This window comes from Buteo buteo, chromosome 1 (assembly GCF_964188355.1).
Source record: "Buteo buteo chromosome 1, bButBut1.hap1.1, whole genome shotgun sequence".
Taxonomy (NCBI): Eukaryota; Metazoa; Chordata; class Aves; order Accipitriformes; family Accipitridae; genus Buteo; species Buteo buteo.
Window position 1 is genome coordinate 2,009,947 of NC_134171.1, and position 66,421 is coordinate 2,076,367.

Below are 66,421 nucleotides of genomic sequence, written 5' to 3' on the forward strand. Positions count from 1 at the left end.
GCAGGATTTACGGGATACGGAGAGCTAGCCTGCGCACGCAGAGATGTTTAATGCTGGGTTGTTAAGCCATGGGGGATTTTTGGTCCGTGTTTATTAACCTGGAGACTCCGGTCTGGGGATTTCTCCGTGGTTGCGTACACCGGACTGAATTTTCAGTGTTAATTCGGTGCTTGTGGAGATTTGAGCAGGAACGGCTGCGTTTGCGCAGGGCTGCGAATCCCCGGCGTTGTGTTTGCTGAGTACGCTCACATCTGGGCAAGGTGTCTGCACCATCCGCAGCTCTCCATCGCATCGGACCATGGGTCTGTGCGTGGCTCACGGGGATGGCACCCAAACCAGACAAACAGCTGAATTTCCAAAGCACAGTCACCTTTTAGCCTGTGCGAGCTCCTGATGTGTTTTTTCCCATACCCCAGATATACATCCAGGCTCTGATACAGCTGAGCAGGTACACCCGGACACGTTCCCCTTGGCAGGATGGGCTCGCACAGCCGGTCCCAGGGTACGTCGGTGCCCGTGGGCAGTGGGTAGGGGTGAGCTGGCCTGAGGAGCGTGGCCAGGGGGATGGTGTGGGTGCGCCTGTGAGGCCTGGGGGGAAACTGTGGGTGTCGTGGGGGGTCAGGGTGGGGAGCTGTAGGTGTCCATGTGGGTGTCCACAGGAGAAGGTGAGGGTGCCAGCGAGGCTGTGGTGGGGAAGTTGTAGTCGGCTGTGAGGAAGGGAGGAGGTGTCTGGCGGAAGGAGCAATTGTCCATGTGGGCGTCTGTCTGGAGTGGGTGTTGGTGTGGGTGTCCACGGAGTAGGAGAAGGTCTCCACGGGGAAGGAGCAGGTGTCGGTGTGGATATCTGCAAGGAAGGAGTTTGGGTGTCGGTTTGGGTGTCTGTGAGGAAGGAGCGGGTGTTGATGTGGGTGTCCACGGGAAAGGAGTGGGTGTTGGTGCGGGTGTCCATGGAGCAGGAGAAGGTGTCCACGGGGAAGGAGTGGGTGTTGGTGTGGGTTTCCACGGGAAAGGAGTGGGTGTTGGTGTGGGTGTCCACGGAGTAGGAGAAGGTGTCCACAGGAAAGGAGTGGGTGTCAGTGTGAGTGTCCACGGAAAGGAGTGGGTGTTGGTGCAAGTGTCCATGGGAAAGGAGTGGGTGTTGGTGTGGGTGTCCACAGAGTAGGAGAAGGTGTCCACGGGAAAGGAGTGGGTGTCAGTGTGGGTGTCTGCGGGGAAGGAGTTTGGGTGTCGGTTCGGGCGTCTGTGAGGAAGAAGCGGCTGTCTGTGTGGGGGTCCATACGGGTGTCCAGGTGGGTGTCAGTGGAGGTGCCAGCAGAGAAGGAGGGGTGTCCGCGGAGGTGTTGGCGTGGAAGGAGGGGTGTCCGCGGGGGTGTTGGCGTGGAAGGAGGGGTGTCCGCGGGGGTGCCGCTGCAGGCCAGCGGGGGCTGGGGGCAGCCCCCCGTCCCCGTCCCGTCCCCCCCCCCCCCGCCGCCGCTTTGCATAGGAGCGCGGCTCATCCCAGCCCACCGCGCTCTCCATATAAACCGGCGGGGCCGGGCGGGCCGGCACACCGGCCCGGCCATGCTGCGCAGCCCGCCGCGGTCCCGTCCCGGTCCGCCGCCGGCCCCCCCCAAGACCCCCTTCCACATCGAAGCTCTCCTCGCCCGGGAACCGCCGCGCCGCGGCCCCGCCGCCGCCTCCGTCCCGCCGCCCCCGCGTTGGCCCGCGGCGGGACCGGGACCGGGACCGGGACCGGGACCGGGGCCGGGGCCGCTACCGGGAGGCTGGGGCTGGGGCTGGGGCGGTGCAGGTGAGCGGGGGTGGGGGGGTGAGGGTGTGTGTGGGGGTGTCCCCGTCCGACACGAGTGGGGAACGGGGGGGTCTTGGGGACGGAGCGGGAGTGGGGGGGTGCGGGGACCCTGGCATCACCCGCACTGGAAAATAAGGGGGTCTGGGTCACCAAAAACTGCCCTCCTCCTCCTTTTGTTGGTTTTGTTTTTTCTTTCCTCCGACGGCTGCAGTTTCATTTCCCGCAGCCTCTCGACCAACCCCAAGGCGAAGAGCTGGGTTGGGGCTGTGGGAAATGAAGGAGGGAGAGGGAAGAGTTTCCTAATATTTCTTTTTTCCCCCCTCTGTAGTGATCGATAATTAATATTAGCCATCTACCCCCAACATTAAATGACTGGGTGAAGTGAGACCCAGATGACGCAATTTACATCCTTCAGGCTTGACTTCAGGAGAAGGTTTCAAGTCAAGGACAGCCCCCCCATGTGCCCCCACCTGCATTTTAAGGGTAGCTTTGCACACACCGGCATTTATTTCTCTTTTCATGTACTAGAAAGGCACCGCAATGCCTGTGTTTTCATCATGCCTCCCCAAACCTGCTGTAATTTCCCAAAGCCTCAGCCCTGCAAGTAATTTCTGCACCATGCCAGCACCCCTCTGCTGTTGTGTGGGGCCCCCTCTTCTCCCAAAGCTGCCCTCAGTCCGGCTGTAATTTTGCTCTCCTTGCAGTTTTTCACTCGCAGAAGTGAAACTGGAGTGTTTCGCAGCGTCCGGCCCCAAAAACTGTTTGTATTTTTAGTGCAAAAGCACCTAAGGAATAAGGATTTTGTCGTTGATCCGTGGGTAAAATTTACAGAGTGGCAACGGATGATGTCGGCTAATCCATCAGGCTCTCTGTATTTTCACTGAGGGGCACTGCAACTTTTTATAAGCAAAACGACTCATTTGTTTTAATGAAGTACCTCTATTCAGAATATTTTTCTTGAAATTAAGTATCTTTTTAGCATTCAGAGCCTGCTCTCCTCGTTGCCCAGACAAAACCAGCAGCCAAGCATGTATTTTATTTGTATAAGGTACTCTTGATTTGATCCTGATAGCTACTATATTCAGGTACCAAAAGTATTTGCTTTGTACTCTTGATCCTTTTTTTTAACTGCTTAGCATAATTATTGAATCTATTCTTTCTTTTACGAGACAGCATCTGCATAGTTGCATTAATCTATGTATTATATCAAATATACAAGTATGAAAATATAGTTAAACAATTTGCAAAGCTATTTCCACAAAGTATTTCATGTTTGAAGTTACACTTGCTATTATCCCAGTATTAAAATAGAAAAAATGTGACGGGTGAAATTATTTTAATGATGAAAATAGTTTTAAGTGCAATTACGGCTGTTAAGCTGTCAGGTCTCCATCCCACAAATCCTTAAACACCCGTAGAATTTACACCCAGTTAATGAAACAAAGTAGGTCAGGGTGCCCATTTGTGCCTGGAGAACATGACAACATCAGTCATTAAAGGAGAGATAAGTAGCGGGTGTGAATTGGCATAATTATGTACCATATTTCCATAAAAGTTAAAAGAAACTTGCCAAGCTATAGATATATCATACCAGTCCAATGTCCCTCATGGCTGCGGTTGCTGTACCCTGATGCCTGTGCAATGACTCTGGCTGAGGGGGAGCTCCGCTCAAAGCTGGATCGCATTGCCCGGGGGCTGAGATTTCAGGAGGGCAATGGTGGGGGAGCGTTATATGGCCTGATCCTGCAGATACATACTGCATACTTTGCTTTCCACCCAGAAAAGTCCTGTTGGCTGTACTAGTGGGTTCTCTTTCTTAAAGTTAAGTGGGTGCTTGGGTGCTGGCAGGACAGAAGCTGTGGTACCATCAGACATATCTTAGTGCTGGCCTTATCTGGTTCCTAATACCTTCACGACTGTACTTTGATACTTGGAGGTGTTCTCATGGCACCCAGCGGTCCGGCCTGTGCAGGCAGGTCCCACTGCTTGGAGTCTTTCTGGGGCTCAGAACAGGAGCTGAGTCCCCAGTCCAGCAGTTTTTGGCATTGAGCAAGATGGGCTCGACTCTCCCTCCAGCGCTCCACACTCAGATGTGCAAAGTCTACGCTAATGTTTCCGTGCATGTCGTAACTCCAGAACCAGCATCAACGGATGCAGAGTTTTTTTGTTTTGATGGCTGCAGCCCCCTTTCCTCAGCCCTTGACTGAGGTCTCTCCACCCTGCAGTCCTCCCGGCAGTGAGATCTGGCTCCTGTGAAGGTCCTTCAGGAGGACAGAACTGGTTCTGATGAGACCTGTGGCTCCTGGGAGATGGTCAAGGGTAGCAGTCACACACTCACTCCTTTTAAACATTAAGATGTGTGTGAATCAAAGTCTGTGCTGGCAGGAAGACAGCTTTAGAAACTAGAGACAGCACTGCTCTTAGGCTGGTGCCGGCTGGTCCTGTGACAGTGCTGATGTTGTATTGTATGTTAATTAGGTAATTATGGTTATCATCAGGCCAGAACTAGATAGGAGACTGAGACCAGATCCACTTGTTAGTCCTGCTAATGCTTCTGCACACAGAGGAACTTTATGGATGAGTTGAACCTGACTAAGGTTCAGGATGAGGACCTGCACCAGGGCTAGTGACTCTTGTCTTCAAGCCAGTCTGCCACCTTCAGTATCTTCTCCTGGACGCTGCCTGACTACGGGTGCCAAGGGAAGGGTAAAAGCAGGGGCCAGCATGGGGTAAACTCCCCCAACCTTCAGACATTTTTGATTAGGGACTTTTTGAGACGGAGGTGGGATTTTTGCATTCAGCAGCTCTTGATGGACTTTATTATTCTGTTACAAAGATCCTATATTGATGGAGGTCAAACCCTGCTCACCTCATTAAGTGCTGACTTCTTTGGGTCTGGTTGCACATCCAGGACTGTCCCAGGTTGTACCTATGAGTCAAATCACAGAATAGGTTGGAAGGGACCTTGAAAGATCATCTGGTCCAACCTTTTGTGGGAAAGGGAGCCTACATGAGATGATCTAGGAAGGGACAGGATAGGGACATCCCTGCTTTTCTTTTTGGTGCTACTTTCTCCCAGCCCCCTTTAGTGCATAGAGCAGCTGCATTGCTGCTTGCTACAGCTGAAGCAAGCCGGGTTTGGCACATCAACAGGGCTGGAGGAATGGCCTCAAACATGCAGACCCCTTCAGTCGCTGCTTCTTGCTTGCAGGTCTGGCGTTGTCTCACTATGTAGGCGGCAACTCGCTGTGCCCCGCTGGGCCTTGGAGGTCTGGGGGGCCCTGCAAGATGAAGAGGGTCCGCACGGTCTTCAAACCAGAGCAGCTGGAGCGGCTGGAGCAAGAGTTCCTCAAGCAGCAGTACATGGTGGGCACAGAGCGAGTAGACCTGGCTGCAACTTTGCATCTCACAGAGACTCAGGTAAGAAATGGAGCTGGGGATGGTGGCGTAGATCCTGGGTCTGCATTTGGTCTGTGGTGATTCCCCTGCCATGAAGCACAGTGGGAGGAGGACACGACGCAAAGTGACCCGTGGGACTCCCTGATGCGAGATGACATTGAAGCCATGTGCCTGGAGGGATGCGAGATAGGTTTAGATGGTTTATGAATAAGACCATCCTTTTCTTAATCCGTAAAGTGGAACAAAAAGCATTTAGGAGCACAAACCTGCTTGCTTTAGAGTTCAAGCTGAGTTGGACTAACTACGATCCTCTGCATTAAGTGTCCTTTTGTGATGCTAGATCATTAAGTTTCTGCCCATCCCACTGCAAGCTGCTTAATTATTGTGGAAAGGAGGAGCCAGGTGATCTTCCGTGATGGGATCCAAATTCAGCTGAGAAAAAGGGAAAGCAAAGCAAGGGCGGTTCTGAGGGGTACAGGGAGGATGTGAATGGTACAGGGAGCTGCGGCAGGGGGTAGGTGGGTGTCTCATCATGCCCTCTGGCAGTCGTGGCCCAGGGGATGGGTTCAGTGGCTTGTGAGAAGTAGGGGAGGCATTTCCTTCACTCCCCTGGCCAAAGCCTCCTCTGTGCAGCTGCATCGCCCTCTCCCCTGGTCCCTTCTCCCAGCATCACTCTTCCCTCCACAGCATCACCTCCTCCTGCTCACACTCACTGTGCTCTGAGCAGAGAAGGAGCATGTCCCCCTCTTTAAGGAACTCTGCTTTTTGGGGACATCTGCCTTGGAAGCATGTGGCAATGGCCGCCATTGGAAAGGGGCTCCTGGAGACCTTGGATTGAGCTGTTGTGCCATTTTCTGGCTAGGTGAAAGTCTGGTTCCAGAACCGGAGGATCAAATGGAGGAAGCAGAGCATGGAGCAGAAGGCGGCAAAGCTGTCGCAGTTCGGGGTGATACAGCCTGCCACCGCAGACTCAACGGATATCAAGGACCATGAGGAGGACACCGTGGATGTTGAGCTTTGAACAGCTGATGAGATTCAGCTGCCACTGTTGTTTTTTGAGCTGTGTCTGCCTGATGGAGATATGGGGGATACAGGCATGTCTGTGCTTCTTTGGTCCAAGTGAGACATTACGCTCTTGATCTAAGAGTTGGAGCTACAGGACTAAACTGCAGCTGGCTGGGAGGAACCCCGGCAAATATTGGTTGGCTGCTGTTTGGTAGCCGTGTGCCGTAATTCCTGGGGCTTCATCACCAGGCTGGTTGTGCTTCATGGTGCCATAGCTGTGGCAAGGCATGTGATCTCCTGTTTGCTTTTGAAGTACCAGGACACACAATTAGTTCCCAGCAGAGAGGCTGGGGTGACAATCAGACGGTGTCTCTGACGGCTGTGAGCATAAGAGCATTTGAACACAGGGTCACTTGCGTTGCGTGTGGCTGTGTGCTCCTAGGAGACCTGTGCTGGGAAGACAATCAACCCTGATTGTTTTTCCTGGTTAACTTGACTCCCAGGTTTGATGCTTAGACCACAACAACAACAACAAAACAACAACAACAACAAAGTGAAAATTGAAAAGCCCTTTGCTCCCACCTCTAAACTGTATCATTACTCTTGCAATAAGATGAACAGGGTCTGATGCTGCCCCTGGAACAGAAGTGTCTCCTCTTGTCCTGTGCCTTGGTGTATTTGTGCCTTTGTTTTGGCTTCCCAAAGCCAGAGGGCAGAACCCGGCGGGGCTCTCTGTCTTCTGGCATTGCCTTATTTCGCCAAGGTGTGCGTATGCTGCTGCAGCAGGGAATGAGGCACTCGGGCTGGCTGAGGTGCGGGGATCGGAGCTGTTATAACAAGGCAGCTTTCCAACACCTCTGGTGCTTCAGACGACCCCCTGCCCCTCGTCCAGATGTGCAGATTCTGGCCCAGACGGCAGTTGCTCTGTTCTCTCCTCATTATACATCCAGGTGCCATGGGAAACGGCACCTGGAGTGTTCGGCGAGCACATCTGTAACCACCTGATGCAGTTAGCAGTTGTGTTTCTGGTGGGTGGGAGGGCTTTGAGGGGTCAGGACAAAGCGCTCGACCCTCCCTGCCTGTGTGTTAGCAGCTAAGTGCTCTTAGCCCAGGCTGTCAGCGCTCGGTCTGTCACCTCGCCTTCCTACGTCTGCCCAGGGTACCAGGCACCACATCCCGTCAGCTCAGGATAATTTATTGCATCTCTTTCTATCACTTTACTCTTATATTGTTATTTATAGAAATAACTTTTTTTTCTTAATAAGTGTCACTTATTTATTTGCTTTGCTTCTTAATAAAAATCTAGTGTATTTTAAAAAGAGATGGGTCTGGCTGGGGGGAGGCAGGGTTGGGCAGCTCCTTGGGTTCTGAGCAGGCAGCGATGCCTCAATGCCTTCTTGCCCCACAGCTGCCAGGGATGGGTTATCCATCCTTTTTGCTGTGTACAGTTTTATCTGTGTTTCTGAGGAAATGGAGTGAAAAAAAGAGAAAACAAAAGAAATGCACCTTTTCCTCCTCCTAATAAGACCCCTGTTGTCAAAAAGTAACATCTGCTTGCTAACAGAAGTCACAAGAAGTCACACCCTTTCTTCTTGAAAGGGTGATTTATCACACTTTTTCATTCCTGACATACCAATACAAATATGAAAGCAGGTTGTTTTCTCCCTATACTTGTGTGTTTGCTGGTAAACCTCTGCACTCGTCTCAAGCTTGAACATTTGGAATGGAGCAAGAACAGCTTTTAAACAGATCAGCTGAAAACCTGTAAGTGTCAAAAGAACAGAGGGAAAACACATTTCCAACTACTCTTTTTTTAATTTTCAATTGAAATTATGAACAAAACTCCCCCAACGTGTTTTCATCCTTCCCAAAAGTTTGAGTTTTAGGGTTTTTTCTTAATAAACTGTTTTGGACAAAATAAATACTAAAAAATTGTTTGGAAATTGACAGATTGGCCCCATATCACGGGTGAAAGTAGATAACACGAGTTACTATCTCTGGGCCAGTTCCTGCAGAGATAGAACTACATTTATAGTAAGAAACATAACATCTGGCTAGCATAGAGTGCTCAGGTTCAGGATGCTGCTCCCAAAGAACAAGAACCTCCATCTGCAGGTGGATGCAGCTAAACCTTCTGTGCAGTCCCTGCTCCACCGGGCTGAGGCTTCAGCAAATTGAAGTCCAGGAGAAGATTCCCCTCATGCTCTGCAAACACAGAAGCAATCCTAGCCCAGCTTTGCAAACATTTCAAATTAATTTTGTGGGCACCAGGGCTCATTCAGTGACACGAAGGATACTTTGAAGTGTTGCTGGCCAGGCCACAACTCAAGCTGATGCTTGATGGATGAAATGCCCCGCCACTTAGCACCGAAACCTCAGAAAAACAGGAGACGTGATGCTGTTAGTAGAATAATGGCTAGTCTTCCTACTATTAGTATGAGGACGTAATTGAAATGGAGTCCGATGGTAGCATTGCTCCTCCACCTGTGTCTGGGTCCTTGCAGACCCCTGGTATGGGCATTGTGTGGTGGAGCAGTGCCCTGCACAGCCTGCTGCTGGGTTTGCTGGGGCCAGACCCCAAAATACAGACTGGGGAAGGTGTCCCAGGCAGTTTGTCTGTCCCTTGTCGCCGGCCGGGTGGCCGGGGAGGTGTCCTGCTCTTCGGCCATGCTCCCGCATGGGCCTCTGGCCTAGGCATGGAGGTGGCAGGATCCAGCCGGCCACGCAGTGCAGCATTACCACCGGGTGCCGTGTCCCCGCCACGAGCCGACAGTGACATCTAGTGACTCCAAAACACCCCAAAACGCCCCGAATATGAAATCGTCCCATATTCCCAACCCCGCTGCAGGCACCTAGTTGATGAAGAGTCCGAGCGGGCGCTGGCAGAATTAGTAAATACAACTAAACACGCGTTTTCATGAATTTTGGGCGCTTGCAGGCAGCCTAGCAAGAGATACGAGGGCACAGGGGCCACCTTAGCGTGTTTTGAAGTTTTTTGGGGGGGAAAGTCGAGCTGGTTTTGGGTGCGCAGGGGCAGCTGCCGATGCCTCCTCGCCCTGTGAGGGGGTACCCTGCGTTCCCGCCTGACAGGGATATGAAGGCTATTCCCACCCCCCCGGCTGTACGGTTGAAAAAAATAATAATAATTAATAGGGGAGAGGCAGCAAAACTCCTATCTGATTTTCGGGCGGCTGTGGAAGCGCCCTAGCCCCGTTTCGGGGCTTTTTGGCGGCGTTTCTGGAAAGTGGCGGTGGGCTGAGGGGAGGGCTAAGATGGCCGCCGGCCCCCTCCCGCCCCGGGGCTGAGGGGGGTGTGTGTGTGTGTGGGGGGGTGATGGCGGGCGCGGACCCCCGAAGGGGAACCGGCAGCCATCTTCGTGAGTGGGGCGGAGGAGGAGAAGAAGGAGGAGGAGGGAGGAAGAGGAAGAGGCGCTGCCCGCCCCCGGCGGGTCAGAGCGGGGAAGTCGCCGCCCGAAGATGGCCGCCGCGGCGGGGGACGTGTGCGGCACCGTGACGGGGGTCCGAGCCGGGGCCGGGGCCGGGGCTGCGGCGGAGGCGCGGTTCATTAGCAGTGCCAAGGTGAGCTCGGCGGTCCCGGTCGGGCCGTCCCCTCCTCGCCGCGGGGTCCTTTCCTTCCCTCACGCTGCGGCAGAGCCAATTTTGGGGGGGTGGGGAAAGAGGGTAAAAAAACCCGGCAGTCTCCCCTCAGGGTGGGCGGGCGGAGGGTACCCTCAGCCCCCGGGTAGGTTTCGGCTTCATCCCCTGACCCACACCTCTCCCTCGGCAGGGAAAAGGCTTGTTCGCCACCAAGAACATCCGCAAAGGGGAAACCGTCTTCGTGGAGAGGCCGGTGGTGTCTTCTCAGTTCCTCTGGAACGCTCTGTACAACTATCGAGGTGAGCGGCTGGCGATGGTGGCTCGTCCCCGTCAATCTGCCCCGGAGAGATGACTGTGGGGTCCCAAAGGACCTGCCCGCTTTTCAAGGAAAGGGTTTGGGTTTGCCTCGGCCCCGCCAGGAAGGTGGCCCTGCTGCCTTTTCTGCCTCTGCGCTAAACAAACCGTTGACAAGTTGAAAACGTTGGGGTCGTTTGAGGGATGGTGACTTCCATCAGCCTTGGAGGAAAGCACCACATGTCGCCATCGGGCACCATCTGTGTGGGAACCCTGATTTTTTTTTTTTTAGTGGTGTGGGTGCTAATCGCAATCACACTACCGCAGAGCACAGCCCATAAAGGTGTTAGCGTTCTCCGGAGGTGCCAGAACAAAAAACGAGGGTCATAAGGGCAGGATTTTAAACTTTTTTTGTCCTGCCTAGACCCTGCTGTCTGCTGAGCTCCATCGCAGGTCAGCAACATGGGGATGCTTGCCATTGTACGGCCCTTAAACGCTTCCTGGTGTTACAGGGCAGCACAGGAGGGCTGGGGGGGGTTAAATTGCAACAGAAATGGTCTTTCGTGTGGAGGGAGTGGTAAGAGACTGGTGCCTCCAGCTCAGAGATGGTGTTGGTACCAGTCATGCTGTCTTGCCCAGGGCCCCGGCCTCTTTTCTCACTGTGGTACCCGTCCGTCTTGTCTCCCCACAGCCTGTGATCACTGCCTGCGGGCTTTGGAGACGGCAGAGGAAAATGCCCAGCGGCTGCTGGGGAAGAGCTCCCTGGTGCTGCCTTACCCGGAGCAGTGCAGCATCCGGAAAGACCTGCACCAGCAGTGTCCCCGGTGCCAGGTATGGGGCTGCTGGGAGGGACTGTGGTCTCGTTGGGGTCGCTGACTCCTTTGCAGCATCTATCCAGCCAAGCGCTTGCGCTGCCCTGAGATGGGTGTCTGCCTTTCCCTTCTGCATCGCGATGGCTAAAGATCTGGGGCTCAGATGGGCCTAGGACCCCCTTTTCGTGCTGCCATAGCCAATGCCAGGCCCTGTGCCCCTCGCTCTAGGTGACGTACTGCAGCGCTGAATGCAGGCAGGCCGCTTTGGAGCAGTACCACCAGGTCCTCTGCCTTGGTCCATCCCGTGACGACCCCACGCACCCCCTCAACAAGCTGCAGGAGGCATGGAGGTAGGAGACCAACCTGCCTGTTGCTCCATGGGCAGAGGAGGTGGCTCTCCTGGGCTGGGTGACGCTGCCTGGGACCAGGGCTGAGGACCATCCTTGCTTTGCATCCCTGCATGGGGTGGCTGGAGGGTGGTGGTGGCCATGGGACACTGCCCAGCTGTACCTGCTGGTTGGGCAGCAGGTGGATTTGTGTTGGCAGCGCAAGGGTTTGGACACATGGCTGAGCGGTTCTTGCTTTTATCCCAGTAAAGAGCTGCAAAGCACTGAGCTGCGCATCCCTCACTCGTGCAATTCTGTAGTGCTCCTGCAGATCTCCAGCCTCTGGGAGATCCTCCTCATAGCACCCCTGTGGGTACATAAATTGCTGTCCCTGCTTGTAGATGACAAAGTGGGCACAGAGGGGAGAAGGCGCATCCCTGACCCAAAGCTTGTCACAAACCCCAGGTCTTGCTGCAATCCTGGGCTTTGTATGGGACCCAGGTTCTAGTTTAACAGGATGGTTGGGTATTATTTGTATGGTTGGTGCAGGCTTCTCCTTGCCCTGAGTGGCGCTGGATCCCTGTGCAGGGATGCTGCACTGGCCGCTTCGGTGTGACGGATGAGTGCAGGCCTGACCACATGGATGGCAGCTGCCTCTGCCTCCCTCCAGCTTTTTATTTCCATACCAGCACTGATCTGCTCATCTCTTTTCTTCATTCTTATCCCCCAGAAACATGCATTATCCACCGGAGACTTCCAGCATCATGTTGATGGCCCGGATGGTCGCCACTGTCAAACAGGTACCTCTGCAATTTGGAGCCACAGCTCTCACTGTGTGGTTTCCTCTTCCTGTTGTGGCTGTTATTCCCAAGGACTGATCTCTTCTTTGGTGACTGGCAGGGCCTGCTTGAATAGATTTCACCATCTAGTGGTCCCTGGTCATGGAGACAGCAGGCAGCAAAGGAGGTTCCTACGTCCTGAGCCAAGCAGGTCTTTTTTTCTGTACCAAAATAGTTAGTCAGAACTGAACCTTTCCTTTGGCTCTGTTTCTTTGGTCTGGCTTTCTCAGTGTTTGTTCCGACAATAAACTACCACCATGCAACTGCTTCTGGTGGTTCTTGATAGCAGGCTGGATACCTCTGAGCTCAGCAGAGCTTGTCCTCGCATCCCTCTCTCCTGACTGAGGAGGAAAGCCGTGTTGGTGCAATGCCTTTGCTTGATTCCTTTGTCAGGCTAAAGACAAGGAGTGGTGGATCAAGGCCTTCTCCCAGTTCTGCAGTAAGACAGCAAACGAAGAAGAGGAGATTGTGCACAAGCTGCTGGGAGACAAATTTAAGGTGAGAGTCTGGCAGTGCTTGGATGTGTTCAATCCCTGAGCCTGCCCTCTCCCTACCTGTGTCTGCGAGCCCACGGGTGCAGAGGCCCTGTTACAGCTGAGATGGAAATCCCAGGCTCAAAGTGGGGGTGCAAAGCCCCCCAATTAGGGGCTGGTTGATCTGACAGAGAGGAAACGGGTTGCTTAGAGGGCTTTGGGCTTGTGGTGCTTCAGTGGGACATGCTGCAGATTCCTGTGGTGGAGATGCTTCTGCTGTGGGATGGGACAGGGTGATATTTAGCTGCTGAGTAGGTGGCTTTTGCTGCTAAAATGAGCGGCTTTCGCTGCTCTAAGGGCAGCAGCCTCCAGCCTTGCAGGGAGGGATGAGGAGCCTGACTCCTGAGCCTTCTGGCCTGTGCTGGGATCGGCCATCAGCCTGGGTGTGACGCCCAGCGGCATCTCCCCACCCTGACAGTGTTGCCGTGTCCTGCCAGGGCCAGCTGGAGCTGCTGCGGTTGCTCTTCACCGAAGCCCTTTATGACGAACATCTCAGCAGGGTGAGTTGAGCTGCCTCCCAAATAGCCCAGGAGTGTGGTGAGACCCTCTGTTTGGCCAGGGCTTCCCCTGGGACTCTGCCCATTCCTTGCTTCCCCCAAAGCTCCCTGTGGGATTTGAGGCACTTGTAGAGTGGGGTGCTGCCGCAGGCTGGCCTGGGCTTAGCTGCTTTCTCATCTCCCTTCTGCAGTGGTTCACTCCAGAAGGCTTTCGATCCCTCTTTGCCCTCGTTGGGACCAATGGCCAAGGCATAGGAACAAGGTAATGGGGCTTTCTGGGTGCTCCTTGCAGAGCAGCAGAGATGTGGCGTGGAGGGGATGTACAGTCTGTAAATCCACGCTGGCCTGGGTAATGGCTGGGTTCAGATGTAAGAGACGGGGATGGAGAGGCAAACTTAAAAGCAGTCCTTCATCTTGGCTGCGTCCAACCCTTTTGCATCCCTCTGCCAGACCTTGGCCACTCAGAGCCACCGAGTTCAACCCTTAGATCCCCCGTGCAAGGTCCCACCATGTGCCAACAGCAGTGCGGGACTGTAATGGTGTCCCTCTTCTTCCCGACAGCTCTCTGAGCCAGTGGGTGCATGCTTGTGATGCGTTGGATCTCCCCATGCTGCAGCGAGAGGAGCTGGATGCCTTCATCGACCAGCTCTACAAGGACATCGAGAAGGGTGAGGCTCTGAAGTGACCATGGGCAGCGTCAAGCAGTGCTGATTACAGGACCTGGCAGAGTTTCTGCTGCTGGAGGCTTCCTGGGATTCAGGGACTGGGAGGGGTTCCTGCTGGGGACTGGGAGATCCCACTTCCCCTGGTCCACGCGAGCTGTGCCTGCTGCCTTTGGTTTGATACGTGGATAGGGCAAATCCAAGTGTGTGGGCAGCACGACCTGCGGCATGTTGGGGTGGTTGGAGGGCTGATCTGGAGGGATCCTGTGCAGCAAAGTCCCATCTACGCTAAACGTTCAAAGACCTGTTTATCGCTTTTTTGACTGATGCAGCTGTGTGAGTACAGTGTCAGGCCAGGGATCCTGGGGGTGCAAATCTTCATGTCCTCTGTCCCTTCCCAGTGGGGAGGGAAGGGTGCTTTGGAAATCACCCTCCAACACCTGGCCCCCAAAGCAGTGCTGGCTGGGTGCATTCAGCGTTGATGGACATCCCTTCATGCTCACGCTGAGCTGCACTTGTGGAAGAGCCAGAACAGCCCACGCAAAGCTCTAACCCCCCTGTCTGTGCTGCAGAGTCAGGAGAGTTCCTCAACTGCGAGGGATCAGGTCTCTACGTGCTCCAGAGCTGCTGTAAGTAACGCAGGGACTGGGAGGAAAACTAGTAGTGAGGAGGGGGATGTCCTGGGCTAGATTGACTCACCTCTTCCTAAAAGCCTCTGGAGAAAGGGGTTTACGCTTCCCATCTATGGGTGGGGTGGGATGGAAAGGAATGGGTGCTGCCCTGGAGCCTGGCTGCTCTCTCGGGGTCTTCTGGCATCTCACCTAGCTATGAAGTGGTGAGTCCTGGCTTGAATGGACTCAGATATGATAGAGGCTTCGGGAGCCACATATGCAGTTAGCAAAGAGACCGTCTCCAACCTTGTCTGAGCAAAACAGAGCTGAACAAACCATTAAGGGAGGGTGCCTTTCTTGTCTGGGTCAGGGGGACGTAGGAGAGGATGTCCTCGCACCCGGAGCTGTCTTCTTTCACTCCTAGGTGTTAACAGCAGAGCAGGGATGAGCAGGTCCTGGGGAGTGGCTGCTGGGAGAGCTGGGAAGTAGGGGAGAATTACAGCCCTGTGCATCCTTCTCTCACCACCTGGAGGCAGAGATGGTGCTGTGCATCACTGGGGTTGATCCAAGACAGCTTGCTCTCTCTTGAGTGGTTTTTGTGGGTCTGACAGAGAGCCCTGGCCCTGCACCCTGCTCTGCTGGACCCCCTAGTGTCCCCAGCGTGAGTGGAGAGTGTCATGCTGGTGTCCCTGAGGTAGATGGGGTGGCTGCAGCATCATGCTGCCTTATTCTTAGCCAGGCCATGGCCTTCCCAGTTGGAGGCACTGGCTCCTGTATGGCTGGGCCACACAGAAAGGCGGGCGCAAGCCCTGCGGGCTGTATGGGGTCTCCGACCCTGCCTCTGCTTTCCCCTTCCTCTGGAGATGCCTTCAGCTGTGTCCTGTCTTCCTTGTAGGTAACCACAGCTGCATCCCCAACGCCGAGACATCCTTCCCGGAAAACAACTTCCTCCTGCATCTGACGGCTCTGGAGGACATCGAAGCAGGAGAGGTGAGACAGCAGGGCCCCGATGAACCTGGGGTGGCATTGCACTTTGGCAGAGGGTCCCTGTGTCCCCTATATCCCCCATGGACCACAGCCCCATACCTCCTGTCTCTTGCGTTGTCCTGGCAGAGGAATTCATCCCTCATCCCACGTAGGGGCTGCCAGACCCCATGTTTCTGCCCGACTCTGAGAGGACCTGGTAAAAATCGTGCTGCTTTGTGTTCACGGGAAGCGATTCTCAGCCCAACCTCTTTCTCTTTGCTCACAGGAAATCTGCATCAGTTATTTAGACTGCTGTCAGAGGGAGCGGAGCAGACACAGCCGCAACAAGATACTCAGGTAGGGGCTGCTTGGAGGGACCTGCGGGGACACGGCACCCCTTTGCACCCCCAGCCAGTCAGTCTGGGCCCTGTGTGTGCCCTGGTGTGTGGCTGTGCACGGGCTGGCGTGCAAGCCGGCATGCTTGTGGCAGGGTGCGCACACAGCGTGTGCTGCTTTTCGGCTTTGTGGCAGGGTGCACACACAGCGTGTTGTGCTTTCGGTGCTTTGAGCTCCTTGCTGTCCCTTCTTATGTGTTGTAGCCTCAGGGACTGAGGATTTGGGCTCCTCCTCCTCTCTCTGCAGGCTTGCACCACTCTGCAGTTCATTCCTGCAAACCCTTGCTGTCCCCACCCACCTTCCTTTTCCTTCTTTGCTCTTCAGGGGTAGGGGTTCCTGCTGATGGTCACCATCCCCATGTCCTGTCACCCCTGCAGGGCTCAGAAATCCCCCTCTCCACCCAGACTACCTCCTACCCACCTGAGCCCAGCATGATTGAACCCACACACTCCTCTGGGTTTAACATATTTAGCCCCTTCCTGGCTGCTCTGTCCCCAACCCCCTGCCCAGCAGCAGCGTTGGGGTTGCGCCTGTCTCAACACCATCACTCTTTCTCCTTCCTCCTTCCCTTCTTCCAGGGAGAACTACTTGTTTACCTGCTCATGTCCCAAGTGCCTAGCGCAAGCCGACGATGCCGACGTGACGTCAGATGAAGAGGAGGAGGGCGAAGGGGAGACGGATGATGCCGAGCTGGAGGATGAGATGACCGACGTTTGATCCTGGCCCCGGGCGAGAGGAGAGGGAAGGGACAGGGGGGTCCTCCGAGGGGCAGCAGCTTTAATACTAGAAACAGGGTTGTGTTGTGGGGTCGGGTGGGAGGCCACGTGCCGGTGGTGGGTGCGGAGGTCTGGCGGAGTGGGGCAGCGGGGGAGCCGGAGGCAGGCCCTGCTCCCGCCTGTCCTTGTTGTGCGCTGTGCGTGTGTGTGCGTGTGTCAGGCCGTCCCCGTCCTCCCTGTGAGGACAGGCTGTGAGCCGGTGGTCCCCTCCTGCGTCCCGGTCCCCGGAGGGGCTGGCTGGTGCTTGCAGGGGAGGCTGGAGGAGAGCGGGGTCCAGCCAGCCCCTGGGACATCATGATGGTCACCTTGTGGCCACCTGCGAGGCTGCTCCGCCGTGTCTGTGCCGGCCGTGGATGCGGAGGAGCATGTCCTTTCCTACCCCGCAGGGATGAGGGGAACGTACATGTGTGCGTGTGTGTAAGTGTGTTTGTGCACGAGGGGTACTATTTAATGTCTATATTAGCACTATCTACACACTAAGGAGCCGGGGTCCTTATATATGCTCCATTCAATGCCTTGGCTCGGTGAGCAGCAAGGGGCAAAATGATTTTGCAGGTGGGACCGAGACACTTCAGAGGGTGGCTCAGATGCCCGAGTCCAGTGGGGAGAGTGGGGCCAACCCTGGCAGGCACCTCCCTTCCACCTCAGCCCCATCCTTTACATGATGCAAAGCCCCGTGCAGCGATTGCTGGGCTTTTTGGGCAGGGGAACAGCCAAGCTGCTGCTAGCCCAGAGCCGACATGGGCTACGGTGTTGCGTAAGCGTAGTCACCATCCAAAACCCAAAAGACGTTTTGGGTTTTGCAGAAAACGAGCCGTTCCGCCACGCTGTCCGGCTGTGGGCTGCTTCGGGAGGAGGACGCGCCCAAGCGGGAGCCGCCGTGCCCGGGGACGTGCTTCCTTGCTCCGAGTGGCCCCGCGTGGAGATGTCACCGGCAGCCGAGCATCGTTGTCCATCCCATGCTGCCAACCACCGATGAGGCCACACCGCTGTCTGCGGTGTCCCTGTCTGTGGACCATGCAGCCGGAGGGAGAAGATGGCTCCAAGCGATGGACAGGCAGCAGGTTGGGGATTCACCCGGGGTATTTTCCGCCCCTCTTGGATTTTGGGGAGCTGTTTTCCTGCCGCTGCTTCGTTCAAGCCCGTGGCAGCTGGATTGCGGGACCGAGGGCGACGCTGTAGATGGGCACCTCTGACACTACCATCACTGCCAGCCCTGCACCCCACTGCTTGTCCCCAGCCGTCCCGGGGCCGCGTCCCCTTCAGTGTTCGTAATAAACCGAGACCGGTGAGAAGCGGGGCTGTGTCGTTTGTACTGGTAAACTGGAGGGTGGAGAGTCCAGAGATGAGGGCTACGATCCAGGGGGTGGACCCAGTGGGGACGTGGAGGTCTGGGGATTGGGGAATAGATGGCCACTGAGGTCTGGGCTCTGGGTCTGTGAACAGCCCACCCTTGGGGACGGATGCCAGAGGCAGTGCTGTCCCGTGAAGCTGTTTCTGCCCCAGTGCATGACTGATCCATGCTGCACGGGGGTCTGACGTGAGCTCTGCCCTGGCTGCAGGAGGCACCTTGGGAAGTTTACTAAGAAAAATGTTGTTAGGGGATGAGATTTGTCCCTTCATCCCCTGACTGCTGAAAAAAAGACAAACTTGCCTTTCTCTAAAACTTGTTCAGACTTCATTAGCTCAGACAAAAATATACAGGTGTTGGGCGAGCCCCGCTAGTACAGACCAAGCCTGTATCTCGCTCTCCCTCCCATCCCTGTCAGACCACATCCATTCGATCCTGCATCCCTCTAAATCAGCAGCACAAATTACCGGTGGCATCTTACGCATCGTTAAAATGTTTCTTGGGGAAGTGCTGGCCTGCTCTGGGCCATCGCCTCCCTCCCAGAAAGTCACGACAAAGGGTGCTCGGTACCAGGCTCAAGGTTCCCACTGCGGGCACTGGTGTTTGCCCTTCAGCCACACGCTGGCAGCAGCAGAAAGCTCTCACCATTACTGAATCCGGCGAGGCTGGGCGGTGGGATCTCTGGAGCGCGTTGGGACTCTTTCCTCAAACCTGGTCCCTGAGGCAAGCTCCTGGGATCCACCGAGACGTCCTTGATCTGCCGCAGCCTCCCACTGCTACCAGAAGGTCCAGGGGGGCTGCATCATTTCATACGTGGGGATGCTGGTGACATTGACGGGAATGGAGATGACAGCCCAGGGGAGCCCATGCTGCTCCAGGGAGCGTCTGATCATGTACCTGGAAGGATAAAGAGGTGACAGGCACATGTGAGCTGCCTGAGTTGGGAAAGTGGAGCCCAGATGTCAGCATAAACCACAAACCAGCTCAAAAAGAAACTGTGGATTAATTATGACTGAATCCACTAAATATCTGGCTCAGCAAGGCCAGGTGGGACATGCTGATCACTGGCACCTCCCTGATTTCTGGGGACAAGGCCATCGCTTGGCCCTTCCCGTGAGATGTTCCATGCTCGGGAAGATGCGATGTCTCTTGGCTAAGGCACCTACCCGTCCCTGCCCAGCAGGAAGAGCGCGGGGATGTCGGCTGTCCGCCTGGTGCTGTCCTGGATCATCTCGATATAGAAGCTGTCGTTATCATAGGCGTTATCTGCGATGATCACCGCCCGTCCGCCGTGCTCCTGGATCACACGCGTCTTCGACAGGAACGAGCAACCCCTGGGCCAGAGAGTGACAAACCTTTGGTGCCCACTGGCAGATCCTTGGCAGGTACAAAACCTGCAAGTGCCAGACCTTGCCTGGAGAAGCCCAAACCAGGGACTGTCTCCCTGGCCCCGCGTCTCCCCCAAACCCTGCTCCTCTTTGAGTCTGTATTTTAGGCACAGGCTGCCCACGCTCAGCCATTTTCTTCTAAGAAAAAAATAAAATAAAATAGGGCTTTTTCCACCTTAGTGCAGGCAGTTTTCTAAGACACACACCATGAAACGCTCTGGGGCAGGAGCACCCTCGCATTTTCCTCGTATACCCACGCGAGGTAAGTCATGGGAAGAAGCTGGAGGGGATGGTCAAATGTGGCCATGGCACTGTCACCCTCTGTGCCATGGGCAGCTCCCCTCCTGCCTGAGGGTCCCCCCCAAACAGCTCCCGTGACGCCAGACGTACCCCCTCTCCACCAAGGCAATCTGGTCCTGGATGAAGACGCCATTATTCAGCTCTCCGCAGGCTTCGGGGGGATCCGCCGGGACCAGGTGGATCTGGTCGTACCTTGTGTTCTCCAAGAAGGAGACAGCCAGCGGTGAGCGAGGGGGGGGATCGGGGCGGCTTCCCGTCCCCATCCCCACTGTGGCTCGCCCCACTGTCCCATGCCCTGCTCATCCCCGTGAGGCGTGTGCTTTTGGGGAGATTTAGGGCTCTTGGGTGCAAGGACGCTGGTTGCCCCATTCCAGCCCCTGCAGAGCCATCCTGACCTCACTCAACAGCTTGCCTAGATCTTGCCGTTACTGTGGGGAGGGGAAACTGAGGCACGGCACCATCCATACATGCAAATGCTCCTGGGGAACACGTGCAGAGCCAGAAAGTGTCTTTTCCTCCGGTCCTCGATGTCCCATGTGCTTCCTAGCAGATCTGCTCCTGCACCCCCATCCTGACTCTGGGTTTATTCAGGGAAAGGTCTTAAGTCTGCAGACCGGTTGGTTTATCTCTGCCTTCCCCCATGGCAGCCCGACCAGCCCTCCTGGGACATGGCTGCGCCTCTCAGCCCTTGGAGGAGGAAAGAGTGGGGCATGTGCTCCCTGAACACACATGAGACCAAACTCTCCCTCCAAAAGCCTGCTGAGGCCAAAGGCAGGGACCAGCATGTGCCTACTCCTAAAGGGCAGGCTCACGGAAGAGCAATTAGCTCCATTTTTATAAAATGCTTCAAATCGTTGGGGCCCACAATGGAGAAATATTAGGATGGAGGGACCCAAACTGACAAATTCAGTTCTTAATACTTACAAACACGCCACCAAAATCCTTGGCCGGTGTGGCGGTGAAGATGTAGCGGATATCTCCAGGGCTCAGCACTTGGAAATACAGGTATTCATGGATGCGTAAACCTGGGTGTGCAGGGAGAGAGGTGAGAGAGAAAACAAAAGGGAAAATGCCTGAAAAAAGAGAAAATATCCAGCTACTTCTCCTGAACTGTACCACGCTGAAGGGAATGCACCCTTTAGCCCTGGGGCCGAGGACCCAAAATGTCGGGTTCAGCCTGGGGTGCTGTGAGGGGAGAGGCACCAGCACCCAGGAGCACAGAGAGATGGGGGGGAAAGGCACTGGGACTGGGGTGCACCAGGGGAAGGGGAAAATGCAGCCAGCCCATGGAGGGGATAGAGGTGACGTGCACCCAGATCGAGGTGCACAGGGGGGAAATGTGCTTGGACTGAGGTACCCTGAAAAGAAATGCACCTGGGATAGGGTGCTGGGTGGGGAAATGCAATGGGGCCAGGGTGCAGTGACGGGAAATGCACCTGGATTGGGGTGCAGGGAGGGAAATACAATGGGGCCAGGGTGGTCTGAGGGGAAATGCAGCCAGATTGGGGTGTTGGATGGGTAAATTTAATGGGGTGGGGGTGCATGAAGGGGAAATGCACCTGGATTGGGGTGCAGGAGGGGAAATGCAATGGAACTGGGGTGCATGGAAGGGAAATGCACCCGGATTGGGAGGCAGGCGGGGAAAGGCAATGGTGCCGGGGTGCAGTGATGGGAAAGGCACCCGGATTGGGAGGCAGGAGGAGAAATGCAATGGAGCTGGGGTGCATGGAAGGGAAATTCACCCGGATTGGGAGGCAGGAGGGGAAATGCAATGGGGCCAGGCTGCAGGGAAGGGACATGCACCTGAATCGCGGTGCACAGAGGGCAAACGCACCCGGACTGGGGTGCAGGAAGGGAAACGCACCCGGATCGCGGTGCACGGAGGCAAAACACACCCGGATCGGGGTGGACGGAGGCGAAACGCACCCGGACTGGGGTGCAGGAGGGGGAAATGCCAGGGGGCCGGGGTGCACGGAGGGGAAACGCACCCGGCTCGGGCTAGCACCGAGGGGAACCGCAGCCGGAGCGGGGTGCACGGAGGGGAAAGGCAGCCGAGCGGTTCGGTGCGGGGTGCCGGGGCCGGGCGGGCCGCTCGCACTCACCGCGGGCCGGGCAGGAGCAGAGGCAGAGGCAAAGCCAGAGCGAGCGGCGGAGCATGGCTGCCGCCCGGCGCTGCCAGCCGCCCCGCCCCCGCCCCGCGCCTATTGGCGGCGCCTCCTCCCCGCCTCTTTCTATTGGTCGACGCCGCCATCAATCTCCTGAGGGGAAGGGGAGGACAGACGCCGAGGCCTGCGCGGCCCCGGGCCGCGGCTGCGCCCTCGGTCCCTGTCAGCTCGGTGTCCCCTCGCCGGTCCTGCCAAATAAAGCTCCATCCGCCAGCCCCGCTCGCCTCAAGCCGTGTGCCCACTTCCTCCCCTTGGCAAATAGTGAGCCGCCCTCCTGGGCCGCCTTCACCTCCCTGCCTCTCTATGGCTGTTTGGGAAGGAGGGGCAGCTTGTTGGGGCCTCTCTGTCCGCCCGTACCATAGAGCGCGGCCGGAAGCGGTCGCCTAGCAACGCGCGCTTCCCCTCCCGCCCCGGGGAAGCTTCTCGGCGGGCGCGGTGCATTGTGGGGTGGGGCCTGTCGGAAGGCGGCAGCGAGGAGAGCCGCCGGGATGATGGTGAGTGCCATCCGCCGTCATCCTCGCCGCCGCCGCGTCCCGCTGCCCGGGGGCGACCTCCTCGATCTCCGCCACCTTCCAAGGGCCATGTTTGGCGGGGTTGTGGCGGGGGCCGGTGCGCGTTTGGGGTGGGCTGGGATGGCGGAGGCCGCCCTGCCGCAGAGGCCTGGCGTTAGATGGGGAGTGAGGGGGGTGAGTCGGGTCCCGGTTCCCGCCGGGCTCCCGGGCCCGGTCGGGTGGGGCTGGGTGGGAGCGGTGCGTGCTGGGAGCTGTAGTCGTGCAGCCCGGTGCCTGGTGCTCCCGGAGGCCCCCGGCCCCGTGGCTGCTTCCCCCCCTCGGCCGTACGGCCCAGCTCTACCCCGCTCCCGGCTGAGGGTTCTCTTCGGGTCCGGCGCTCCCCGGCTCTGAGCCCCGTTGCTTTTGCTGAGAAGCAGGCAGGCTGCGGCACAAAGGCGGCGTGTCTGCCTCTGCCGTGATTTTCTCGGGGAGGCAAGGGTTTCTTTTTCCATTGAGATATCTGCTCCGAAGAACTCGGTACGTTTTCTTCCCCAAAATCTTCCTAGGATTTAGAGAGGTCTGACTGTGATCCTCACACCCCTCTTCTACTCGCATGTCAGGTCTTCAGCCCCAGCCATGTCGCTCTTCAGTGCAACAGTTGTAGTATGATTTTGCTCTCTGCCCGCAGGTGGCTGTTTAAAACCGGCTGCCTGACAAACTTTGGCTGTGTTTGGACTTTTTGAGCTCTGCCTGCAAGGCATGTTTGGTTTCCTTTCTGAAAAGGGCTGGTGCACTGTCAGAGCAGTGAGAAGCCCTTGTCTGCTGTGGCCTCTGGTATCCTCTAAGCTGTCTCCAGCACTTTACTGTCAGGCAGGTGTAATCACTTAAATTGTGCTTGTCTACCACATCCTCTCTGTGAAAACATTTTTCAGCAGTTGCCATTCTTGGGGTAGCTTGGACTCTGATTTGAGGTGTGACAGGCAAAAGGCTGTTGTGCCCATTCTGCTGACCATCTTGCTGGCACTGTAATAAAAAAATATCGCTGATCTGGTTGCAGCACTCGTGCAGTTCTTTGCTGTCTCAGTAATTACTACGTGTACTGTCTTCTCCAGTCTAGCATCAAAATGAGAACTTCGCTGAGCTGTGCTATATGGAGGAAGCCAACTTTTGGGGACAGTTACGGTACGGTCCCAGAGCGTATACTGGAGGCAGCTGGGTGAATCCCACCTACGCTGTGGGAGATGGAAAGCAGTTAGATTGTGTGATGGCAGAGGAATTTTAAGGAGGCTGTAGGTTTTGGTCTTGATCTTTTTGCATGATGGTAGCTTGCTGGTCTGTGTGAGGAGTTAGCTCCAGGCTGTCCGCAGGCTGTCGGGTTTGGACTAACGGCTCTGCTGTGGGTTCTCTCTTCAGCCAACACCAGTTATCCTGCTGAAGGAGGGGACGGACACCTCGCAGGGGATCCCCCAGCTTGTCAGCAACATCAATGCCTGCCAGGTTATCGCAGAAGCTGTGCGCACTACCCTGGGACCTCGGGGCATGGACAAGCTCATTGTGGATGACCGGGGTAAGCACTGGGCAGTGGCCTTCCACAGCCATGTAGAAAAGTGACTCAGAAATGATCTCCAAGTGCAGTGCATGCTGGCAGCACGCATATTTACTCGTATCTTCGTATCAGTTAAAACCAGCATTTGCACATATGCAGACTTCAACTTCCTCACCCCATACTAAACTTAACTCTCATGGTAGAGGTGCAGTTTCTGTCCCAGTGTTTGGTTTAACACCTTGACTCTGGCCTCCGCTGTTGGAGAAGAAAATTGTCAGACCTACCTGAGGAACTACCTGTTTGCTGCCTACTAGCCTGAGTTAAGGCAGCTGTGGTCTTTGTTGTGAGATTAGGTAGATCCAGGTTTAGTGTGACCACATACGGGAAAGTCCATGCCAGAAGGGAGAAACGGTGTCTTGAACCTGATCTTCAGGTGTCCCTGACCAGCTCTATTTATTTTTTAAATGAGGCTCATAGCATGTGTGGAGTTACTCAGCACTTGTTGTGGCTGAGCATGAGGCCAGTGGATGTTACTGGGATGATTTTTTTGTTAATGTGATTTAGGGATGAGACTCACCTCCCTCTGAAAAGACTTGTATGAAGTCACCAAACTAATACATTGTGGTTTTTTTATTGCTGTTACTGAAGGGTGGGGTGGAATGTCTTAGAATTGTCTTTAAATAGTTTTTACAAATAGAAACTGTAATAACTTTTATTAAAAAGGATAATTGGATTTGAGTTTCCCTAATAACTAATATGATTGGTTTCTAGTCTCTTCATGTGAGTGTCATACTAGAATACCTGTTTTTATCTGTCTGGGGAGGCTATTGAGAAGTAAGAGGGAAATGAATTCAAAGCCCCTATTAATTGGTGTGGAGAGTTGTTCTGCACTCAGAGTAACTTCACTTAATTGCTCTAAAAATGGACTAAAAAGATGCTGTTAATATGGAATGGAGGTACCTGCTGAGATACCCTCTGTGAAACACCCCTCTCCGTGGGGTGACCCCTTCACTTTCCTTTTTAGCCAACTTATAGTTGTCTGTCTGTAGGATTGTATTAAAATATCATGGTGATCACACTTCATAGGAGAAAAAAACCAGTTGTTTGGCTGAAGAAAAACTATTTTTAAGTGGGAATTTGGAAGGAGAGCCTGTGGTTGTTCAGACATGACAAAATTCACAGTGATGCAGGACTGGGGCTTGATTGGGGAACACTGTAGCATAATAATGGGTTGGGGACACATTTGACCTGTGAAGCATAGTGAGACTGGCTGGTCTGAAATTACTGTTGTATTAACGTCTCTCTGAGGTCTGAAAAGCTCCCTTGCACGTTGGGTGCCCTTTCGCAGCGACAAGGGCCTTTAGTCACGGCAGTCGAGCTTGACTTCCTTTTCTGTGTCAATCCTAGGCAAAGCCACTATCTCTAACGATGGTGCCACCATTCTGAAGCTCCTCGATGTTGTCCATCCGGCTGCAAAGACGTTGGTGGACATTGCCAAATCTCAGGATGCAGAGGTAGGAGGGTAGCCTGGCTGTGCTCAGAAGCGTAACATGCAGCAGCAAGCTTGCTCGCGTTGGTGGTTCTGTGGACTTTGTGTTAACTGGTGGGAACTGCTCATGGAGTGCTGGCATTTATTCTGGTTTCTTTATTGATGCCATCTATTTTGTCATAACTTTGAAAATCTTCTACACCGTTTCAGCCAGATCTGATGGGTGGTTTGGAAACTTCAAAGATAGGAAGTTCACATTTCATGAACATAGGTGACTGGGAAATGAGACTTCGCCCTCAAACGGGATGTAGTCTGAACCCAGCCCTTCTTAATTACTAAAGAATCCAGCCGCAAATCTGTGAACAGAGAAAATTATGAAATCTGATTTCCTCTGGAAGCCCTTGCATGGTTTTGAAGCTGCTATCGCAGTGACTCTGCAGCATGTAGATGACACAGAGCATTTCCTCTCCGTGCAGGTTGGCGATGGTACCACGTCTGTAACTCTGCTTGCTGCTGAGTTCCTGAAACAAGTGAAGCCCTACGTGGAGGAAGGCCTCCATCCACAAATCATCATCCGTGCCTTCCGCACAGCAACGCAGCTGGTAAGGCAGCACTGCTCGTAGCTGAGGGAGGGCTCAGCTGCTGCTGCAGAGCTGAGGGGTGTATTGGGCTTCACCAGAGCATCTAGGGAGAGGAGTTGTGTGCCAAAGAGGAAAAATAACACACTTCCAGGCAAAATTTGGTAATGAATGGGCATGGGGAGTGACAGTAGCGATCACCGCGAACATCAGCTACCTTTTCTGGTGTCAGTGAGCTGCTGTTACCAGTTAGTACCTCTGGAGCGCTATTGCTTCTTCTGTTTCTTTTTTCTCCAAGGAAGAATGAATAAATGGGAAAACTCGTTTCCCATTCTCCTGATGTCTGTTACTCCTTAGTAAACCTTATGTCTTGTGAAGCCCATCAGTCCCATTAAGCTGAATCTTCTCTGGAGGTTAACTCCCTCAATAGCCCTTTGGTTCCCCAGATCTCTGCTGAAAGCAGTGGAGCAGCTCTGAGCCTCTTCCCCATCCTCTTAAACTTACATTGGTGTGTTTCTTAGAATTACTGTGCTGGAAGGGGTGGAATAGCTTAAATGCTTGAAACTTTACGGATGTTGAAGTAGGGAATAAAAGATAGAATAAAATACAAAGAGAGAAGTTGGAGATCTGATCAGCTTACAAGCATGAATCATTAATCCAGCTGTTGGCTTGTGTTTTGACAGGCTGTAAACAAGATCAAAGACATTGCTGTTGCAGTGAAGAAGGAAGATAAAGAGTAAGTTTCCCTTAAAGATGACCTGGTTGTGTAGCTGGGCTTCAGTTAGCTGGTGTGAGGGCATTTCTGACTTCTGCTCTGGCTCTGGCTGAGGTCTGGAGGTCAGGCCAAATAGCTGCGGCCCCACACTGGGGTTATTCTTGAGGTTTTTGGGATTTCCTCCGCCCAGGGAGATGCTATGCTCTCACTTGGGCTGCAGCAAAGTATGTAGGCCAGTGTCTTCCAGTACACATAGAGGAAGCTGGGTACCAAAATAAGCGGCCTGATTTCTTTTTTGCAGTGGTGGTGGAGACTTACGGCTTTTGCTGTAATCAGTGGCGGTGTTAAATGCTCAGCACTTCTCTGAAAATCAGATCACTTTTTAGCTGTTGCGTACATGAAGTTAGATAGCTAATAGCAGTGAGGAAATGATACCTTCAACTGAGGTGAGAATACTAGAGTTTGCTTTCTCCCTGCATTCTAAGCTCTTGTCTGCTTGATCTGATGTTGCTAATACCTGCAGTAAAACTTCAAGTTGAACTGCATAACCATCTTAAACCAAAATGAGTTGTATCCTTCTCACTGTCCTGTGATGCAAAATACAGTAGTTCTCGTGGTCAGCAGTAACTTGGGTGATAGAGCCTGGGAGTTAGATCTGTATTTCCCTGTTGTCCTTTGTATCATCTGTTAGGGCATACATTACCTGAGTGTTGTGGTTTAACCTCAGCCAGCAACTAAGCACCACACAGCTGCTCACTCACTCCCCCCCATCCAGTGGGATGGGGGAGAAAATCAGGAAAAAGAAGTAAAACTCCTGGGTTGAGATAAGAATGGTTTAATAGAACAGAAAAGAAGAAACTAATAATGAGAATGATAACACTAATAAAATTACAACAGTAGTAATAAAAGGATTGGAATGTACAAATGATGCGCAGGGCAGTTGCTCACCACCCGCCGACTGACACCCAGCTAGTCCCTGAGCAGCGATTCCCCGCCCCCACTTCCCAGTTTCTATACTGGATGGGACGTCGCATGGTATGGAATACACCGTTGGCCAGTTTGGGTCAGGTGCCCTGGCTGTGTCCTGTGCCAACTTCTTGTGCCCCTCCAGCTTTCTCGCTGGCTGGGCATGAGAAGCTGAAAAATCCTTGACTTTTAGTCTAAACACTACTTAGCAACAACTGAAAACATCAGTGTTACCAACATTCTTTGCATACTGAACTCAAAACATAGCACCATACCAGCTACTAGGAAGACAGTTAACTCTATCCCAGTTGAAACCAGGACACTGAGTTAATACTTTAGAGAATGTGCCGCCTTTAGAGGGTTTTAGAAACTTCTTACTGCCTTTGGATGAAGGAGAGGGTGCTTAGCCCTGCTGTTTTGCTCAGGCCTGTGGTGTCTAAAAGCCAACTGACCTGGTCAGTGCTAGTCTGATGCTCGGGCTTTAAAAGGGAGAATTACACTTTGACAGTCTAGGCTTTGACATGTGTGCCTGATTTCTCCAACAACAGAAGGGAGCTGATCTTTGCCTCTGTCAGAGTGGATTAATCATACCACATACAACATTTAGGGAGCTTGTGAAAAGAATTGGCAAGTGAACGAGACCTTGTTTTTTCTTTCTTTCTTGCAGAGAGCAGAGAAGTCTGCTGGAGAAGTGTGCAGCCACAGCCCTGAGCTCTAAGCTGATCTCCCAGAGCAAGGAGTTTTTTTCCAAGATGGTCGTAGATGCTGTCATGATGTTAGATGACTTGTTACAACTCAAAATGATTGGAATAAAGAAGGTCCAAGGAGGTGCTTTGGAAGTAAGTTCTGTCGGAGCCTATCCTGAAAGGATAGGAGACAGCGATCACAGTTCCTTTGATGGGTTGACTCTACCAGAAATGCAGCCTGGCTGATAGTGTGTGTTAAGGAATTACCAAAGTGAAACAAAGCTGTTGATGTGAGTAAAACACTTAGCGAGTAGGGCTGGATTTCTTTTCTGTAGGTAGAGAATCTGGGTTTTTTTGAGTCAAATGTATCTCTCTGTCCTCTGCAGCGAATGTTGTTACTGATACAAATGCCATTTATATCTCTGCAAATAATGAAATATTTTTTTGAGGGGGAGTCTTTGTTACTTCTGGAACCAAAAGCCATACAGTGCTGGTTATATGCATGAGTACGGGGTTGGGAAAAATGCAAAGCAAATGTTGTGAGGGAGCTGATCTAGCAGTGGGCAGGGCAGATGGGCTGTGTGGTTCGTACCACAATGATGGAATACCTGTCGTGTACAGGACTGCACGTGGGTGTGTGGTAGGGAGTTGCTCTCAGGCTGTGGGAGAGCTGGTGTGTCTGTGCTCTCTCCTGCCTGTATCCTCTGTAGGTTTGGCTCGTCACTTGGGACCCTTCTGCTGAAAAGTAAAGCCCACCACAGTCTGTGGATTATTATTCTGTGGCTGTTACTGTCTGTAAACACTCTGCATGAGCATTTTCATTGAGAAGAGACATTATAATTATGCCATTATCTTGCCCAGACAACTAATTTAGTGAATTAGGAACGTTTCAGCATCTGTTTTTGTGGTGTCTGGGCCTGCTGGTATTCTGAGGCTTGCAGAAACTGGTCCCCTGGAGGGGGTGGTGTCTCCTGCTCTGGATGAAAATGGCTCTCCCTACACTGTATTGTTTTGTCCTTGTATTCTGTTGTCAGACTCCTTGGAAACCTGTATGAGGATGGGGCAAATAATTTAGCACACTACTTGTCCGGGTTGGCTTGTTGAGAGATCCTGGGTCATCTCACCTTGTCAGCAAGAGCAGAGAAAGTCTGTGCTTGTCCTAGCTTAGGAGGGACAGGGATCCTCTGGGCTTCACTGGCTGGGAAAAGCCAAGTCTGCAGCGTGTGGTTAGATACTCATGGAGTAGGAGATTTAGATGCCGATTTCTCTCTGAGCGATGAAGCCAAGAAGTTCACTTCAGGGGGCAGTGTTGGGCAGGGCAGTCCTCCTGCAAAACAACCTCAGAGGTGGTGATGGAGCTGGGAAAAACAAACCAGGGCAAAAAAACCCCCGAACAAACCCCGAGTGTGGGTCTGTGGATGAGCAGTATTTGTATTCAAAGGGCAGAAATGGGAAAGACATCAGAGAGAGAACAGATTGCTCCATCCCTTGATCCTCAGACTGTGTATAGCATCTTTCGCTGCGGTGTCTTGAGGGGTAGAAAGGAAGTGATGGAAGCTGGTTTTGTGAACAGAGGGAAGAAAATATTTGCTGCTTATTTTCTCCAAAAGTGGGTTAATCAAAGGAGACAGCTGTTGGCGAGCGCTTTGTAAATGAGGACTCTGAAAGCAGGGAGTGTCCTGTGAGAGTTATTAACCCTGTTGAGAAAACCTTGGGAGGCTGAGCCTAACACAAATCCCTGTCTTCAAGGACTCTCAGCTGGTGGCCGGAGTTGCCTTTAAGAAGACATTCTCTTATGCTGGGTTTGAAATGCAGCCCAAGAAGTATCAGTCTCCCAAGATCGCCTTGCTGAATGTGGAGCTGGAGCTCAAAGCCGAGAAGGACAATGCTGAAGTCCGAGTAAACACGGTAGAGGTAAGAGCCAAAAGGGGAGCCTGTCCCGCTTCCTTATGCCCACAAGATGTGGTGGCTGCTCGAGGGCCAGTGGGATAAATGGGATTGCCTTCTGCACATCCTTCCTCCTCTGAAAATAGCTGGGGGGTTACGCGGCCTCGTTTGGGAGAAGGGTATGGCAGACTTTGAATGACAGCAGGTTTAGGGCATGTTTCTGCTCAGTCATCGTGCCTCAGCTATGCTGTGGTAAGTTGTCAGCTGTGTGGTGACTTCTTTAGGCCTAACAAGTGGCCTTCCAGGGAAAGCTTATTAAGCAGTCCTTTAAATGCTGAAAGAGCCTCTGCATATTTAAGCAAACAAGGTAACCAGTTGGACAGTAGTTCTCTTGCCAGCTTGTTAAAATGCCTTTATGAAACATGGTTGTTCTCTGACACCTTCTTGGAAAGTACCGCAATGTTGCATGCGCTTGGTTCCTGCATAACTGTGGTATCTAAAGATCTCTGGGTGCTTTACTTTTGGGGTCTTGGCCCCGCTGTGATCTTAGTAATTGTTTCCTTAAAGTTCCCCCCTCTGTCGTGGTGAATACCATGGTCTTTTCTGTTGTAGTTGGCTGCTGTCTGTGATGTTGCTGTAACCTTTTGTAACCTTTCCCAGCTCTCTGGCTGTATTTCAGTGACAGCTAGAGCACAACAGGCTTTTGAAGCCTGAGCACACTGGTAAAGCATGAGGTTTCTCAGGATCTGTGTTTTTCCTCTGTGATAGATACTGTAAGTGTCCCCACCCCAACATCCATGCACAGTTCTGTGAACACCTCTCGGACATCAGTGTAATCCCTTCTTCCTCCTTGTGCTCGCTTTCTTGAGCTGTTGCTGCCTCTCTGTCAGTTCATCCAGCCCCTTTATCGACTCAGTTCTGCTGCTGGATTTAACAGACATGGCTCTTTGGCATGAAGTAGAGCAACCTAAAATCACCTGTGAGTCTTAGAAAGCAGTTGTCTGCCAGGGCCGCACGGAGCAGTGTCACTCCTGCCTTTGTTTTAGAAGAGCTCTTCCTTTGCAGGCGCAGCAGGACAGCATTGGCAATCCTTTGTAACGTGAGCGCTTGTCCCTTTCTCTCTCCTCCCTGCTAGGATTATCAGGCCATTGTGGATGCTGAGTGGAACATCTTATATGACAAACTAGACAAAATCCACAAGTCGGGAGCCAAAGTTGTCCTGTCCAAACTTCCTATCGGTGATGTGGCTACTCAGTACTTTGCAGATAGAGACATGTTTTGTGCCGGCCGTGTCCCGGAAGAAGATCTCAAGCGAACTATGATGGTGAGCTGCCTCACTTCGGAATAAAGACTTCTGATTTAGTTTTAACAGTGCCAGGCTGGTCATTCCCAAAACAGGGCAGCAATCGGTGACTGAAGTTCCTTACAAAGATTTAAAATTAAAATAGCATAATTTTTGCCAGTGTGGTTATTATGTAAAGTTGCCATATACTGACAAAGCTGTTCCTTGATGGAGCAAACAATCATACACTAATTGCATCTGCACTCCTTTTTTTTGTTTCTTTGACGTTGCTATATATTAGGGTGCATACATTGCATTGATAGAAGCTTCTTTTCCCTAGTTCTTGCCTGTTCCGTCATGAGTAGTTTTTTCCTAAGCTTTCTTTGTGTAACTGCTGGACTCTGGAGCCTGTGAGTCAGCACTTACAAGAAGCATAATCTTACTTTGCTGTCGAGGACTATTTCTGATGTTTGTTAGCCTGTCTAGATACATGAGATGGGAGGGGGAAGTAGAAGGGTTTTTTCTGAATCTGGCCTGCAGGGTGGTTTTGCATCAGCTAAAAGGCCAGGCTGTCTCTGAAGTGTGGAAGCCTACTGGGCAAATTTGTCTTGTTTGTCAGCGTTGCTAATGCCGCGTTTTATCTCCTTCCCGTGCAGGCCTGCGGCGGTTCCATTCAGACTAGTGTCAATGCCCTGTCAGATGATGTTCTGGGCCGATGCGAACTCTTTGAGGAGACTCAGATTGGAGGAGAGAGGTAAATACATCAGCTGTGAACCTGTGGTCCTGTGTAAGCACTCCAATACTAGTTTGAAAAGTTAGGGTTTAAGTGTTGGCAGGTTTGAGCATCTCTTGAGGTGATGGTGTGAAAACAAGATTGCATTATTGCTGTTTTTTATGAGGCTGAGGGAGGGGGCAGGAGTAAGCTTTCTTCTAAATCTTACCTCTTTTATATGCTTTTAAAATATATATTTATTTCCCAATGCCTTGTAGAAAGCATAGTATTCTTTCACTCATAACTTAAAAGCAGTGCATTTTGGGGTTGATGGAGGCACTCGTCTGATATCTGACACTTTACTATCACTGCAAATGAAGCTGGGTGCTATATAATGGGGTTCTTCCCATTGCTAGAGGAGAAATCCTCTTTGGGGCTGTCTGCCGACATCTGCTGTGTTCCTGCCAAGGGAAAATGAGAGCAACGGTTTAGCACAAAACCCTAGCAGCAGGAAGAGTGGATTTTCCTGGGTCAGCTTGAATTTCACTTGTACCTTGCCTGGCTTTGCTCCTTCTTAGCTCAAGATTTGGTAGGGACACTGTGTAGGATGAAACAGCTTCAGTCATACATCTGGCTTGCAAAGAACTTCTCTGTTCCCATACTGTCGTATCAGTGCAAAGCCTGTTCAGCAGCAGCTCTGCTTCTCCATCGCCGTAACCCTTCTTGCATTGTGCCATTGGCAGGTATAACTTCTTCACAGGCTGCCCGAAGGCAAAGACTTGCACGGTAATTCTGCGAGGGGGTGCAGAGCAGTTCATGGAAGAGACAGAACGGTCCCTGCATGATGCCATCATGATAGTCAGGAGAGCAATCAAGGTAAGGACCAGCAGAGATACCTCCCTGCCAGATTGGTGTTGGGGTTGTTGATCGGACCTGGCACAGCTGTAACTCTTTCTAGAAACCTTTTCGCACACCAGCATTTGGCTGAGGTCTCTGTGGAGAGACTGGGAGCTTTCAGCCAGCAGAGTGGAGTGTGCAGATGGGCAGCGTCTGATTGATTAACTCAAGTGCTGTTCTTTGGCCAAAGCAGCGTTCTCTCTGCAGTGTTGCCAACTGCTTTTCAGGCACGCCTCGTTTTTGCCTTCTCTCCAGTACAGCTGTAACTTGTGCTTGCTGGGTTGTGGTGTGTTCTGTTAACACCTCCGTCCTAAAGGGAACACAGTCTTCTGGGTGTGTCGGGTAGATCTTCCATAGATTTGGACAGTGGGATTGATTTCATGTGCATGTTGGCGCCCTTTAAAGCCACTTGTTCCCTCTCTTGGTGACCAGTCTGCGGGGTGACTGTCCCCTGGCTGGGAAGGTAGGCTGGGAGCACCAAGAGAGAAGTCTGTGGCGTGTGTGAATGCGAGCTCTGCTTGTGGAGTTGCTGGTCCTGTGTGATAGATGCCACCTAACTGCGGGCGTTTCTGGGTTATGCATAATAACGTGTTAATGTGGTGTTTTCTGGTTAAAAACAGCTTTGAGGCTGAGAGCCCTGAGGGGATGGGAAGAAGCATGTCAAGATTTTTGGAACTGTTTTGCTTTTAGAAAGAACATCCTGATCTTCCTACTGAAACAAATAGGGAGGGGGAAAAAATAGCAGAACTTGGCTGCAAAGTGCTGCTGCAAATATCTTTAATTTTGAATGCTTTACAAAAGTGAGGGAAACTTGCCCAGCAGGAGGGGGCTGTGGTCTGCCATCCCTCCCCTGGTACAGCGTCCCCAAGCCACCCCTTTTATCTTGTGTGCTGCTGGTAGCTGCCACTGGAGATTCTCGGCCTGTTTCTGAAGCTCCCGGCAAAGCTGGCAGGAGCTCCTGGGAATAGCAGCAGCCTGGGCTATCGATTCCCCTGGGCCTGGTGTGTCTGCATCACCTTGACATGCAACATGTGCAGGAAAGGAGGCTTTCCTGCTCTTCCCCTTCCTGGAATGAGAGTAAGAGTCTCCCCTCTTCTTTTTCAGAACGACTCGGTTGTTGCCGGTGGTGGTGCGATAGAGATGGAGCTTTCCAAATATCTGCGGGACTATTCCAGGACCATTCCAGGCAAGCAGCAGCTGCTGATAGGTGCTTACGCTAAAGCCCTCGAGATCATTCCCCGCCAGCTCTGTGACAATGCTGGCTTTGATGCCACCAACATACTGAACAAGCTCCGAGCCAAGCATGCGCAGGTAGGCGCCCACCTTTGAACTGAGGGCTATTGGGGAGAGCCAGTAGCGTGTGTGATTTCTTTCTTTCTTTCTTTTCTTTTTCTTGTGCCTGATGGTTCCGGTGTAATTCAGCTAAGCCCATGTTAGGCATGTGTCCTCTTTGATTAAATGCAGTGTTTTGTTTTCAGATCAAGTGTGGGCATGGTGCAGGTTTCTATAAAAGGAAATGATCTGTTTTCCCTTTGATCGCAGCTGTCGGGTGACTTCTAGAGCTGGGAGTTTTGATTTGCTGTTTAAAAATGCATCATTTGTCAGGAGGGAGGCTTCTATATTAAACATTAAAGTAATTAGAGTATAGAAGTTGGCCGAGCCGTGTGATTGCCAGAGGAGCTGCAGACTGAGAGTCCTGATTGCTCGTGATCACTTCAGATCTTGCAGGGAGCGTGTGCGTGCGTGCACACGCAGTCCCAGTTCAGGCAGTTGGAGGTTGCCCCTTGGCTTCCCTTGGAAGCAGCCGCTGCTTTGTGGGGTCACTCCCACCACGTTTCATCCTGCTGATGATTGTGGGGTTAGGGGGAGTGCCCCGAAATGAGCGGTTGCATCTTGGGCTGCAAAAACGGGGGCTGTGGGCAGGGGAGTGAGACAGCAGTGGAGTGGAAGCCAGTCCTGTAAATCTGCAGCTTCCTGGTCAAGTGGAGCACACCTCTGATTTTATGAGGCTTCGGTGGCACTGTTTACTGACAACAAAGGCTTTTTGGTTTTGTTCTGTTTTGGTGGTTTGTTTTTGGTTTGTTTTTTTTTTCCCTTTGTGTTTTCCTTAGATATTCTGCCTTCACACAGCAAGGTCCAGTCTCTGCCTCTCCCTGAACATTTGCATGTCTCTGCTTTCCAGTGCCCTGGCCCCCCAGGTCCTGACCAGCCCAATAACGAGACCCTCTTCCCTCTTCTTTCCCGCCAGGGAGGTATGTGGTACGGTGTCGACGTGAACAACGAGGACATCGCCGATAACTTCGAGGCCTGCGTGTGGGAGCCGGCCATTGTGCGCATCAACGCGCTGACGGCAGCCTCCGAGGCCGCCTGCCTTATCGTCTCCGTGGACGAAACCATCAAGAACCCCCGTTCTACCGTGGATGCTGCGCCCAGCGGACGGGGACGGGGCCGAGGCAGACCCCACAACCACTGAGACCCCGCTCTCCCTGTTGGTTGTCATGATGGGGGCTGGCGCTCTCCTCCAATGTGCAAAAGTGAAAAAAGAATTGATTTCTAGCTTAATTAACGGGCCATTTACCAGATGGTCGTTTTGAGGGCTTACAGGCAACCACTGACCTTGTTTAATTAGAGTCCAATCTTGGCCTCGGCAGTGGCAACCTCCTGCGCGATGCTCTGCCCCAACATCTCCTACACAGCACTGATCCCCTTAGGCTCGCCTCGTCCTTCCGCTTGGAAGCCGCGCTGAGCGGAGCCATCTTCAACGCTGGCAGGTAGTGCAGCGAGTGTGGGGTTTGTTCGTATTTATACTTTTTTTTTTTCTGTTTTGTTTTGTTTCTGCTGGGGTTTTTGAACCCACGCTCGAACACAATAAAACGATGACTTCGTTTCAGTGGCAAACTGGGGTCTTCCTCTGTTCTCTGCTGCTTGCTTCATTCTGCAGGGTGGTAGCTCGTGATTAGAGTTAAAAGGTTAACCTTTCAGGCTGGTTTTTGCCCCATTTAAAAGCAGGTGCTGTGCTGGGAAGCAGGACTGACTCCCAGTGCACCACAGTTCCCTGTGCTTTCAAGACAGATCGCCTCGGTGTGCGTTCTCTCTCTTGGAGCTCTCCGATGCTGCTGGGTGACATTTCTCTTTGCTTTTGGTGCTTCAGCAATGGATCCCGGCGCTTGGGGTGTCTCTGGCAGGAAAATTGTCTTGGGGAGTATGGGGAGTTTTGGTGGAAAGTGTTAATGGAGGACAGTGGAAGAAATTTGGTATCTTATCTAGTCTCAATCCTTTGAGATCTCATTTAATTAGGCAAGTCAGTGGTCTGTTATGCCACAAAATGTGTTACTTCTGCCTTGTTCATAAAGTGCTGCCACACGACAGCCGCTACGAGCCCTATTAGAGACATCTGCCGGGTCCCCGAATGCGACCCTTGTGGCCGTTCATCCCAGCTGGAGCGTGGTTGGCAGCGTGTGAGCGGTGGTACCGAAAAGCGAGCGCTGTTAACAGCTTTCGTGTAAAACCCTCTCGGTGTTTCTTAGCGGTGGCATTTAAAGACGAACGCTCCTAAGAGAAAACACAGCAGCTCTGCAGCCTGGGAGGGGTAAAAGCGGGAATAGTGGGGGCTGATCCTGTGTCCCTCTGTGTGGCACAGATCCTCGGGGCTGAGGGTGTTTCCCCTCCAGCGACCGGGAGCCAGAGGAAGGTGTTTTCCTGACGGCAGCTTGGTCCCATCTCCCTGCGCCCGGGGCTGCCTCACCCTCACCAGACCTGGGGGAAGCTGCTCCCCCCACGCTGCCCCACTTTGTCCCTGTGCCCCATGGGGCTGGATCAATGGAGACCATGGCCCCCACAATCCCTGTGTCCTCAAGGGGTGGGAGGTAGGAGGAGGGATGCTTCCAGTAAAGCTCCAAACAGCAACTGGTCTCACTGGTTTGGTACTGGAGCTGGCCAGCGCTGGCCTGTGTTTGGTGTGGCCCCCGGGAGAGCGAAAACCCCACCTCAATCTCAAGAGTCTTTATTCAACACTGAATCATAAAATAGCTCTTTACACACTTTTTTTTTTTTTTTTTTTTGTAATTCTTTAAATACACATTGTTTACACTCGGCAAAGTTTCAAAGCAACAACATCAAAGTGCGTCTACAGGTGATAGTACCAACCAAAGTGCTAAAAACACGGTATCCCGCGGCTGACGGGCAGCAGCCGCTGCCTTGCCCGCTCTCCCTGGCCACCGTTGGACCCTGCTGCCGACAAAACCACCCGGACCCCCCACCCCATTCCCTCCCCATCTCCGGCTGCACCCCAGTCTTTGCTGTACCCCCATCCCTGCTGCTCCATCCTCCGGCAGATTTAGCATCGAGGACCTGGTTTAGCATCAAGGGACCGCAGGGCTGGAGAGGGGAAAAGGGATGTTTGGTTCTCAAGACACTCGCACATCGCTGCGAAAGACTAAAATAGACCTAAATTTATATAGATTTAAAAAAATAACTTAGGAGGCAAACTCGCTACCTTTCAGGAGGGGGGAGGTCACTGTACAGGGCCCCTCGGAAATCGCTCACCGGGGCTGAGCTTGCGCCGGAGCAAACACCGCCATGAAGTGCTTTAGGGAAACGATTGCAATTCCTGTATATATATATCTATATTTCTCTCCCCGCGGGGAGCGCGTCCTCTGATTATCTCTAAGCAAATGTGCGTTACCACGCTCGCTTCCCAAAAGCCATCCTGCCCGCCCGCACCATTGCACTCGCTTGTCCCCGGCCCCAGCTTGCCTCATCTCCCCCCTCCCCTCCATGGGACTCAATCCTGAGGCTGGATCAGAAAATCCCATTTTTCCTGTTTTTGGGCAGTTTTCCCACCTCTCCTTGCTGCTGCGCACCAGGGAAGGATGTGCAGCAGCTTTTTCTCAGGGCAGGAGGGACCTTTTCGCCCACCGTGGGGATTCATTTGCCTCCCACCGATGGAGGAAGGTCGTGCATCGCCACTGCTCACCTTGCAACAACACCCTGCGATGCTTTGGTCGCAACAAACTATCTCTGGTTGCTAAAATCTCCCTGCTACCTGTTTGGTTTTTTTTTTAAAGCATTTTGTCGTTTGGCACTGATTCCCAAATGCTTTTGCTCCACCTGAACCTGCAAGTTTTCAACCCAAAATGAGAGGCTGAAGCGATGCACCAGCTCCTGCGGTGGGCTCCTCCAAGAGCTGAGAGCAAATGATGTTCAACTGCTTTAAGAGCCTTTATCACCACTCTTCATGGGTTTTTTGTTCTGTTTTAACCAAATTCAGAGTCTTTTGGAGGATCCAAACAAACTGTCCGAGACCCGGCTGTGGCTGTGCCTTGGGTGGCAGCGGGGGCTGTGACACATGGCGAGAGGTGGGATATTTTCTTGCCTTCTTTGCTTGATAAAGAGGTTTAAAAACCTCCTTGGACAGCCAACCTGGGGGTTCCCATTTTCCTTGAGACCTTACACCCCTGGCCCCCCCCCAAGCTGGGGGCGCAGGGATGAAGGCAGGAGGAGGCAGCCGGTCCCTGGAGCATCCCCAGCTCCTGGAGGCTCGGAGCGATGGATGACGAGCAAAATCCAACACACGAAGGAGATAGAAAAACACGGATTTGGGATAAATTTGGCCCCCCGAGCTGGCTTTGCTGGTGGTGTTCCCCTTGAGATCCCTGACTGGCACCCAAATTCAAGTGAAGAGGAATGCCGCGAGCATGGGAAAACTTTGGGCAAACTCGCTAGCAAAGGAATAAATCTCCCCAAAACTGGTCCCACGGGAACCAGGTCTGGCAGGAACCGGCAGCACCGTCCATCCAACCCCTGTCAGATTTGGCCATCACCGTGACCCCGAGGGAAAGCTGCTCGCCCCGGGTCGGGTGGCTGTGCCCTGGCTTTTGCTGAGGATTGTCATCGCGGAGCCCCTCTGGGGCTTCTCTAGGGTCTAGTATGGGGTTGAGCTCACGCTGCGGCAGTCCCTTCCCTACCAGCACCCAAATACCCTGTGTGATTTCAAGGCGTTCCCAGGAGATTTGGTATTTCTGTGCATCTCCATCAATTCCAGAGGAAATGGGGTTGAAACCCCATGGCGGATGCGGTGAATCCTACGGCCACGGGCAGCATTCCTCGAGCATCCCGTAGGGATGGGGGTTTGTGGGGGAGCCAACGGGGCCACGTGCTGGCGGGATGGGGAGGAAAAGCAGCAGGGAAACCATCAATATGACATTTCAGTGGAAGAAATACGCAGCCGTTAATGAGCTCGTTGCTGTTAACAACCTGGGCAATTAGGAGCCACCGGGAGGGCCAGGGAGACGCAGGGCTCTCATTACCACCAAGCCTGTCTCACTGTGCCAGCCACCTTCATCCCCAGCCGAGGAGGAGGAAGGGATGCATCCGAGCCCAGGCAAAATGGGAAAGAATCCCCACTTTCCATCTTCTAATCCTTGAACCTGCTCAAGGTCTTGTGTCATCACAGGATTTTTTTTGTAAAAACGTGGCTCTGCTAAGCCAGAAGGTGGACTTTTTGGGAACGCCCCAAGGGGAGGCGGATGGTTTGGTCTGGTCTGGGCGACGCACCGAAGCACCAAATTCGGGTGAGGTTGTCCTGCCGTGACTTACAAAACCCTCGTGGCAGCGGGGGGACAGGGACGCCGCACACCCACGGCCACCAGCAGACACGGCCACCGATGGCACCGGCAGCCGCTCCGGCCTCGCTGGCGAGCACAGAAGGTTTCTCCAAAAGTCCTCAACACCTCCCCCTGCTTTCCATCACCCCGTCCTCGCTTTCCCCATGGCCCGGAGGAGCCGGGAGAGGGGCTGGAGACGGGCTAGCAGCAAACCCGGAGCAGCCACCTTCAGTCTTCGGACACAACTCTCCAACACGATAGTCTTTAAGCATAGAGTGTATAAACATGCTGAGTATATAATTTTCCTTTAAAATCTTTTTTTTTTTTTCCTTCTTTTCTTTATAGAAATAAATACTTACTTTGTTTTTTTTTTTTAAGGGAATTTCGCAAGTCTCTGCGTCGTTTCGAATGGTGACATCTCCGCTGGGACCACGCTTGTGGGATGGACGCCGGGTGGTCCCCGGGGGGTTGTAGCTTTGCTGGGTGGTATTTTTTGCTGGTCGGGGCATCCCTTGCTCCTCTTGCCCCTGGATTATGCGTGTCCCAGCCTCCCCGGGGTGGAGGTAAACCCACGGCAGGCATGGTGGGGAGCTCCTTCCCGGTGCCGGGGAGTTTTTCCAATGCTGCCCATGGAGTCATGGTGGGACATGGTAGTTTCTCACAGGCATTTTTTTGGGCTCCCACATTTTGTGCATACAGGGAACAGCCTTCTCCTGGAAAGCTGCAGTCAGTGGGGGAACGGAGGTGCTTCAGACGGGGGGTTATGGCCAAAAAAACCCTACCCTGTTTCAGAGGTGACAGCGTAGATGGGACGAAGGGTGGATGAAATGGTCTCCTGAGGTGCTTTCTGGGGTTGGAGACCCAGGAGCTGCCTCCAGCCCACCAGCAGCTTCAGCAGTTTGGAATCGATTTGATTTTCTGTCGGGGTCCCCATGGGTTGTTGGCATGCTGGGAGGGCCCGGCTGAGGTCTGCGGCTCTCGTGCCGTAGATGAGGAAGGTGGTACCGGGATGGGTCTGCAGCCTTCTCCCTCCTGGGGGGATGCTCCAGGGCAGCCCATCACCCCGGGAGAGCTGGAGGAAGGGAAGATACCCTGGGAAGGGCCGTCTCCTTGCAGCCATGCTGGCCAACAGGCACCGAAACCTCCAACGATGGTCCAGAGAAGAGGACAACCCCTCCCAAAATCTGCTTTTCTCGGTCGGCTCCTCTCAGCTCAGCATGTTGGGTCCAAGCACGCCTGGTCGGGGCTCGGGGTGGCAGGGGGCTGTGGTTAAGGCCGGTGTGTCCCTGCTGCTGGCAGTGCTGTGATGGGTGTCCCCCATGGCGTGGGCACCTCCTGGCACCTTCTCCCCAGGGTGGAAGATGGAGATGGCTGACCCTGCCGGATGCCTTTCAAAAGCCTTTTCCTTTGGAAAAAAAGAAGGGTATTTTGGGGGTGATGATGTCCTTGCAGGCAGAAGACAGCCAGAAGAAAAAAAGCAGAATTAAGAAAACAGCCGTGGCCATAGATAAGGGATCTACCAGGGCAGTTGGGTTGGTGCTTTCACCAGCAGCTTTGGATTTCAGGACAATTTGGCCAGGGTTTCTCCTTCAGGCTGCTCGGGAAGGTGATGAGATGGCAAACGTGGGTGTCCCATGCCAGTCCCTCTTTCCGCATGGGACAACTCGCACCGGAGGAAGCCTGAGCAGGTGGTGGATGTTGGTGGGGACAGAAGTATGACCCGTGTTTCCTGGTGGACGAGGATTGTGGAGATGGTTTATTGCCTTGGCAGGAAGGTTCGGGTGGAGAGGAGGTGAGGCTGGAAACCTCTGGAAGAGCGACCATCTCTCCTGGTGTCCTCTGGCTCCTACAGCCCCCGAGATGCAGCTCTGCCATCTGGGCTTGTGCTGTCGTGGCTGCTGGTTTCTGGGCAGTATTTGCCCAGGTTTGGGTGCCCCTCTGTTAAACAAATGAAATCAAAACGAGCGGAAACCCTGCAGGAATGCTGGGCACCATTTTCTCTGGAGGAGCGACCCCTTCCCACCCCACCTTCACCAGCCCATGGAGAGGACGGGGATGGTCCAGCCGTGACGCAGTGACACCGAGCCCAGCGCTCTGCAAAGAGCCCACAGGGACGGGCTGAGCCATCCTCATCTCCCACGCCATCAAACAGGCAAAAAACCCCCCCAGAAAGAGAGTTTGAAGAAAAAGACATTCCCCAAACAAGGATCCTTGGCAACGAGCAGCCGCGGGTGTTTTGAAGCCATCTTCCCTCCTGGGAAAGAGCGTAGCCCTGCCTCTTTGGGCAGCCAAAAAATTTCCTTAAGTAGCACCTTCTCGCCCGTGAACTGGCCCCGGGGATGAGCGCCGGCCGCCAGTCACTAAGGCCTGCAAAAGTTTGGGTTTTTTGTGCATGGGCCGGCATCTCCGTGCTCCAGGTCCGGCAACGGATGAGCGGCGGACGGTAGGTTTGGTTTCACGGGGCCTCTGGCTCCGCCGGGCAGAGGAGGGAATGTGCTTTGTGGTTCCCTGAAGGTCTAACAGCCTCCTTCCACTTTGATGTGTAAAATCTTGGAAAAGCCAGGTCTCTTCCTCAGGGCCTGGAAGAGGAGCAGAGAGCACGGTCGGTGCACAACCTGCCAGTCTTGCAGCCCCACAGGGTGAGCAAGAGAGAGGAGAGGACATCTCGAATCCCCACCGTGGGAAGGGGTCCAGCCGGGTCCCATCCCCACCACCGCATCCCACGGGGATTTGGCTTTCTTGCAGGACTGGCTCAATGCCTCTTAATCCCATGCCCTCGAAGCCAGCGCTGGATTTGGGTTCTGCTTGGTTAAAAACGCTGTTTCCAGAGGACAGTAGTAGTTTGGGGCGGACGACATCAACATGCAGGGGCACTTGGGATTTGCAAAGCAGGGAGGTGGGCGGCCACGCAAGGAGAGCCCTTCAAAAATGGCCCTTCTCTGAAAGTGACCCCCACCGTGGGGGTGGACGTCGGTCTGTCTCGCTGCCCACTGTTTTTCCCATGCCAGGGCTTGGCAGCGGAGCAGGAATCGCATGAGCCATCTGACCGCACTGGTGGGCCTCCGTCCCCAAGTCCTGCTTTGCATCTCATGGGATTTTTGCCTTACACCCCCATGGGAGCCCAACCTGCTGCAGGATGAGTCAAGGTGAAACGGAGGCACCTATTTTCCCCTCGGACACGGATGGAGATGTCTGCCTTGGAGACCCTGAACAGATCAAGGATAGCGCAAGCCCTGCTGAGCGTCACAAACTGAGCGAGGTCTGCAACTCAGCCTAAATAAAATTGACCGTATTTCTGCTTTCATGGATGGGTTTTAAATCACTTCGCAGTGTTCAGCAAGTAAGTGGCCCTGCAAAGGAGGCAATAGCCCTTTTCTGTCCCCGGGGAAGAGACCTACAGAGAAGCAGTCCTGGTTAAAGCAATGGGAAGGAATCACAGCATGTTAAATCTTGTTTCAGCCTTTGAGGCATGTGTGTCTACAGGACAGCGAGCCTTCAGGATGTCCCCATTGAGCTATAATGTTCTCTACTGCGGAACTTCAGTGGTGGGCAAGAATTTGCCCTCAGACCCCATGGGGACACGAGACTGGTGACGCACGGGTGACCTGGGAATGGCATCCTTTACCTGGAGTTTGTTCACCATTTCTTCAAACATCTTCTTGGCTTCAGGGCTGTGGGGCTCTTTGAAGTAGTCCACAATGCCCACCTGCACGACGATGGACTTCAGGTTGCGACACACACCTGGGGGAAGAGATACTGCCTGGCCTCGCCATACCTGGTGGGGAGACAGCCTCCCCGCAGCCAGGATGGACCCTAAAACCCACCCAGTGCTCTTCAAGGCCTTGTGCATATAGGAAACCTCACCCTGAAGTTGGATGAGACCCGCTTTTGGTGACCAAGACCTCTGTAGGGAGGACGGTGGTCTTCGAGATGGTCCCTGATTGTCCTATCCCAAATCAGCAGTCCTACCGCTTCCTTGGAGACCCTTACTCTTCCACCCAGAGGGGTGGGTTCCTATCAGGTCCAACCACAGTCACGTGTGCCATGACCACCAGGAACCGCACCTCAAACAGACCCTCCTGCTGGCTGCAGATCTCTTTCCCCCTAGAGCTCCCATCCTGGCAAATGTCTTCAGTAAATGGCTTGACTCCAAACCCAGATACACCAGGGTGAACCTCAGGTGTGCCACAGACATTGAGGCCTCGACTACAGTGAGAGGAGCACAGAGAGAATGTCTCCATCCTTCCTGTGGCCGACCAGCTCTTAACGCATCCTTGGCAGGGGCCTGTTGGATCCCCTTTTAGAAAACTTCCACCATGGATCTCCCAGCACCTTCCAGTGTTGGCAGTGGGTTCCTGTGAGTGGGGCTGGAAGGCAGGGTCTGGTTCATGGATCTGGATATCTAGTGGCCTTTTGGTCAATGGATGATGCTGTGCACTCCCCCAGCATTGCTACTCACTGTTGAAGTGTAGCAGGGCTTTGGGGGTGACTGGCGTGGAGGTCAGCACTAGCATCTCCAGCCCCTTCAGCCCCTCTCGACACATCTCCGCCGCGACCTCCTGGTTGATCTCTGCCACGTGGTCCAGCTCCAGGACCTGAAGCCGCATGCAGTTTCGGGCTGGAGGGGCAGAACACCCGCCGTCAGCACCCCACGGGGAAGGGATGAGGACAGCCGATGGGAACGGGGTGGTAGGAGGGATGGGTGGCAGAAAGGAGGGGCAGAGTGCACCCATGGTCTTTGAGGTGGGCTTCTCCATGGAGATCCCCATGGGGCATCTCCTAGGGGTATACCCTGCCTCCAGCAAGGTCTCCTTCTTTTCCCATCAGAGGAGAGCTGCCTACCTAAGGATGCCAGTCCCTGGACGCCGCAGCCTGCCCCTCCGATGCCCAGTGCCCGCAGGTGTGGCCAGCACCGTCCGATCATCTGAAGGCAGCGGTTGCTGAAACGCGTCGGCTGCTGGCTGGGGAGATGAAGAAGAAAGAGCTGGGGAGGGCTGGCAGAAAAACTCGTCGCCCACCACGAGTGCTCCCTCGAGTGGCGTTGGGGATGGGACCTCTCCCACCCCACCAAAGCAGGGGTTGCCACACTGGAAGGAGGTGTCTCCAGAGCAGACGTCTCCATCTGAGCAACCACCTTGGGTTGTGTTGCAACTGGGACAGGGCAAGTCCATGCACTCAATGGAGTCCCTCTGCCCCAAACCCTCTGGAGATCTGAATCAGGCCCTGAACTCTGTTGCTTGCATTGATGGAACCAGTAGCAGGAGCCTGGACCTCTAGTTCAGGTAGGGAAGTCCACGTGCCATGTGGTGTTTCCCCCAGGGAAGAAACAAGCCACCAGGGACTTGACATCCAGCTTCTCCTGCTAAGGGACATCTCCCTCTGTACACCTCAATCCAGGCTGACAGGGGACATGACATTGCAACAAACCTCCCAGGACAAGAAGAACTGCCCAGGAGGCAGCCCCATGGCACGGAGGTGAGGGGGCAAGTGACCTGCTCTGTGCACTCCTGAGCACTCATGCTGCAGGGTGCGGAACCGCCAGCATCCTCATGCCCCCAAAATGCTTTTCCAAAGCCAGAGCAACTACAATCCTCTCCCTAAGCAGCGACGTGACACCCTTTTAAAAACATCCAGACCCTTCAGGGCTGCTGTTATATGAGCAGTGAGGATCTCAGACAAGCGTTTGATCTTCACCGTTGCCTACGAGACCCATCACAGCTCTCCTTTCATCTCTGGTGTTAGCAGCCTCCCTGGAAACACTCCCAGCTCGGCAGGGAGGTGCCTACACCCAACAGCTCCCAGCCTTCACAGGGAGGGATGGGGCTGAGCTCCTGGTCCCCCAAACCGGCCTCCAGGATTGCTGCTCATCCCAGGAGGACCCCCCTCCCCCCAGGACAATATGGATCTGGCACCCAATTTCTTTCCAGCCCAGTGATGCCCCTCACGCTCAGCGTGGCCTCCTCCTAGCATGGCTCTTACCACGGATGCAAAGGTGCGACCTGGAGGGAGATGATGTCCCTGCAACCCGCTCCAAGGGCCCAGATGACTTCATGACCCACAGGGTCCGTAGAGCTCCTGGAACAACACAGAGGACACGCGGTGGCCCCCACCGGCAGTGATGCCGCCCCGGGGGCCGTGTCTGCAGCCTCCATGCTGCTACATCTCTCTGCACCTGGAGGTACAAATCTGGTCATTATTTATAACCCATGATCTGCCCATGAACCAGACAGTCCCAACACCAACCCATGCAGGAAGGCTGAAGGCATTTCTATCTGGAATTGTGCCTACGGATGTGCAACGTCAAGAAAAATGGAAGAAGGTGAAGCTGAAGGTGAGACTGAAGATGAAGTAAGGCTGAAGGTAAAGGCTGAAGGTGTGGTTGGTGGTTGAAGGTGAGGTTGAAGGTGAGGTTGAAGGTGATGGCAAAATTCTTCCAGATGCAAAGGTGGCAAGTGATTGAATGGAGACTGCCAGGCTGGGTACCCTTGCAGAGCAAATATAACATCCCCGCAGATCCCATTGGGTTGGTTTCACTTGCCACGTGGCCAGCCTGGATGTTCCAGGAGGTAGTAAGGACATCTCAGCAGATGGGCGGTAACTTCCAGCCACGGGCAGTGGTTGCTCCACGGCCTCTGCACCAGCTCCGCGGTTGTGCCACCGCATCTGTAGGCGGCTGTTGGCCAAATGTCGCTGCAGAGGTTTGCTGCGGGCTCCTCCCTGGTGTTTTTGGAGGTATCAAAACAGACTTCATGGGGTGCTGCTGGAGTTGCGCAGGGGCACGGCGGAGGTGTAGGTCTACCACGAGTCATGGCACCGACCAGGCGCGGCCACGCTGCCTGCCCACCCGGCATTTGTGCCCCCGGCTCGGAGGAGCTCTTGCTGATGCCGTCGGCTCCCAGCACCAAGTCAATGGAGGAGAGATGTCAGAGAGCGTCATCCTGATACCACCAGCCCAAACACAGGCCCCTGGCCGTTTCACCACACCAGGCTGCCTCCTGAAGACCGAGGCTGCACTTCCTAACTCTAAATGACCTACTTTGAGACTTCAGGCAAGCCTAAAAATAAGTGATGAGTGTTATCTTGAGCGTTTCACACATCTCCACTGAAGAAGCCTGCCAAGAGGCCCTTGCGAGTGTGGCGGGTTAATTAGAGCATGAGTCAGAGTCACAGGTTAGCAACGTGCCAGGAGTACTTGGGCTTGCTCTAACGCCCTTGGAAGGGCCGATGGAGGAGTCTTTGGGTTAAACCCAGCAGCACTGGGCTGCCTCATGGTGTGGGATCCCCAGATCAGAGCCGTGTCTGAGCTCACTTGGGCCAAAGTGAGCCGGCTGGGTGTGCTTTCCCACCTGAAGGGTTCTCCATCCCGGGCTGGATGAGGACACCCATCGGCTGCAGGTGAACTGGATACCAAGGCTGAAGCGGTTGCCTGCAGGATGCAGTGGAGCAAGGATCAACCTCCTTGAGTGTGTAGGAAAGGTAAATCCTGTCTCCACAGGAGGCAGAGCCTCTTTGGAAGGTGGCCAAGGCCAAGGAGCAGTCAGTGATCTCCTCCAGGACCTGTGACCTCCTCCAGGACCTACACCATCATGGGCCTTCTGTTCTTGGTCTCGGGCAAGGTCTCCAAGTTGGGTCTTAGCAATCCCGTGGCAGAGCTGTTCCTCCCTCCGGGGACAGAGGGACCCTGAGGTCTCTTCTCCCCGTTAGAAGCCTTCGTCAAGGGGTGATGGTCAGGTGGGACCTCACCGGGCCCTGGTGTTGGTGCACCTCTTCTTCACCCTTCTCTAACATAAAGCAGTGTCCCCATACCAAGACCCCGGTCACACCTCCAGCTGCGGTGAGATTGGTAACAGGATGATGGGAATGGAGCTGGAATGGAAACATCTGCATGGGAACGTGCCAGAAGAGGATGAGAGTTGCAAGGACAGCTTGCACTGGGGACACTGGATACTGGGGCTGCCGCTAGGCTGGGGACATGGAAAGGTGGGTCCTTCACACCTGGCCAGGTGGGCTGTGTTCTGACAGGGAATGGGGATGGGCATCAGAGCAGTCCCAGCACATTCCATGGATGTTCCCAGCCTTCTCCCAGCCAGGGAACCACACGGTCCCTGTGGGCAAGGGGGGGATGCCGGTGGCCATCCTTACCGGTACGTGACAGCCTGCAGAGCCCGGCAGTAGCAGCTGGCCAGCCAAAGCGAGCGGTCCGTCAGCACGTTGGGGCAGTGTGAGATGCGGAGGATGAGCAGGTTGCTGCCCGTCGCCTTCAACAGGGACTCCAGCCCGGCTTCCAGGCAGCCCCTGCCGGGGATGGAGGCAGGGTCAGGCATGGGTGCCCACGCTCACACTCCCGATGGCCACCCCGGGGCCACCCCAGGAGGGCGACATGTTCCATGGGCATCTGTGGCTCCAGGATGCCCAAAACCCACAGCAGGAGCCGGTGCGTGATGAACTGATGTCAGTGGAAATGGGATGTTGGGGCTCATGGAGCATCGTCATCCCTGAGGACCAGCGGCTCTGGCTGTGGGAGGAGGGTGCCCAGGATGCGGGGACTCACCGCGTGCTCTTCATGTAGTCCTCCTTGCTCTCCTTCTTCCCTCGCTGGCGCGGCTTGAGGTTTTGGAGGGTGAGGGAGTGCATCTGGGTGCACCACTGAGACAGCATGGCCAGGAACTGGGGGGGACAGGGGTGGCCGTCACCAAGGGGGACACCCTCAGCATGCCCCACGCCACCCATCCTTGGCTGCCTTTGGGTGGATCCGTGCACACACGGATGCCGTGAATATGTGAAAATGCACATACGAGGTCACGCAAGAGCACGTGCAACAGAATCACGGGTGTGACCACAAAAGCGCCTGAAAACGTGTGCACAGGTGAGCTCACGCCCACAAGCGCGAACGTGCAACGCGTCCAGCCGCTGGTGCAAGCACACAGCTGCGTGCACCCACGTTCCCATGACCGCAATGGCACGACAACCAACACGAGCAACGTGCTTGCACAGCTTCACCTTTCTGGAAGGTACCTTGGAGGACACCCTGGCGTTCTCCAGCAGCACCCGCGTCCACACGGCCGGGTGCCGGGCCACGAACTTCCAGTCCTTGCACACCTCGGCCGCCCGCAGCAGGGTCTTGGTGTCCAGGTAGGTGAAGATGCAGAAAAGAGCCGCCCGCATCTTGAGGATCTCGGGGCTGATCACCTCGCTGGAGTGGCCCGGGCTGCCCCTCTCCAGCCGTCCCACCTTGCCCCCGGCCCCCTCGGTCCTGGCTGTGGGACACCCGCCACCGGTTGCCACTGGTGGCCAGGGAGGGCGGCAGGGAAGGGATGTTCCTCATGGAGCTGAGGAGCCATCCCCGTCCCCCCACCTTCCAGCCTTCCCAATCCTCCCCCCCCACCAGAAGAACCCGGCATGGTCTCACCCGTCAGCCGGCAGCTGCCGGCGGGTCGGGATGCGGCGGATCCGGGCGCGTCTGGCTCCCAGCCTTCGGCCTCGGACTCGGTGGTGCGGGAGCCCACGTCGGAGACGTCACCCTCCTCGCCCTCGGTGCTGTTGCGGTAGGGCCGGCGGTGCCAGTTTTGGATGGCTTGCCGGCGCAGCCCCGATCCCCGGGCGCCGTCCCGCGCCGGGTAGGGATGCCCGTCGGCGGTGTCATCGGTGGGACACGGCTCTGCGCTGTCACTGTCGTAGCAGCCCGAGCTCTGCGACACGGCTTTCGCACGGCTCGAGGCCCTGGGGGGACGGGGATGCCCAACCTCAGTGCTCACCGGGGTGTGTGTCCCCTTCCCGCCAGCCAAAAAAAAGACCATCCCATTAAAATCCCAAACGGGCAGCACGGAATGGGGGACTCACCCGGTGCTGGAGGAGGAGCGCTGGTTGGACACGCCGTAAGGACCGTGCACAGCCACCCCCGGCCCCGGGTGCCGGTCTCTCTGCGGGGAGATGGGACAAGAGGAGCCAACGTGGCGAAACCCAAAATGTGGGTGGTGCAGCCGAGGGAGACGACCCCGATAACCCACCCAGCGCCAGCCGCGTTTTGGGGTGAGGCCATACCCAAGTGGGATGCAGAAGAGCATCTCCAGCATCGCCCCAGCTTGCCACGGGAAAACAGACCCACTGAGAGGCAACTTCTTTTTGGGATCCCCCCCACCCGGGATTATCCGTTTCCCCGCGGGAACGAGATGGGGGTCCCTACACCTCCCTGCTCAACCCCTTACAGCCATCAGAGAAGCCACATGGGTGCATGCCCGAAGCCGCTGGGGTGCCCGTGCCTGTGCCCGCGGAGGTACCGGTCGGCCGGCGGCCTTGGCCCCCGGCGTGCCGCAGCGTCCCAGGCTGCCATTTGGAGTGGTGCCGCAGCTGCTGCTGATGATCTGGAGCTGCTTCTCGGCCCGGTCCGCCCGGTCCAGCAGCTCCTCGATGAAGTGCTGAAGGCGGACCTTGGCGTTGGCCTCACGGGCGGCTGTCTCCTTCAGGAACTGGTCGATCTGCAGCACCTCCCTGCGTGGAGGGACCGGTTGGGTGACACCCCAATACTTTCTCACCCGTCCCTGTTAAGGACCTCCATCCCCGTCTGCGAGCTGGGGTAGGGGGGGGTTCAAGGATGCCGGTGCGCATCCAGACCATTCCATCATCAGCTTGATCTGGGTCTGTGCCAGCCCGGATGGCTCCCGGGCATGGTCCGGGGCAGAGCGGGGACCAAGGGATGCTCCTGGCATGCAGGGTGGAGGTGGCCACCTTGTTTTGGGGGTGGATGTCATCCCCAGCACCTTCACTGGGATGCACAGTACTCCCAGGATTGGAATCAGGCCTCTGAGTAAGATGGAGCGGAGGGAGGATGATGATGGCGCGGCGGGATGATGGAGGAAGATGGCAGTGGTACCCTGCCTCATTCAGGGCAGACTTAAAGGAAAGACCTTAAGGGCAGCTTGGAGTCCTTAAACCCCACTCGGCCGCGTACCCCGTCAAGCCCTGTGGTTGCAGGGCCCCCGTTCCCCTCGTTAACACCTTAATTAGCAGGCGCTCAGGAGCTTGTGCCTGGGGATGGGCAGGGTTCACCCTGCTGAGGCACTGAGCTGTCATCCCCAAAACGTGGCCAGCTCTAGGGTGGAGCGTGCCAGCAGCTCACCGACCCGAGGTGGCCCCATCCCACCCCGCACACGCGTGTGCCCCGGCACGCACACGCCCGCCGACCTCATCCGCTTCCCAAAAACATCGGCATATACACACAGGCACACGCAGGAAAGTGAAGGAAAAGGAGGGGACAGCCCCTTAGTGACATAATTCCTGTTGCTGGTTATTAATTGCTGTTTAATTACCAATTCATTGCCCCGCAACCTGCCGTTTACAAGGTGAGCCTGGATGCTTCCCAGTAATGATTTGGGCAGGCTCCCGGCGAGGGGCCTCCAGAGATTTGGAAGGCAAATGGGGCTCTGGCATGGCAGGTGTAAGGTGATGCTGATGGTTATCACCTCCATCTCTCTCGTTCCCATGGACTGGGTGGAAAAAACACCCCCAGCAAAGCAAACGGAGCCCAGGAGCAAAAAGCCTCCCATGGGGATGACGGCCTCGTGGTGTTTCGGAGCTGGCAGGGCTGGGAAATGTCCCTGGCAATGTTTTGTTCTTGGGGAAGGGTGAAACTGGTTTTGCTGATGAAAATGATTTCTGATGGTTTCCTTACATCCAGGAAAAAACCCATCTCTTTTCATCAGCTCTCCCCATGCTCTCTCTGCAACCTGGCAAGTGATTTTGTCACTCTGGCTGGGGGAGTTTGGACCGATGAGGACAGTCAAGGAGCAGGAGGGTTTCTTTAAGGAAAGGGAGGTCTGGGAGGTAGTTTTGGGGCATAAAACCAGGTTCTTAGGTGGTAATGGTGTCCAGGCTGCACCACAGACCGAACAAGACGCATTTGACCCCTTGGTCGCCCTCCATCCACCCTGTCTTACATGTCTCCAGGCCCTGCTCCAGACTTGTCTTGAGTGGGGAACATGGGAGGAAAATGAGGATAACAGTGCCACGGTCCTAACAGCAAATGGAGGTCATACTGCTTGGGCTATCCTACCCTCCTTCTGGGAGAAAACCCCCAAATTAGGCATGGCCAAGGTGGCCTCTCTCATGTTTATGACCATGGGACAGGTCGATGGAATTGCTCAGGTTGTATAAGGTCAGATGATCCAGCTGTGGAGCCAGATGGGATGACCCAGCCCTGGTTTTGGGAGGACACCATTTGGTACTAGAGATGGGCTGCAGCAACTTGGCCACCACCATGCTCCTTGGTAGGCCAGCAGGATGGCCATGGGCATCCCCAGCCTGGCCACGTCCTGGGGGCACCGGTGGCTCTGGGACAAGGTCCGGCATGAAGTGACTCAGCTTGGTCACAGACATGGAGAGGCTCAGGTCTACGTGGACACTGCCCACGCGGGAGAAGATGCAAAAACCCGATGAGAGATGATGCTAATGGGGATTGTCAAAGGGATTGTGCCCTAGCACTTGGTCTGAGGGTTTGGTGATGGTGTTGGGCTCCTCAGGGCTCACCACCAGGGACCGATTTCCCCCCACCCCGCAGCTGGGAGAGGGGACGAAGGACTCACTGTTGCTTGCGGGTGAGTTCCTGCTCCTTCTGCACCAGGTCCTGCTTGAGGGAGGCCAGCATCTCCACGCTGACGTCGACCTGGCGGGACAGTTCGGATGCCCGGTCCTCCAGCTCCTGCTTCTCCCGGCTGAGCCGCAGGCTCTCCTGCTTGGCTTTCTCCAGCTCCGAGCTCTTACGGTCCAGCTCCACCTGGAGCCGGCCCACCTGCGAGGCGATCTTCTGCTCCACCTCCTCCGTCAGCTTCTCCAGCCGCTTGTCCACTTCCAGCTTCTCAAAGGCGCGGATCTTCAGGCGGGCCAAGCCTTCCTCGTAGGCAGCGTCCATAGCGGCCGGCGGCGCGGGGGCCGGCGCCACGGCTTTTCCCCGGGTGAAGATCTCCGTCAGCGGGATCTCGATCTCGTGGACATAGCGGGGCGAGGGGGAGGAGGACGGGGCCGGCTCCAGCTCCTCGGCGGGGACGAGGTCGCAGGAGAAGCGCTGGTCCTTGCCTTGGAAGGAGGTGCTCTCAAAGTAGTCCCGCCGGGCGGCCGGCGTCAGCAGAGCCCCGTCGGCGGCCAGGGGGAAGACGGCGGCATCGCAGATGCTGTTGGTCTTGGAGAGGACGTAGAGGGTCTCATAAGTGTGGTTGTACTCCAGGTGCGCCCGCAGCGAGGAGAGGCTGCGGAACCGCTTGTGCTCCCCGCACCGCGGACACCGGTAGGGCAGGTCCAGCGAGGCCATCCCTCAGCTACGCGCCCCGACGCAGGGGAACCCCACGGCCCCGCTCATGGCGCGGGGTGGATGGACCGGTGGCACGTGGGATGGGTTGGGGAGCCCCGGGCGGTGGGGTCGTGGCTTCGCTGGGGCATAGCGGGATGAGAGGCCTGGGATGGAAGCGGGGGGTCCGGCACTTCTGGGGGGGTATGTCAGCATCGGCTGGGGCCAGGCGCTGGAAGAGACGGCGGGGGGTTAGTGATACAGGGATGACGGATCACCAGAAGTCCCTCCTTGGCCCTTCTTCCTGGTCCTTTCTCTGCCCCCATCCTCCCCTCCCGTGTTCCTCCCACTCATGCACAACCCTTGGGAGGGTGCACAATGCTCAAGAAGGTGCACAACCCATGGGATTGTGCACAACCCTTGGGAAGACCCACAACCCTTGGGAAGATTTACAACCCTTCGGAAGAGCCACAACCCTTGGAAAGGCGCATAGCTCTTGGAAAGGTATGCAACCCCTGGGAAGATCTGTAAACATTGGGACGGTCCCCTGCTCCTCGGGAAGGTGCACAACCCTTGGGAATGTACACAACCCTTGGGAAGACCCACAACCCTTGGGAAGATTCACAACCCTTGGGAAGATTTACAACCCTTCAGAAGAGCCACAACCCTTGGAAAGGTGCATAACTCTTGGAAAGGTATGCAACCCTGGGAAGATCCATAAACGTTGGGAAGGTCCCCTGCTCCTCGGGGAGGTGCACAACCCTTGGGAATGTACACAACCCTTGGGAAGACCCACAACCCTTGGGAAGATTTACAACCCTTCGGAAGAGCCACAACCCTTGGAAAGGTGCATAACTCTTGGAAAGGCATGCAACCCCTGGGAAGATCCATAACCATTGGGAAGGTTCCCTGCTCCTCGGGAAGGTGCACAACTGTTGGGAAGGTTCACAACCATTTGGGATGAGTACAGCCATCAGGAAGGTGGACAACCCATGGGAAATCTCTCTCTGTGTGCCCTGAGCTTGCCACAGAGGGGTGACCCATGTGCTTTCTTGCCCAACCACACCATGCAATGAGCCCCTGCAGTGCCAGGGGTCTCCAGGCCCTGTGTCTGATGCTGGAGCCAGGGTGCTGGGACCCACCTCTTCCAAGCAAAGGGTGACCCAGTCCTGCTAGATCAGCCCGTGCAGCCTTGCAGCAGGGTTAGTTACTTCTCCAGCCCCTCACCGCAGCCGTTGGGTCTCATCACTGATCCCCTCTGGGGCTGTGGGACCCCCATGCTGTGCTGTCCCGGTGATACAGAGGACCTGGTGGCTTCCCACGCCCGGGCAAGTGAGGGTCCCTGCAGGGATCTGGTTTATCCCCCACTCACAAAACCCTCCAAGACATTGGGCGGCGGGGGGGAACCCCACCCTTATGAAAACGGGATAAGCCAGCAAAAATCCAGCCTAGGAGGTCACTGTGGTCTCCTCCAGCCTGGCAGGCACAAGCACCTATCGAGGTGCATTTTTGTGCTGTTTTCACCCCACAGCACTGAGGGCACCCATGGGTGGGATCATCCCTTGCTCATCACTCTGCAATATCCCACAAAGGGCTCTTCCCACCATCCTAAAACCCCTCTGAGCCCCTCTGCACCCCACAACCGCCAGCCTTGGCGAGCACTAAGCAGCCACCGAACCCTCCATCCATGCTTGTCCCCAGGGCGGCATCCCCAGCGGCTCAGCATCCCCCCTCAGAAGGCACAACGGGGCCACGAGGTTTGGGAAACCATTTTTTAGGGAAAAAAAAATCAGTAAAGGCAAGAAATCCATGCAAAAAAAAATAATAAAAACCAAAGATGTGCTGGGAGGATTTCTGGAACTGCCTGGTTTGGGGGGGTCATTACAAAACGGACCCTCGCACGTTAACCCCGCCTGGGCGACCACCGGCACCAGCCTGGCCGAAACCCGGCGAACACAAAGCACGGCCGGCAACTTCGGTTGCTGCCGATGGGATGAGAAAGCGCTTTTCCGCCGTAGGGATGGGGCCACGGCATCGTGCCACTGATATTTCAGGCCTGGATCCCTGCCTTCATCTCCCGGGGTACCCGATCAGCCTCGGTCCCTATTTCCCAGCCGTAAGCCAAGGCAGAATCCGGCCCAGGCGGGTCCAAATGCATCGCCCGGTCCCTGTCCTGGGCATGTCCTACCCTGACCACAAAACCTCCCCACCCTCCTGCCCCCCCCCCCCCCCCCCCCCCCAGCAACGATCAGGATATAAGGAAATTATTAGCGGAGTCATTACTACGGCGGCCACGCTAATAAAGCCCACAGGCATCCGGAGCCGGGAAACGCTCCCAGCCGCCGGGAGATTGCAGCAGCGGGCGAAACCCATCCCTGGGCTGCTTCGGTGCCGCTACCTGCGATTCATCATGGATCCTTTCTTCGCATTGTTTAACATTTTTCCTGCCCACCCCCCACCCCAAATTAAAAAAAATAAAAAAAAAAAAAAATAAAATATTACCAGCAGGCAGCTCCGCTGCCTGGTTGAAGAGGGAAGGGGGGGATGGAGAAGAGGGGTGGCGGTGGGGGATGCTGCCGGCACCGTGTGCCCGCTGGTCCCCATCCTTCCCCGGCTGAGGTTGCAGCGGGGTGGGGGGCACCGCGGTGGGCGAGGGTGGCTGGGGATGAGGCTTGCGGGAGGTGGGCGTGAAAAGCCAGGGTGCATCTGACCCCCCCCAAACACCTGCAGCAAGGAGCAGAGGGTCCTTCCTCACCTCCCGGAGGTGGCTTTGTCCCCGCTGTGTCCCCCCTGTTCCCCCCCCCGGGGGGGGGGGGGTCCCTGGGCGAGAAGGGGACAAGCCACCACCTTCCAGCACATCACCCCCATACCTGCTCCTCGCCGCCGACCTCCCGCGCTTGGCTTTTTCGGCGAGGGCAGCATCTCTTCCCGCTTCCCCGCCGGCTTGCCACCGTCCCCGTCGAAACCGGAGCGAAGTGGGGGGCTGTGGGGTTTGGGGGGGGGGTGGGATGACGACGGAGCACGCACACCCGCTCTGGTGCACAAAGGAGGCGGCTGCTGAGCTGCTCAGGGCTTTGTCAGCGATGAGGGATGCCCGGCAAGAGGGATGCAGCCCAGGGAGGAGGCAGGAGCTGCGGGAAGCATCCTGCTCCCTGCGGCCAGTACCTCCATGCCAGCCAGGCCCTGGGGATGGAGGGAGGGTGGTGGCTGCGGGAGGAGGAGGAGGAGGAGAAGGAGGAGGAAGGGAGCAGAGGCCGAAGGCCCCCGGCGGGGTGGCGGGAGGACGAGGGGTGCTGGGCACCCTGGGGATGGAGGGTCCCCGGGGTGCTGCTGGGTTCAGGGGGGGCTGTGCATGGTGAAGGCAGGGGCGAGGGAGGGAGGGATGGAGGGATGGAGGGATGGAAGAGGGAGGGCGAGCGCTAGCAGCCTCCTCCTCCTCCTCCTCCTCCTCCTCCTCCTCCCTTTCGCAGCCTGCGCCCGGACTGTTTCTCTCTGCCTCTTTCCTCCTTCACAGCTCCCTCTGCCTGTCTCCCCACGAACACGGCGGGCTCTCCGCCGGGCCTTGCTGCCACGCAGCAGCCTGCTGGCCTCAGCCTCCATCTCCTCTGTTCCCCCCCAAGCCCACCCTTGCCCCCACCGGTGAAGCCCCCGTCCCTGGCAGGCTCCCGGCTGGGATCCCCCCGGGGAGCATCACCTCCTGGGGGGGCCAGCCGGCGTGGGGTCGAGTGTGGGCGCCTGCGTTGCTCCTTCGCCATCCTGGGCTGGACCCAGGGTTGCAAGGACCCTGGCTCGGTCCTGAGACAGTCCCTGAGCACCCTGGCTTGGTCCTGTTCTGGTCCCTGAGCACCCTGGCTTGGTCCCTGCCTTGGTCCTGATCCAGTCCCCGAATGCCCCAGCTTGGTCCCAGTTGATTCCCTGAGCAACCTGGCTTGGTCCTGATCCAGTCCCAGAGCACCCCAGCTTGGTCCCTGCCTTGGTCCTGATCCAGTCCCTGAGCACCCTGGCTTGGTCCCTGTTGAGTCCCTGAGCACCCTGACTTGGTCCCTGGCTTGGTCCTGATCCAGTCCCCGAATGCCCCAGCTTCGTCCCAATTGATTCCCTGAGCACCCTGGCTTGGTCCTGATCCAGTCCCTGAATGCCCCAGCTTGGTCCTGATTGAGTCCCTGAGCACCCTGGCTTGGTCCTGATCCAGTCCCAGAGCACCCCAGCTTGGTCCCTGCCTTGGTCCTGACTGAGTCCCTGAGCACCCTGGCTTGGTCCTGTTCTGGTCACTGAGCACCCTGACTTTTGGTCCCTGAATGCCCCAGCTTGGTCCTGATTGAGTCCCTGAGCACCCTGGCTTGGTCCTGACCCAGTCCCCAGGCACCTCACCTTGGCCCCCGAAATCATCCAGCACCGACGTGTTTTCGTGTCCCTGATGTGGACACGGGGGAAGATGGCAGCGTCGGGACCGTGATAGTAGATCCCTGAGTAGTCCCAGGTTTCGGGGTGCAACCGCTCCTCCTCTCCTAAAAACACAAGCCCGTGTGCTCCGTCCCATCCCACCCCCGAAGCAGCTTCACCCAGGTGCCACGATGGGTGCCCCCTTCCCTCCCACCCTCCCTCGGCAGCGCCGGCCGGGGGAGCAGAGGGCGAACGCTTGAACCCGGGTGCCTTCGCAGAGCTTTCAGGCTCAGCATCAATAATAGATGCTCTTTCGGAGGGGTATTAATAAAGGCCTCATGCATCATGCATGGCCAGCGGCGCGGGGGAAAGCAGGGCTGTTTACTTGTGGAGAGGTGCCCAAAAGATGCCTCTTTCCAAAGGGAACCTGGGTGCTGAGGTTTTTATTAATCATATCTGGGGTGTCTCCACAGAAAAAGGTTTTTTATTTTTCTGGTGCCCGGGGTCATCTGCATCCCACGGAGTGGTCCTCGCTCAGGATCAGGCTCCCACACTCATGGGATGGTTCAGCTGCTGGGGCCAGTAGTGCTTGGGGCTAGTGGGTGCCCACCTGAGGGGCACGAGCACCCTTGGGTGCCGTCAGAGGTGTAAGCTCTTAGGGACAGGTCCGAGGGGACATTTAGGATTTCCCCCTTAACCATGGGGTCCTCCCACCCCATGGCAAGCTCAGTGTGGGGCAGTGGATTTTGCCAGGATAGCGGTATAAATGGGGCTTAACCCCAGGATGCTCCAGTCCCCATGTTGGCAAAGGGCTCGGGGACATGCGGGCACCTGGGGAAGGAGACTTCCCTCCTCCATAACACAGTTGGGGAGCAGATCCCCCTTCTCCAGAGCTGGTGGAGGGGACAAAATCTGCCAGAGAGAGCAGATTTGCAGCCATGCTCAGCATCCCTTCCCTGCCTCAGTTTCCCCCTCTGCAAGAAAAGGCCAATAATCCCCAAAACACCCGAGCATCGATGATGATCGCTGAATCCCAAGCCAAGGACATGCCTCTCCGTCCCCACTGCCCAGCTCCCTCCCTTCCCACAGGCACCTTCTCCCCCTGATTAATTAAAACCAAAGACCAGCGCGTCCCATCTGAGTGAGCAGCTCCTGTTAGAAGGACGAGATTTGGGGGATATATGGTTTTAGCTGATTTTTAACTGCTGGAGGAGGGAAGCTCTCCTATCAGCAGCACCTTCCAGGCTGCAAAATCTCCTCCTGAGCCATCCGGCTGCTGGCTGGTCCCAGGAGAAGAGAAATGGCACCTCTCGGCCGTCTAAAATGCCAAAAGGGAGGGAGCAAACAGCCCCCCCGGCTTCGCAGGGGGTCGCATCCTGCCTGCCTGCCTCTGCCTGATGGTGCCTGGATCTTCTCCAGCCCTGGGGACGCGCCAGGTTGAAGATGGGGAGCAGAGCTGTATTTCACCCCGTTTCTCGTAGGTGAAGCCTGCCAGGGCGCGTGGGGCATCCACACCCCACGGGGGACCAGGAACCCGGGGTGGGGGGCGTCTGGGCTGGGCTTTGGGGTCCCCACAGCGGACCCTGCAGCTCTGGATCCAAGTAGGGCAGATCCCTCCAGGGCTCAGTTCCATCGGAATAAACCCGGAGCCACGGCCTCCTTTTTGGAGGGGGACCCACTGACAGGTAGTGGGGATCCCTTCCCTGCTCTGTCCTGGGACAAGACCCTTCTCCCGGGATGAGCCACCCACCCTGGGGATTTGGGGATGCTCAGGAGGAGGGTTGCCAACCCACCCGCTGCACCGATTGATTTTTCTCTCCCTGCTAATTATTTAAGCACCTTTTTTTCCCCATATGTGGCAGCTAGAGGTCAAAAACGCAACAGAAATACCACTGGCGTCGGCTGCTATATGGGATTGAAAGGCAGAGAGCAATGCCAGCAAGGTCCTAGATTAGCTCAAATCTTTAATTAGAAAAATAGACACAATTTTCTAATATTCCTGATAGATTCTTTTTCTTTTTACAAACAGGAAAATAATAATAACGACGACAACATCACCTTTCCAAAGGGACCGTTAGGCACCGGTTGCCGGAGCCCGGCGGCATCTCTCTCTTTGGGGAGAAAGGACCGGTGCAGCCGCAGCCCCCGACCGTGCCGGCCGGTAAATAACCAGTCGGGAGCATCGTGTAAAGTGCTGGCAGGGGAAATCACAGTCAGGTCGCTACAAACGCAGGATGTCCGTGGGTTTGGGTATATAAAAAACCCCCATCTCGGTAGGGATTTCTTCCTGTACATGGTTTTTTCTTTCCCCTCCTTGGAATAGGAGCTATAAAAATGACTCAGTCCCTGCAGTTTGGAGACGGCTCCGGGCGGCCGGAGCTGCCATATCCCTTTTCCGCAGCCAGTGGTCCAGCGCCGCGGCATCGCCTCTGCCTCCCGCGTGCCCCTCTCCTCCCCGGCACGACCCGATCTGCCATCATCTTCTCCGGGGCCACCCCAGGAGGTTATTCCCACCCCGGCTCTCCCGTGAGATGCTCGGGGGACCTCGGGAAACGCCGTCTCCCAGCGCTCAGGTTGGGGTTTCACAGTGTCCCGAAGGAAAGACCCACCGAGAAGAACCCCAAACCTTTGAGCTTCTCCTCCGTCCGGGCTTTCTGCTTCAGGTGGACCTTGCTGTGACGCTTCTTCTCGTCGCTCCTGGCGAAGCGGCGGCCGCAGGTGTCGCAGGAGAAGGGCTTCTCGCCGGTGTGGGTGCGGATGTGGGTGGTGAGGTGGTCGCTGCGGCTGAAGTTCCTCAGGCAGATGCGGCACTGGAAGGGTTTGTGGCCCGTATGGATGCGGAGGTGCCTGTTGAGCTCATCCGAGCGGGCGAAGCTCCGGATGCAGTTCTCCACCGGGCAGGCGAAAGCCTTCTCGTGGGGTTTGGGGCAGAAGCATTTGGAAGAGCACTTGGTCCGGCGGGTCTTCTTCTTGGGCTCGGCCAAGGCAGGAGGGTTGGTGGGCAGCAGGGAAGGGATGGAGGAAGAAGTGGAGTGGCCCAAAAAGTCCGGGGCGGGGACGGAGGGCGAGGGGTGAGGATGGAGGAGCTCGGCAGAGCTCATCAGGCCCGGCAGGACTTCGGGCTGGGCCAAGGAGGCGTCGAACTCCGGCATTAACGGAGGAGGGAGGTTGTGGATCTTGGCGTCGGCAAAGTCCCCGCGGGCCGGGAAGTTTTCTGGCTCGCAGCCGAAGCCCAGATGGGTGCCGAAGCAGGCAGCATCCTCCGCCAGGCTGCCGAGCTCCGACTGGCAGCTGACCGACAAGACGCTCTCCATCTTGGAGCCCAGCGGGTGGAACAGCCCCTGGCCGCTCTCCCCAGCCGGGAAGGCTTCGGGAGAATGGTAGCCGGCGGGCAAGTAGGCCTGATGCTGGGTGACGGGCTCCCACTGGGCGCAGGAGGCTTTAAACTTGTCCAAGGGTGGGGAAGCAGAGGGCAGCTTGATGTCCTGCTTGTTATCCAGGAGCTTGGGCTGGAAGAAGCACTGCGAGGTGTTTCCTAAGGCGGGTTGTGCCTGGAGGGGTTGAGCCCCCTCCGTCGCGGGGAAGCCGCCGTAGCCCTGCTCCGGGAAAGGGGCTTGGGTGGATCCGTTCATTTCGGGCTGGCAGGCGGCGTAAAGGTCCAGCTGGCTCTGAGCCACCTCGGGGCAGGGGTAAAGAGCGTCCAGGTGCCTTTGGTGGCCCTCGGAGGAGGCGAAGGGGGAGATGCCCAGGATCCCCGACATCAGGTTGAAGAGGGATTCCTGGTCCTGGGGATGCTCCGGTACCGCCTTGATGAAGAAACTGCCGGTGTAGCTGAGCGAAGGGGAGGGCTGGCTGCCCAGCAGGGAGTAATCCACCGCCCCGCCGCTCATCGGGGTGCCCAGCAGCTCACCTGGGGACAAAGAGGGGGACGGTGGTTAGAGGGATGGAGGGATGCGGGGATGGGGGGGGGGGGGAGGAGATCGGGATACGGTGGAAGAGCGGGCGGCTGATGTTGCGTCACTGCGAGGTCCCCGGGAGTGCACAGGGAGCCCTGGGCTTCCCCGGCAGGACCCCCCAGGACCCCCCCCCTGGGCTACTGGGGGACTGTTGAACCCACAGCCAGGGGCTGGAAGCAGGCGGGGGGGGGGGGGGCAGAGGAGGGAAAGATGCCCGATTCCCGGCTGCAGCTATCACTCCCAACGGGGTCCCTCATCCCTGCCCGGCCCCCCCCCCCTTGCCCTTACCTCCTAGGAAATCGCCCTCAGCCAGAAGTTGCTGCTCAGGCTGCCCCAAGCCCTGCAGCTCTCCGGTTTTCATCTCGCAGCTCTCCTCGTACTTGGAGTAAAGCGGGTCCGGGCAAGAGAAATCCATAACGTTGAGCATCTCCCTTGGAGGCAGGGCCGGAGAAGAGCGGGGGGGGGCGGGCTGGGGCGAGCTGGGGGATGCTCAGGGCGAGCGGAGGGATGCTCAGGGCGACCTGGGGGGATGCTCAGGGCGAGCGGAGGGATGCTGCGGGGTGCCCGGACTGATCCGGGGGATGCTGCGGGGTGCCCGGGGTGATCCGGGGGATGCTGTGGGGTGCCGGGGGGGGTGCTGTGGGGTGCCGGGGGGTGCTCGGGGGGATGCGGGGGGTGCTCGGTGTAGATGCCGGGGACCGTTTGGTTGCTGCTCCGGGGTGTTTGGGGCAATCCGGGTGATGCTCGGGCTGGGTGCTGGGAGCGATCCGGGGGGGTGCTGTGCCCCGGGGATGGGTGGGGGGTGGGGGGCAGGTCCCGGGGGGTTTGGGGGGGCAGGCAGGGGCAGGCAGGGGCAGGCAGGAGCGGCAGCCCGTGCGGACGCCCGGCTCTCCCTCCCCGCCGCCCCCTTTATAGCTGCAGCGGGGCTGCTCCGACCTTCCGCCGCAGCCATTTCTGGAGTCCCCAGTGAGGCTGCCGTGACGTAAATGCCCATATATGGACTCAGGATGTAGGCTAGGGAGTCCCAATAAGGAAATCTCTCCCGTGACGCGCTGCCCCCCTCCCTCCCCCTCCCCCTCCCTTCCCCTCCCCCTTTTCTCTCCGTGTTTTTTTTGGTGTTTTTTTTTTTTTTTTTTTACCCCCCCCTTTTCCTTCCATCTTTTTTAACTAATAATCGCGATATTTTTAACAAATCGCTGCAGGGCCCGCGGTTGCTGCTGTGTGTGTGTACGTGCACAGCATCCCCCCCCCCCCAAACCCCCTGCAATCCTGCCCGCATCCCCCCCTGCATCGACGCACCCATGCACACGCGTGTGCACGGACACGCGTGTGCCAGCACAAGCGTGTGCACGCAGCCTTTGCTTTCCTCCAGGTTCAGATTTGCCCCTGCAGTTCCCACGGCTTGGCGGGGGGAAATGCTGGGCACCCCTCCGGATCCGACCCTTGCGCCGCAGGAATGCATCGGGGCTTTGGCTCCCCTCCCAACGTGGGCTGCTGTTCTTCCAGATTTACATCTCCCCAGGCTCTTATTCGCCTTATGCTATTTTTTCCCTGTGAATGCCTTTTGTTGCTCTTGTTCCTTCTAGAAGCGTGAAAGGTGCTGGGTTTGCTCTTCCCCTCCCTCCCTCCCCTCCTTTCCGTGCTTGATTTTGCAATACTTTCTGCTGGCATTTCGTATTTGCTTTGATTCGGAGCCGTGAAGTGGATGCCGGCTCCTCCTGCGATCAAGCAAGCGGCCAAAAAGAGAAGGCAAACGCCGCGGCCAGCTCCCTCGCCGCGTTTCAGTCATCCGAGTTCATGGCTCCCACCCAGGCCGGCGTGCGATAGGCACAGATTTGGGCTGGGAGAGGGCAGATCCATACTGCAAATCCCACTGGCTCGTCGAAGGGGGATGTTTTAAGAGCGGACTCAACGCGAGCAGTGATTTGGAAGGATCCTGGCAGTGCTTCCAGCCCCGCCGCAGTGCTCCGAGCATCCTCCCGACCCCCCCGCCAGCCGCTGCGGTGGGGTGAAACCTCCAGTGAAGCAAGGCTGGAGGCTGTTGCTTTCCCTGCTTGGTTGTTTGGAGATTTCCAAATTTCTGACATCAATTCGGAGCTGATCCTGGACGAGCGGCGATGCTTTGGGGAGCGGATTGCCACCAGCAACCAGCACACGCAGTTTGGATGGGTGGGAAGGTTCTTTCTGGGCAATCTGGCTGTTGGGTTCAGAGCCCGCTATAAAACACATCTATAAAAATATTTATGGGTACAAACCCACCGTTTCTCTGTGCAAGGCAGCCGATGAGAAGGTTACCTCCGCGACGGGGTCCGTAGGAGAAAGCTGTGGGGTACAAAGGAGCTAGAAAGGAGGAGGGGACCTCTCCCCGGCCCCCCTACCTTCGTGTTTTCCCTGCCTCCATGTGCTTACAGCCCTTGCTGGAAGGCCAGATTCCACTGGGGACGTGCAGCAGTGCCCACATCCACGTCCACGAGGCCAAGCGATGCTCGAGCCAGGGCACAGTGGCTGAAGCGGGGCCCTGCTCCGGTGCTATTCCTGGCTCCAGCAATGACTCACTGCGCTACCTTGGGCAAATCACTCTGAAATGTGTCTAGCAGCGCTTCCCCACGTTGGGGGCAGGCTGTTCATCGTTGCCTCTGCAAAAATGCACTGAGATTGCTGGCGAAGAGGTGCAAAGAAGCATTAAGCCTGGCTGGTGATTCATGGAGTGTCAGGGAATGAGCTGTGAGGTTCACGTTGGAAATAAAAGAGGGGATGGAGAGAGATCCAGAAAATTATCAGAGTGTGGAAATGGTGAGTGGGATCCAATTATTCACCATTTCTCATCTCACAGGAGCTGGGGGGAGCCCAGTGCAGTAGCCAGAAAATGGGTTTCAGGCAAACCAAAGGCAATACTCACCCCTGCAGCGCTTGATGAAACTGGAACTCAGCCCTTCAGGACATCATGGGGACCAAGATGACAAACAGGTTCAAAATAGTCCATCTGTGGCTACTAAACACATCCCCAACCTGCTGCTTAGGGGAACTGCTGGATGCCGGTGGGATACGACTAAGGGATGGACCTCAGAGTCCTTGCTCTCTTCTTCACCTCTCCTTGGCTGCATTAGATGGACCCATCAGGTCTTGGTCACTCTTATTTTATTTGGCTGTGCCATATTTTAACTGGGGTGTCAGGCTTCAGGGTGTGTTGGACCTCCAGTCTCTGAGCTGGAGTCCAGCTCCTCGCTCTCACCTGCTGCCATGCACATCCCTGGGACAACTGCTGCCAGGACAAGCAGCTCTCCTTTTCTCCTGGAGATGGAAAAAAACCGTCCCACCTTTTATATGACACCAGCCTAACATGGCACGGGAAGGTCCCCTGCTACCGCCGTGGGGCAGAGGCAGCTCTCATAAAACTCTCTTCATCCTCAGAGATGACCCTAAAATAGTGGCGACATTTCAGTTCCCCAGACAAGAAAATAAACAATTATTGCGTGGTTTATATACGCCTCGTCTGCCTGGGAGAGTGCTGCTGACTATACAGGGGTGGCTCTATAGGTACTCTAATGTGCCCTCTTCCTCTGGATGAATGCTTTTTTCTTTTAAGCCTGAGAAAAAGAGAGACCTACTTATATTAAAAAACCAGTCTGAAGTGACCCTCTTGGATGGCAGTTGCCATGGGAGGAGTGTGGCTGTGTTAGCTCCGACCGTGGAGGTGACACCACGCATGAGGTAATGGGAAAACGTGACCACGACTAAAGCCAAGCTCCGGGACCAGGTGCTGGCACAGCGTTTCCCTTCCCAGAAGGGGCACTTGGCTGGCGAGGAGGCGGGATAGCCTTCCTGGGGTGAAATGTGTCGTCATAAAAATACAGGGAGGAAATCCGTGCAGCGGCCAGGTCCCCCCCCCCCCGCCACACACGGGCACCCCGGGGAGGTACCGGAGCTCAGGCTTTGCCCCAATTTTTGGGTCCTCTCTCTCTTTCTCTGGTCCCTGAGATGCTGCGGGAAGCTTTGCTTATGGTCTTTAAGAGCTGAAGCGGTTTGGAAAGCCGCTGTGGCAGCCCTGCCTGTGTCCACAGGGCATCTCGCAGCAAAGGTTCACCCAAGCAGAAAGGGCTTCGGGCTCCTGCTCCCTCCGTGCACCCTCCGTGCAGTGGGAGCATCCTTGGGGCAGCAAATGATGACCCCAAAGGAAGGAGCGGTTTTCCTCCAGCGATGCTGGGAGCCCGAAAGTCATCTCTGAACTTTCCGTCAGGGCACAGGTCGCTCAGCCCCAAGCTCACCCCCAAACTCGCCCAGGATCGCAGCCCTCCACGCGTGCCGCAGCGAGCAGGCTGCCAGCCCGGGACTCCCCCAGTCACTTGCCATCTGGAACCGGCTGGCACAAGCCACCGTCCCCGGTTGCCTGCCCATCTCCACCAGCCAGGGTGAGCACTTGCTTGGCGAGCTCCTTGCTGGCTCCTGCTGATCCACCCAGATGTTTCCCCCGCAGAGCCGGGGGCCGGCTTGGTCACCTTTCTGCTGACCACCCTGCCACGCCGCGTGCGATCCATTGAAACGACACATCAGCCTTCCTTCCCCTCCAGTTTCCCAGTCTGCGCTCTCAGTTGGGGTTATAGGATGGAAATCAAGCCTTAATTCTTGGCTTTGTCCCCTGGTTTTCATCTCTGGGGGCTTGGTTTGGGGTCTTCCCTAGAGTCTGGGGAGATTTTGGTAGGGGGTTGGATGCATCCAGGACTCCCAGTCCTGTTTAAGGGAGAAGCTGACATGGAAAGGAGGCAAATCATCCTCTTCCTCCTGCTTTGCCTTGCCATGAGCCAGCAAGGAGCTGGGGGAAGGTCTGGGGAGCATCTTCCCTACCGCAGCATGCAGGCTGGGCAGGAGGAGGCAGCTCCAGAGCCGCCGGCGAGGGTGGAGATGGACAGCACTGATCTGTGGCTGGAATTCATTTTTCCAAAGGGATGGGATGAGTATCGGTTCATGGCAATACTACTTTGGCAGCCGAACTTGGGCCTGTGTGCCCGAAGCCAACAGATATCTAGGGAAAAGTGTAATTTCCACGTCTTCTCCAAGCTCCAAGTATTCATGGCTTATGTACCTTCTGCATTTGACCTGATGCCCTATATTTAACAGTCCTTAGCGGATTTTTCCACTGTCTGATTCCTTTATGGACCCTTAGCATTCCTTGTACTGTGAGATGAACTAAGTTTTAGGTGAAGAAATCTCTCTTTCTGTTTGTTTGGAGTGTGCCCACCGCCTCCACGC

The 66,421-nt window shown here is 55.6% G+C and overlaps 6 protein-coding genes across 6 annotated transcripts; 3 read left to right on the forward strand and 3 right to left on the reverse strand.

Moving 5' to 3' along the window:
• The first annotated feature begins 1,560 nt into the window (after nt 1–1,560).
• On the forward strand, nt 1,561–6,209 carry LOC142032129 (homeobox protein not2-like). The gene is made up of 3 exons (XM_075030370.1): nt 1,561–1,789; nt 5,001–5,209; nt 6,051–6,209. The coding sequence occupies exons 1-3, from the start codon at nt 1,561–1,563 to the stop codon at nt 6,207–6,209; spliced, it is 597 nt and encodes a 198-aa protein (XP_074886471.1).
• Nucleotides 6,210–9,661: 3,452 nt separating this feature from the next.
• Nucleotides 9,662–17,799, forward strand: SMYD5 (SMYD family member 5). The gene is made up of 13 exons (XM_075043136.1): nt 9,662–9,771; nt 9,980–10,088; nt 10,775–10,914; nt 11,124–11,245; nt 11,952–12,021; nt 12,454–12,558; nt 13,031–13,093; nt 13,282–13,352; nt 13,652–13,758; nt 14,325–14,381; nt 15,259–15,353; nt 15,616–15,686; nt 16,304–17,799. The coding sequence occupies exons 1-13, from the start codon at nt 9,670–9,672 to the stop codon at nt 16,440–16,442; spliced, it is 1,251 nt and encodes a 416-aa protein (XP_074899237.1). The 5' UTR covers nt 9,662–9,669; the 3' UTR covers nt 16,443–17,799.
• A 358-nt stretch (nt 17,800–18,157) lies between these two features.
• On the reverse strand, nt 18,158–21,764 carry PRADC1 (protease associated domain containing 1). The gene is made up of 5 exons (XM_075043394.1): nt 21,643–21,764; nt 20,465–20,565; nt 19,631–19,740; nt 19,019–19,186; nt 18,158–18,749 (listed from the first exon to the last, which is right to left on the reverse strand). The coding sequence occupies exons 1-5, from the start codon at nt 21,695–21,697 to the stop codon at nt 18,629–18,631; spliced, it is 555 nt and encodes a 184-aa protein (XP_074899495.1). The 5' UTR covers nt 21,698–21,764; the 3' UTR covers nt 18,158–18,628.
• Nucleotides 21,765–22,095: 331 nt separating this feature from the next.
• CCT7 (chaperonin containing TCP1 subunit 7) lies at nt 22,096–35,852 on the forward strand. The gene is made up of 12 exons (XM_075043263.1): nt 22,096–22,199; nt 23,610–23,763; nt 25,150–25,256; nt 25,708–25,833; nt 26,493–26,545; nt 28,158–28,329; nt 29,926–30,090; nt 31,199–31,387; nt 32,002–32,099; nt 32,801–32,933; nt 34,059–34,265; nt 35,203–35,852. Exons 1-12 carry the CDS (start codon nt 22,194–22,196, stop codon nt 35,425–35,427), a joined length of 1,635 nt encoding a protein of 544 aa, XP_074899364.1. The 5' UTR covers nt 22,096–22,193; the 3' UTR covers nt 35,428–35,852.
• A 6,223-nt stretch (nt 35,853–42,075) lies between these two features.
• Nucleotides 42,076–52,859, reverse strand: FBXO41 (F-box protein 41). Its single transcript, XM_075040472.1, has 12 exons — nt 52,138–52,859; nt 49,837–50,047; nt 49,400–49,479; nt 48,969–49,279; nt 48,575–48,816; nt 48,111–48,226; nt 47,702–47,854; nt 45,539–45,634; nt 44,402–44,520; nt 44,019–44,177; nt 43,185–43,300; nt 42,076–42,138 (listed from the first exon to the last, which is right to left on the reverse strand). Exons 1-12 carry the CDS (start codon nt 52,857–52,859, stop codon nt 42,076–42,078), a joined length of 2,388 nt encoding a protein of 795 aa, XP_074896573.1.
• Nucleotides 52,860–59,655: 6,796 nt separating this feature from the next.
• EGR4 (early growth response 4) lies at nt 59,656–61,601 on the reverse strand. Its single transcript, XM_075040486.1, has 2 exons — nt 61,463–61,601; nt 59,656–61,128 (listed from the first exon to the last, which is right to left on the reverse strand). The coding sequence occupies exons 1-2, from the start codon at nt 61,599–61,601 to the stop codon at nt 59,801–59,803; spliced, it is 1,467 nt and encodes a 488-aa protein (XP_074896587.1). The 3' UTR covers nt 59,656–59,800.
• Nucleotides 61,602–66,421: the final 4,820 nt, after the last annotated feature.

What these genes read in the sequence shown, in the direction of transcription:
- FBXO41 (XM_075040472.1), bottom strand. Translation starts at nt 52,859, where the DNA reads ATGGCCTCGCTGGACCTGCCCTACCGGTGTCCGCGGTGCGGGGAGCAC. An exon ending in CGCTCCTCCTCCAGCACCGG is followed by an intron (nt 49,280 to 49,399) that starts GTGAGTCCCCCA and finishes CCGTCCCCCCAG; the next exon opens with GGCCTCGAGCCGTGCGAAAG. An exon ending in CGGCAGCTGCCGGCTGACGG is followed by an intron (nt 48,817 to 48,968) that starts GTGAGACCATGC and finishes GGTGTCCCACAG; the next exon opens with CCAGGACCGAGGGGGCCGGG.
- CCT7 (XM_075043263.1), top strand. An exon ending in GCTCATTGTGGATGACCGGG is followed by an intron (nt 23,764 to 25,149) that starts GTAAGCACTGGG and finishes TGTCAATCCTAG; the next exon opens with GCAAAGCCACTATCTCTAAC. An exon ending in TAGTCAGGAGAGCAATCAAG is followed by an intron (nt 32,934 to 34,058) that starts GTAAGGACCAGC and finishes CTTCTTTTTCAG; the next exon opens with AACGACTCGGTTGTTGCCGG.
- LOC142032129 (XM_075030370.1), top strand. Translation starts at nt 1,561, where the DNA reads ATGCTGCGCAGCCCGCCGCGGTCCCGTCCCGGTCCGCCGCCGGCCCCC. An exon ending in CTGGGGCTGGGGCGGTGCAG is followed by an intron (nt 1,790 to 5,000) that starts GTGAGCGGGGGT and finishes TCTTGCTTGCAG; the next exon opens with GTCTGGCGTTGTCTCACTAT. An exon ending in TGCATCTCACAGAGACTCAG is followed by an intron (nt 5,210 to 6,050) that starts GTAAGAAATGGA and finishes TTTTCTGGCTAG; the next exon opens with GTGAAAGTCTGGTTCCAGAA.
- PRADC1 (XM_075043394.1), bottom strand. Translation starts at nt 21,697, where the DNA reads ATGCTCCGCCGCTCGCTCTGGCTTTGCCTCTGCCTCTGCTCCTGCCCG. An exon ending in AGGATTTTGGTGGCGTGTTT is followed by an intron (nt 19,741 to 20,464) that starts GTAAGTATTAAG and finishes TCCTTCTTGGAG; the next exon opens with AACACAAGGTACGACCAGAT. An exon ending in TTCCTGCTGGGCAGGGACGG is followed by an intron (nt 18,750 to 19,018) that starts GTAGGTGCCTTA and finishes TTATCCTTCCAG; the next exon opens with GTACATGATCAGACGCTCCC.
- EGR4 (XM_075040486.1), bottom strand. Translation starts at nt 61,601, where the DNA reads ATGCTCAACGTTATGGATTTCTCTTGCCCGGACCCGCTTTACTCCAAG. An exon ending in TGAGGGCGATTTCCTAGGAG is followed by an intron (nt 61,129 to 61,462) that starts GTAAGGGCAAGG and finishes CTTTGTCCCCAG; the next exon opens with GTGAGCTGCTGGGCACCCCG.
- SMYD5 (XM_075043136.1), top strand. Translation starts at nt 9,670, where the DNA reads ATGGCCGCCGCGGCGGGGGACGTGTGCGGCACCGTGACGGGGGTCCGA. An exon ending in CGCTCTGTACAACTATCGAG is followed by an intron (nt 10,089 to 10,774) that starts GTGAGCGGCTGG and finishes GTCTCCCCACAG; the next exon opens with CCTGTGATCACTGCCTGCGG. An exon ending in AGCAGTGTCCCCGGTGCCAG is followed by an intron (nt 10,915 to 11,123) that starts GTATGGGGCTGC and finishes CCCTCGCTCTAG; the next exon opens with GTGACGTACTGCAGCGCTGA.